Raw genomic sequence first — 72,089 nt, 5'->3', positions numbered from 1 at the left:
ACTTGATATGGACCATAAACCTAAATATAAAATGCCTAGAGGAAAATAGATAAAAATATTTTTTACCTTTGTTTAGGTCAGTATTTATTAGAAAGGACACAATAATCACAGACCATAAAATAAAACATGTTATTAGGTATTATAAAAATTAAAAGTTTTTGGCTTTGGATAACACTCTTAGGAATATGAAGACAAGCAGAACACAGTTATGATAAAGAACTTGAATCCACTGTATATAAGGGACCCTTAGAACTCAAAAAGAAAACAAACCCAATTAAAATGTATGAAAGATGTGAACGAACACCTAGAAAATATCACAGGAACCATCAATAAGCACATGAAAAGATGCTCAATATCATTGGAATGCAACATCAGAGGAATGCACAGTAGACCAAAATATGATAATATTTTAACTATTTTGTAGTGACCAGAATTATCCAAAACATGACAGTATCAGGTTTGGCAAAAATGTGAAGTAACTGGAAATGTCATAAGTTGCTAAGCTAATTCACAAAAGCATTGCCAGTTGGAATGTAAAATGGTACAACCCCTCTGGAAAATTGTTTGACAGTTTCTAATAAAGCTAAACACACACTTATCATATAGCTCAGGAATTCTGCTCCTTGATTTCCCCCCAGGAATAATGCCAACACATGCCCCACACCATGACCTGTACATGACTGTTTACAGCAGTTTTATTCAAAATTGTCAAATTCTGGAAGCAATTCAAATGTCCATCAACTAGTGACTGGATAAACAAATTGTGGTATAACTATACAGAGAACACTGCTTAGCAATGAAAAGGAACAGACTTCCGATACACACAGCAAGATGAATGATTTCTGAAAGCAGTATGCTAAGTAAAAGAGGTCAGGTCTGAATGACTACTTACTGTATGATTCCAGGCATATACTATTCTGGAAGTGGCAAAGATACAGGATATTGATCAAGAAGAGGTAAGAAGATAGATCCATGGCTTCCATGCTGCAAGGAGGGGAGGGGTTTGAATCCAAGGAAACACAAGGGAAGTTTTGGGGATGATGGAAATTTTCTATATTTAGATCATGTTCGTGGTTAGCTGGCTGTCTATATTTATCAAAACTTATTGACTGTGTACTTCAAAGGGGAAAATTTTACTGTCTTAAATTTTACCTCAATAAGCCTGCCTTAAAATGATTTTCAAATTACATTTACACTGGAGGAACAAGAATTCTGTAATCAATTAGTGTTTATTCTCTGCTCAGCTCTGTGTCAGTTTCTCTAATCAGAAAAGTATTGCTGCCCTGGAGGAACTTACGATCCAATAAGGAAGAGAGAATTAATATATATGAAACAATTAATAAATTCATTAATAAACGTTTGAGCACCTTCTGTGTCCTAGCACTTTTCTAGGAGGTAGGTTACATAAATCAAGATCAATGACAACCACAAATTTTTGCTAGGCATACACTCATACGCAACACACACACACAAATGTACATGCATATTGGTATGCATACGTGTATTCATTTGCTAGTGTTGCCATATAAAATATCACAGACTTAAGCAATATAAAATACCACAGTGGCTTAAGCAACTGAAATTTATTTTCTCACAGTCCTGGAGGCTACAAGTCCAAGATCAAGGTGCCAGCAGGGCTGTAAGGGAAAGATTTGTTGTAGGTCTCTCCCCTTGCTTGCAGACAGCTATCCTCTTGCTGCCTCTTCACATGGCACACATGCCTCTGGTCTCTTTCTTTGTATTTCCTCTTCTTATTAGGTCACCAGTCAGACTGGATTAGAGCCACCCTAACAGACTCATTTAAATTTAATTACTTTTATAAAGGCCCTATCTCCAAATGCAGTCACATTCTGAGGTATTGAGGGTGAGGACTTGAACATATGAACTTGGAAGGGAGACAATTCAGCCCCTAACGGCAAATATAAAACTTTTATTTCTTATGACTATTAAATGAGATAGATATTATTATACCTTTTTACAGATGAACTGAGGCTTTGTGAGATTAAAAAAAACACATCAATAATTTTTATAGATTTTCAAAACTGGATATTTTATTCCTGTCATCATCATAATCATGACGTCATCATCATTACCATCCCCATCATCATTATCACTATTTATAAAAGGAATATTTTGTATACCCTCGACATTTAAATGAGTATCATGTGAGATACAATGGCATTCATTTAAAAATTAGACAATACTCTGAATTGTAAAGGGTACGTCTAGAAAGTGAATCTATCTTTATATGAAAATACAATTAGTAAAGTTTATATCATCTATACAAATTTAAAACTACTGAGAGATTGGGAAAGGCAAATATAGTTGACCCTTGAACAACACGGGTTTGAACTGGCAAATCCACTTATACTCTGGTTTTTTTCAGTAAATATGTATCACAGTTCTACATAATCTGTGGTTACTTGAATCCTTGGATGTGAAACCGTGGATACAAAGGGCCAACTATAAAGTTATACATGATTTTCGACTTTACAGTGGGTCTGCCCTCCTAACCCCTGTGTTATTTAAGGGTCAATGATAAGTAATTACTAAAAGAAGGTATTATAGACAATTGTACTAAATATCCAACTAGTATTTTATTTTCTGTTTGAACAAGCTAGAGGAATTCACCTTAGGGAATATATTGTCAATAAAGCCTATGGGAGTCATAACCCTACACCACTTTACTATGGACTTTTAGGTGAGGGAGTTCTAGCACTGTGTGAAGCTCTGTAAAAGCCAAAACTGGGCTAGAGGAGAACTCAATAAAAGCATAGTCATCAATAACATGGATCTCTATGTTCTTATTTATTTAAATGTAACAAGCTCTTTAGAGGCAACATAATGATGATGATATAGTTCTGTGTGAATTGCCAAGAGGTGTCTTTTGGGCCTCATAACTTACAAAATATTACTCAGTTACTGCCCTGAGGGCTTTCCATCTGAGTTAAAATAAAATAAAATAATTGAAACATAAAAGAATATAAGTAGGGAGTTCTCAAAATACCTCCTAAGGCCATCATAAAGATCATTCTCCAGGAAAATGTCCCTGAACATCCATGAAATCTTTTCAAATGTTATCTTATTTCTAAAGCTAGACACATTTGAAGAGCTGTACGTAGAAATATAAATGCACAGCAAATGCATGTAGGGGAAATATTTTAGAAGCAAATAACTAGCAAGACATGTCTTATTCCTTATTACTAAAAATAAATTATTGGTATTACCTATTGATTCAGTTTGAAATAATTCAACAAATACTTTCTAAACACCAACTAGGTAAATTGCCATTGAATAAGGTGCTTAGAAAATAAAAAAGATAATTGAAAATGAGCCCTTCCTTCTCTGGGCTTACAGTTTAGAGTAAGAGGTAAGACATGAACACAAATACATTGCACAGGGGTAAATGCTTACAGAGAGTATATGTGCTTTGTGAATATATGGCAGGAAAAGTTTTAGTGCTGCCCATTGAGATCTAAGTAGAGTATATCTATTAGGAAATTTTTAGCAAAGAATGTTCAAGACAAAATGAACATTTTTGGAACGGACAGAAGAACATCAGAGTATGTTCAGACAATAATGAGAACACCAACACAACAAAAGCACTGAATCCCTGGGGGAAGAGCTCCAAGAAATATAGCTGGAACTAAGACTGGGTTTTAGGGTGGGGTGGAATACAAAGGGTCTTTGTTTTTTATAATTTAATTTATTTACTTTTTCACTATGTTGGTTCTTCATTGGTGTACCCGGGCTTTGTCTAGTTGCTGCGAGCAGGGGCTACTCTTCGTTGCAATGCACAGGCTTCTCATTGCGGTGGCTTCTCTTATTGCGGAGCACAGGCTCTAGGCACGTGGGCTTCAGTAGTTGTGGCATGTGGGCTCAGTAGTTGTGGTGCACGGGCTCTAGAGCGCAGGCTCAGTAGTTGGGACGCACGGGCTTAGTTGCTTCGCAGCATGTGGGATCTTCCCGGACCAGGGATTGAACCCATGTCCCCTGCATCGGCAGGTGGATTCTTAACCACTGTGCCACTAGGGAAGTCCCCAAAGGTTCTTAAATGTCAGACTTCAGCAATTCATAGGAAATACCTGTAGAGAGAACTAAAATGATTAGACATTCAAAAAGTCTTCAGTAAGCCTGTGAAAGTTGGTTGAATTGGGGGTGTGATTTATAGGCAGGATTAGGAGACAATTGAACAGCCTAGGCTAGTCCTCCTCAGATTTTCTTAAACGTGTATTCGTATCAAAAAGAAACTTTTCCCCCACTTCCCAGTAGATGTATATGTATACACATATATTTTATGGACTTCTTATGTACATTATGAAAACATTTACAAACAGAATTAGAAAGGGGATGAGAAAAAGTTAAGTAGAAATAGAAGTTCTATTATTTTCCTCTTGGAATCTCAGTGGAGCATCTAATGCCACTTGGGATATGTGCTGGAGGCAATAAGACATTAAGATGATGAAACTTAGAAATAGTGAAGTAGAAAGAAGGTGAAGTATGCAATTGTTATCATTCCTTAACTCTTTTATACAGAGGAGAAGACCTGGGTCAGCCTGCTTCTAATTTCTGGGAAATTGACTTTTTAAAATCTCATATAATTTTAGATTTAAATGAGACTTCAATAAGTGTGACCCCTAATGGCTTGGCCTGGAAACCTTTGAGTCTTTTCAGAGATAAAACAACTTTTATTACAATTATGTTCAAAGACAGATGGGAGCAGAGAGATTTTATGATCTCCAGTCATGTTTAAACATTATAATATGAGACCAAATACTTGTGGCCTTAGCTCTTCTCTTGAGTAAAGGTACCTGGCCAGATCTGATAGGAGGGTAGAAAGTTTGCCTTTTGTTTATGCAAAGAGGCAGGATTTCTCTAAGGAATCTGCTAAGCAAGTGCATTAAAATATATCATTTCGGGCTTCCCTTGTGGCGCAGTGGTTGAGAGTCTGCCTGGCGATGCAGGGTACGTGGGTTCGTGCCCCAGTCCGGGAGGATCCCACGTGCCGCGGAGCGGCTGGGCCCGTGAGCCATGACCGCTGAGCCTGCACATCCGGAGCCTGTGCTCCGCCACGGGAGAGGCCACAGCAGTGAGAGGCCCACGTACCGCAAGAAAAAAAAAAAAAATATATATATATATATATATATAACTTCACTGAACACCTGGTGGGCAGGAGAATATAGTCTTTTCTCACTAACTAAGCTTGTTCTGTAAGAAGTTGCTTCCTTGGGAATTAATGACTGTTAGGTTAGCAGGAACGAGCCACATGTCAGAGCAGTAGGAAACTTAATTTGTCACCAGTGTAACCCTGTGAAGAGTCTGTGGAAGGATATATTGAGTTTGCATGATATCCAGAAAATCAAAGAGAAATTGATCAAAGTTAAAAATAAGTTTAAAAAAAAAAAAAAAATAATAAGTTTTAATGAGTCTTTTCCCATGGTTAAAACAGAACACAGTAGTTGAGTTTAATAAGTAGAGATATCACAAATCACCATACGAGTGGAATCATTGAATAACTGGGTATGTGAAAGTTCAATTTTATATGATAATTCCAAATTATTTTTCAGTATAATTTTAGCAACATATTTTCCCCTGATGCAAATAGTTTTATTTTTTTATTAATTTATTTTTAAAATTTTATTTTTATCTTTTTGCAGTAGGTCCTTAAAGAAAAGATGGGACATAGGGAAAATTTTGTGAAGAGATATGTCTAGGAATGTTTAATGAAGGACAATTCATAACAACAAAAACTGGAAACAAACCAAATTCCCATCATCTAGATTATGGATAAAATGTATCTGCACTATGGAATATTACACAGCAGAGAAAATGAAGAAACTATAGCTACAAGTTTTAAAACAGATTATTACATTTACTTGCTGTGTAAATGTAAGCAAATAAATTGTCTTCAGCATTTTCCTTATATATAAAATGGGAATCATATTATCTGTTTTGAAGGTTTTGTGCACTGAAATAATGCATGTGAAGTGTCAGAAACATGTTTAACATAAAAATATGTTAATTATTTGCCAAAAAAAAGTAGAGATACACCTTCCAAATGAATGTTCTCTTTTATGTCCCTTCAGCCATTTCCATACCCCCTCGCACCCCCAGTTTATGCGACTTCTCTGTAGGTAATCACCGATTAGAATCACTAGGTATGATTCTTTAATACATCTCAACTTTCCTGCATATTCTCCCTAAAAACACTAAATTCATGCTACCTAAAGCATAAAAAGATGAACATATATAAAACAATGATTTTAGGTCTTTGATGCTTTTCTTTTCTAGATATGTCAAATGTGCAAACTCTGCTTTACCAACCCAAGTAATTGGCTTGGTATTTCAAAGTTTCTCATGGTGACTCTGGAAATTTTCAGTCCAGATATTTTCAAGGATGCTTCTCATTATTGGAGGAAACATTATGTGCTGAACTGATCTGTCTGATTGGTTATTTCTGTCCGAGAATGCTCACATGTTTATACCAGAATAAAGAGTATGTTTATGAGATTATATAAATATTGTTAAAATCTTAACTACAAAATACCTGTTTGACAAAGTCAGACATTGAAAGCCACATCATAAGGCCAGAGGGGTAAGAAGGTAAATACTTGGGGAAGTGGGGCAGAAAATATCACCCTAAAAATCTTCAATTTTAAAATCTGACCTTATTCATCAAGTATAGTAACTAAATATAAAATTAAAGTGTAGGCAAAGAGGATGAAATGGATGTCACTAATTTAACGAGTGACGAACAATCTAATTTCAGGCACCTCCCCAGAGAATCCCCTCAACGTGTTTCTTCCCCTGTGTCAACCCAGCACTTTGGGACTCATCACTGGCCATGGTACTTAGGGTCTGCCCAACCATGGGAAGAGAAACAGCTTTCTTAGGAAAAATGGCTGTTGAAACAAAGAGACCATGGAGTAAAGAACTGCAAAGCTCATCTCATGATCCAAATACCGCTGCCTGGCCCTAGTCTCATAGTGAAACAGCAAGGTATATGTGCATGTGAGTACCTGTGTGTGTGCATGTAATATTGGGCTTGAAGAAATGGATTATGAGTTCAGAGTGAGGCCAGGGAGAGTAGGGAAGGCTTTGTTCTAAGTTAAAAAGTAGCCTTTTGAGATAAAGTATTTCATGCAAGTTTATGTTTCAAGAATAATATACTGAGAAATTGTATATTGATTTGGGTTAAATATGGAACTATTAATTTCATTAGCAAAGGGAACATATCAAAGGTGTACTATGAAAAGCTGCATTTTGCAATTTGAAAAGACTCCACAGCAAATATATTCAAAAGCACAATATTATAGTCATGTAGGGCATATTTTCTGTAGATTCCGAACTTTCAGCTGAAATAATTTTTTTCTTTCAGTGATGCAGAAACAATAAGAAGGTGTTTAATTGCTGCTACAAATAAGGCATTTACTGAATTTAAAGTATTTAATTTTTTAAAAAAAAGGTAAAATCAAAGGAGAATATGACTCACATAAATTTTTTACTTCCTCCAGCAAAGGTGTATGTAAGCCCAAAACTACTGCTTTCATAGCAGCAAAGGGGAAAAAAAAGAGGAAATTTTAAAATTCTACATAAATGGAATACGACACTCCTCTCTGCTTTATATATATAATTTTTTCTTTTCCCCTTCTAGCTACTCATTCTCAAGCCCTTTCAATGATTTTCAATGAACTCATGGTCTTTTCCACACCTAATACCTTAAATTATCGTGTTCCTCAAGGTTTCACTCAGGACTCTTCTCTGATTGGACCATACTAGGTTCATATTATCCATATCTATGGATGGTCATACATGCTGACTTCCAGTCTTTTATCTGTAGCTCATATTTCCTTTATCAACTTCAGGATGATACTTCTGACTGCTTACCTTTCATCTTCATGTGGGCATCTCACACACTCACACACACATCCAAAACAAAGCTCATTGCACACCCCCCAAGACTGTTTCTCCTCGTATAATCTGTATTTTGATCAATGGTCTCACCATCGATCCACATACCTATGCTATAAACTGAAGAGTTATTTTACTCTCCTTCCTTTGTCCTAATCTCTTACAGATAGTTAATTACTAATTTTAGTTGATTCTGCCTCTCTAACCTTTCCTGTATTTTTCTCTATTCCACTACTCTTACCTTTATTGCCTTAGTTCAGACATGTTCCCTCTATGCCATAAAAAAGAAAAAGTAGACATAGTCTTATTTATAAAACACCCTCATGGAACATGCAGAATGCAGAATGAAAAAACTTCACTGAAAATAGAATACTTAGAGTGAAAAGTCAAGAAACTCTCAGTCTTACTACTATCGTTAATCTGCTCTGTTTTCCATTATGAAAAATATTACCATCCTCCATGTAACACAAGCCAGAAAACTGTGTTATACTATAAACCCCCCTTATTTTATTGTCATGTATTATCAAATGCCAAATGATATCTCCTACATATTCCGCAAATGTTTATTTTTCTTCTGCAGTATCACCATTATGCTAGACAAATCTGTCATTACCTCTAGCCTGAATAATTACAACATAACTTTATTTATCTCTGTCTATTCAGTGCATTCAATACAATCCATCAGCAACTTGATAGAAAGAGTGATCACATAAAATGCATTTATAGAGACATCTGGGTTGAGTCAGGATGGAGTGGCCACAGTCGGAATTGCTCTCCTGCTATAAACAACTATAAAAATATTCAGAATATAAGAAGCAGCTAATTAAAGGGATTAAATACACCCCATAAATGGCACAGAAACTGGAGAAGGGGAAGGCACACAAGTGGAGCTGGCTTTCTTCCTGCCCGTAGTTTTCAAACCATATGTGGGGACATGAAGCCCAAGCTGAGAACATTGGTCTCAATGGATGAAAGAAATAGAATCTGAGTAGTAGAAAGATAGTGATTTGGGGCTGCTAATGTTGCTAGAATTGGCAAGTCAGACCACTGGAAGCAGGGAGATGAAGGGAAAGAGCTCTACAAATCTTCTTAGGCGTTTTATTCAAGTCTGTGTCCAAATCCTTTCAACTAACCTTGCATCATTCCTGGGATGAAATGCACTTGATCATGATTTATAATCCTTTTTTTTTCTTTTGCTGGGGATGGAAGGAAAAGCCAGTGGATTTTTTTACATTTTATGCTTTAATTAGTAGACATTCATTTTAGAGCATTTTTAGATTTAGAGACAAATTAAGCAGATACTACAGAGTTCCTATATCTCTCTGCCACTCCCAATTTCCCCTATTATTAATATCTTGCAGTAGTGTTGTACATTCTTTTGTTTGTTGTTGAAGTATAGTTGATTTATAATGTTATATTAGTTTTAGGTATACAACATAGTAATTCAATATTTTAGAGGTTATATTGCATTTAAAGTTATTATAAAATATTGGCTATAATCTCTGTGCTCTACATTATATCATTGTATCTTATTTATTTTATACTTACTAGTTTGTAGTTCTTAATTCCCTACCTCTACTTTGCCCCTTCCCACAAACCCTTTCCCCTTGGTAACCACTAGCTTGTTCTTTGTATCTGTGAGTCTGGTTTTTTTTGGTTGTTGTTATCTTCATTTATTTATTTTTTAGATTCCATATATAAGTGAAAACATGCTGTATTTGCCTTTCTCTGTCAGACTTATTTCACTAAGCATAATAGCCTCCAGGTCCATCTGTGTTTGTTCTTGCAAATGTCAAAATGTCCTTCTGCTTTAATAGCTCGCTCTCTCTCTCTCTCTCTCTCTCTCTCTCTCTCTCTATATATATATATATATATATATATGTGTGTGTGTGTGTGTGTATATATATGTATATGTACACACACACACACAATTACTTCTTTATCCATTCATCTGTTGATGGACACTAAAGTTACTTCCATAACTTGGCAATTGTAAATAATGCTGCTATGAACATTGGAGTGCATATGCTTTTCAAATTAGTGTTTTCCTTTTCTTTGGGTATATACCCAAGAGTAGAATTGCTGGGTCATATGGTAGTTCTATTTTTAGTTTTTTGAGGAAACCCTGTACTGTTCTTCACAGTGGCTGCACCAATTGATGAACTAATATTGATATATTAGTATTAACAAAAGTCCATAGTGTACATAGAGTTCACTGTGTTGTACAGTTCTATGGCTTTTGACAAATGCATAATTATGCATATGCCATCAGAGAATTATTCTGAACCATTTTATAGATTTACCCTTTCCAGAATACCATATAATTGGAATCACACTTTATGTGGCCTTTTCAGACTGCTTTTGTTCACTCAGCAATAAGTATTTAAAATTCTTCCATGTCCTTTTGTGGTTTGATAGCTCATTCATTTATCTTGTTGAATAATAATCCATCGTATGGATATACCAGGTTTTGTTTATCCATTCACCTATTGAAGGGTTTGTTGGTTGCTTCCAGTTTTGGTCAATTATAAATAAGGCTTCCATAAACATGTGTGTGCAGGCTTTTGTGTAGACATAAATTTTCAACTCAGTTGGATAAATACTGAGTGTGATTGCTCCATCATATATTTGTCAAGACTAAGTTGAGCTTTGTAAGAAACTTCCAAACTGACTTCCAAAGTGATGCACAAAGTGAAATGTAAAGTCACATTTTACATTCTCACCAGCAATGAATGAGAATTCCTGCTGCTGCACATCCTGGTCAGCACTTGGTATTGTCAGTGTTTTGGATTTTAGCCATTTTAATCGGTATGCAGTGGTATTTCATTGTTTTAACTTGCAACTCCCTAATGTCATATTTTGTTTTATCTTATCCTGAAACCAACTTTTGATTTTATTGAGTTTCTCTGTTGTTTTCCTATTTTATTCTTTTCTTCTCTAACCTTTCATTTATCTTTCTCTAGTTCATGTTTTATTTGCTTTTCTTTTCCTAGCTTTTTGAAGTGAAAGCTTCACTGATTGATTTTGGATCTTTTTTACTTCCTAATACAAATGTTTAAAGCTCTAAATCTCCATATAAGCACTAATAGATTTTAACATGTTGAATTTTTGTTCCCATTCAGTTCAAAATATTTTCTAATTTGCATCTTGATTTCTTCTTTGACTCATGACTGTTTAGAAGTACATTGTCTAATTTCCAGTTGTTTGCCAATTTCTTTTTTGTTTATGACTACTTTTGATTCTTAAATTAATTCAATTTGGTTAGAGAACATACTTTGTATTATTTCAGTCTTTTTAAATTTATAGAAATTTTTCTTATGGCCTAGAACATGGTCTGTTCTGGATGATGGGAGCATCTCCAGCCAAGATGGCTACAGACTCCTATAATCCTTAGTTGGAGTTCTGTTAGCTTTTCTTGTATATTTCTTATTGTTGCTTACCTTGATCTATTTCTAGATCCATGAAATTAATTTTATTTTATTTTGTAGTTTTGTACTTTATTTGATGGGGGAATGGATTTGTTAGATTCTTCATGCCACCAGAGCCAGAAGTTGTCCCTTGGTGAAGCTCGTTTCTATATGAGTAGATGGTATAAACTCAACCTTTGTTCTCTATGGAGAATAGTAAATCATAATAATAATCATAACCCCAAGATGCTTGGCTTTTTGGCATAATATTATTCTATAATAACAAATTCAACAGCTTACTTTGTCCTTTGCTTCTTCAGGGATACTCTGACTGAAAGTAAGTCTTCTACTCTATGTGTTCTCTTTAGGACTTATACAGTGGATCACAAATTAAATGTTAATTGCACTCGTGGATTTGGCTCCATCCACAGTTTGAGAAAAGAATCTTTTTTACAGAACTACGAGTTCTTAATTCCACAGGCTTGGCTCTTCTCAACTGTGTAAGAGCCATGTTTTACAATAGCATTTCCTAAAGATGCTGCAAGAAATGCTGCTCCAGTAAGGACTCTGTTAAAACAAAAGTTTCATATTCAAGTATATTTGGAAAATGCTGCACAGTGTATTATATTCTTGGTATTTAAAAATTTGCATTAGAATATTGAAGTCATTGAGAAGCCTGGGAATAATGAGACTTGTTTAACATTTCTTAATCATTACTTGTTACGATTAAGCAACCATCTGCAAGAGTTTGACCATAGACACATCTCCTGGCATCATGGATCCTGGTGCATGTGACTCTCAAGACTGTGTTTTCATTATTTAAAAGCCTGTGGTCAAACTCCTAGAGGAAAACATAGGCAGAACACTCTATGACATAAATCACAGCAAGATCCTTTTTGACCCATCTCCTAGAGAAATGGAAATAAAAACAAAAGGGACCTAATGAAACTTAAAAGCTTTTGCATAGCAAAGGAAAATATAAATAAGACAAAAAGACAACCCTCAGAATGGGAGAAAATATTTACAAATGAAGCAATTGACAGAGGATTAATCTCCAAAATTTACAAACAGCTCATGCAGCTCAATATCAAAAAAACAAACAACCCAATCCAAAAATGGGCAGAAGACCTAAATAGACATTTCTCCAAAGAAGATATACAGATTGCCAATAAACACATGAAAGAATGTTCAACATCATTAATCATTAGAGAAATGAAAATCAAAACTACAATGAGATATCCTCTCACACCAGTCAGAATGGTCATCATCAAAAAATCTACAAACAATAAATGATGGAGAGGGTGTGGAGATAAGGGAACCCTCTTGCACTATTGGTGGGAATGTAAACTGATACAGCCACTATGGAGAAGAGTATGGATGTTTCTTAAAAACTAAAAATAGAATTACCATATGACCCAGCAATCCCACTACTGGGCATATACCCTGAGAAAACCATAATTCAAAAAGAGTCATGTACCACAATGTTCATTGCAGCTCTGTTTACAATAGCCAGGACGTTGAAGCAACCTAAGTGTCCATTGACAGATGAATGGATAAAGAAGATGGGGCACATATATACAATGGAATATTACTCAGCCATAGAAAGAAACGAATTTGAGTTATTTGTCGTGAGGTGGATGGACCTAGAATCTGTCATACAGAGTGAAATAAGTCAGAAAGAGAAAAAGAAATACCATATGCTAACACATATATATGGAATCTAAAAAAAAAAAAAATGGTCATGAAGAACCTAGGGACAAGACAGGAATAAAGACACAGAGCTACTAGAGAATGGACTTGAGGATATGGGGAGGGGGAACGGTAAGCTGGGACAAAGTGAGAGAGTGGCGTGGACATATATACACTACCAAATGTAAAATAGATAGCTAGTGGGAAGCAGCCGCATAGCACAGGGAGATCAGCTTGGTGCTTTGTGACCACCTAGATGGGTGGGATAGGGAGGGTGGGAAGGAGGGAGACGCAAGAGGGAAGAGATATGGGGATATATGTATATGTATAACTGATTCACTTTGTTATAAAGCAGAAACTAACACACCATTGTAAAGCAACTATACTCCAGTAAAGATGTTTAAAAAAAAAAACCTGTGGCCTTTGTGAAAATGTTCCTTGCCCCGTATTACATTATTGATTTGTTTCACATTTAAAGGAAAACACTAAACAATTGCTTTTTTTAGCAAGAGAAAATGCCTATTAAAGATTCAGTGTAGCTTTGAATAGCTTGATAGGATACTGATAACTTTAAAGGCAAAACAGAATACAACATAGGATATCTTTGCTTTTCTCCCCTAAGACATCATTAGGCTTCATTAAATTATTGTAAAACTGTACAAAGTGAATTTTAGAGTTACGTTTCTAGTATTGAGTACTAATATTGAGGCAACGTAATATTTTCAAGTAGAAAATTTAATATTGGCCACAAATAATTCCTACTTCTTCAACTCTCTGCAGATTCCAGTAGGAGATTCTTGAAAACAAAATTTTTTTTTGTCAAAATGACAGAGGTCAGGTTCACCTCTTTTTCTCTTTGGAAAAGTGGTGTTACATGAACAGCATTGTTTTCTGAATACAGTTCACCAGTATACCATGATTTACACATGATTAAAGTTAAAATAAGGTTACAAAATGTTTTATGCACTTGAGATATATAGATTTAATTTCATTAACTCAATAGTGCTTATTCAGGGAGTTGTTTTAAAGTTTTATTTAAAATATGATTTGGGGTAAATATTTGCTGTGTCTTCACAGTAAATGACAAATTAATTTTTATGTGGTTTAACGTATTTGAAAAAGTCTCGAGGTAATACGTAGACTTTAGGATTACAAGACACACACACACACACACACACACACACACACACTAATAGGGAGATTGAAATCGATTGTTAAAGTAATGGTTTGGGATTCCCAAACTAATACTAATCTATATAGCATCTTTGTTTGTATTGAAAAAAAGTGACCTTTCCCAAAATAATTTTATTTTGTGTGTCCAAGCCCTACACTTCTTTATTTTGTGAGTATATTTATTTGGAGATTGATTTCTTTAACGCTAATAGAGATATTTGTATTCATTTTGTAGTTAGTTTTGATTATTTTTTTTCTAGAAAATGTGTCATTCTTCCTAATTCTATTAAGTTTAATAAGTTTTCTTTTTCTAACTTTTAAGACGAGCACTTAGCTCATTTATGGTTAGTCATTTTGTTTTCTAACATGTTGTATTCTAGGCGGATACATTTCTCCCTAAATACCTCCTGATTAACAGAATCCCATGGGTTTTATAACAGACTGCTTTTGTTGTAGGGCAATTTCAAACATTTCCTAAATTTCAATTCAAATTTAGTTTCTGATCTGTGAAATAAGTATTTATTTATTTTGTTACCAAATGTATAATTTCAGTTCTCTTCTTGTTTTCTTTTTATGGCAATATGATTATGAAATAAGGTTTATGTGCCAATTCTTAGCTATTCAAAACTTTTTATGGCAATTTAATAAATGCGTCATATGTGCTTCCAAATAAATTGTATTCTATACTTATTGGCTGCAGTGTTCTATATGTGTACATTAGATCATGCTTCTTATTTGTGCAGTAAATCTTCTTATATATTTTTTTATTTTTATTTTATTTTATTTTATTTTTTTCTTTGCGGCACGTGGGCCTCTCACTGTTGTGGCCTCTCCCACCGTGGAGCACAGGCTCCAGACGCACAGGCCCAGTGGCCATGGCTCACGGGCCCAGCCGCTCTGTGGCACGTGGGATCCTCCCAGACCAGGGCACAAACCCATGTCCCCTGCATTGGCAGGAGGACTCTCAACCACTGCGCCACCAGGGAAGCCCTCTTTTTATATATTTTGAGAGGGTTTTTTGTTTTTGTTGTTTTGTTTTGTTTTTGTTTTTTGGTCAACTTAATCTATCAGCTTCTGAGGGGAGTATGTTAAAATCCCCCAGTCTGCCTACTAATTTTTCCACTTCTTATTCATTTTTTTGCTTTATAAATGTTAAGACTTTGTACACAAGCTTAGGATTGTTACATCCTTACATGAATTTATCCTTATATCATCTCATATGATTAAATAATTACCTCAAAAATGCTTTGCGGGGCATAGAGCCAGTTTGAGTAGATATTAATATTACTAAGCCATATTCTTGCTGTTATTTTCGGTATTAGTAGTAGTTGCATTTTCTACTTAATGTGCACAGAGGTATACTGGTAAATGTTTAAAAACTGGCTCTCTGAAACAAAATCTCTAATTTGTAACATTTGCTTATTTCCCTGGTGTAAATACTCTCTGTGTGGCATAATGCAAGCAATCAACATGAAAGAAGTGAAGCTGATGTGAAGACGTGTGCACAGCAGCTCTGGAGAGCTCTTGAGAGACTTTGTAACCTGGCTCTAGCACATTACTGACAATACATTTTCTTTCTTTTTTCTCCTTTCCTTCCTTGTATTGGATTGACCAGATTTTTAAAATTCTCTTCCTTTTCCTTTACTGGAATGGAAGTTATACCTTTTATGTTATTAACTCTGTGATTACCCTTGAATTTTTTGCCATGCAGATTGATTTAAAAACTAACCAAGGGCTTCCCTGGTGGCGCAGTGGTTGAGAGTCCGCCTGCCGATGCAGGGGACACGGGTTTGTGCCCTGGTCCGGGAGGATCCCACATGCCGCAGAGCAGCTGGGCCCGTGAGCCATGGCCGCTGAGCCTGCGCGTCCGGAGCCTGTGCTCCACAACGGGAGAGGCCGCAACAGTGAGAGGCCCGCGTACTGCAAAACAACAACAACAACAAAAAAAACTAACCAATATCTCTTATCTTCTTGAATAATCTAAGGTATCTTAGGTTGCTTTAGTTCTGATCCCTTTTCCCTACTTTCATGTCATTCCTGTCTTGTATTTTAGTTCATGCTTTTTAAGCCTCTCCAAATTAGTCAAAATATCATTATTTAAGAATTTTAAGCTATGTTTTCCAGTGCCTCCTTGAGTTTTCATTATCATGTATATAGCAGCTGTTTTTAAACTGTGTTCTGTGGTTCCCATCGAGATCATAAAGGTGTCCTAGGGGTTGCTAATGTAGATGTGAGAGAGGCCAGATAGGCAGTATTCAAAGTTTCCACCTCAGTTCTAAACACCTGCCTCTTTTGGGCTGTTTTATTCCTAATACTCTTTTTTTCAACTGAGATATAAGGAAAATACAATAAAAATCATAAATGTTTGTATAGAGTTTGAACAAACATATATACAGCCATGTAACCGCTACCCTGTAAAGGATAAAACCATCATTCAGCACCTGAAACACACACACAGACACACACAGCTGAACTTTCTGCTTTCTTCAGGTGGGGGAACTATGTTGGTCAGGCACTGTCTCTAAGCAGAGCAGAATGCAGTCTTCCATAGCGTGTTTGGGAAGCATGACATTCAATAATTAACGTCACTGCAGTTCAGACATGTGAATGATTTACCATTACTGTAGGTGGATAAGACTTTCGGTGACTGGCTAGCGCTCAGAATCATGTTCAGTGGAATGAGCCTTTTCCTGATGGGCTGCCTTTCAGAAGTGAAGGGCTTTTCTGTATGGTTGCCTTGCCTAACCATGTTTACTGGAGTGAGTTGTCATTGGTTGATTAAGTACATTTAAAACTGGCTCTAGGGGTTAATTTTTATGATGACTAAAAGGCTGTCATTTATTTATTGAGGAAGTTAAAAATGAGTTCTGATTGCTCTTATTAGCAAGGCAACAGAAGATCAGTTTTTTGGTTTGCTTTTTTCTACAATGCAGGACATTTTCTATTCATAGTTCTTTTTGGTTCTTTCACAGCCAACTGGAGTAAAGCCCATCATGAATTGCTCAGCTCTTCCCCGGTGTAGTTGATTCTCCTTGAAGATGAGGTTTGTTTTCAGATCTCCTTTAAGATGAAGTTTGTTTGTGCAGGTATGATTTTTGGTTAGATTATTGATCAGCATGATTATATTATTCTGCTGTTGTCTTTGAGCTGTTTGTTGAATCACCTATCAGGACAGAAACTGCAAACAAGCATTTAAGTTTATGGACAACAGATATTAAACAACTGTGAGAAAAACAAAAATAACTATGGGATGGAAAGGCACTGTAGAAATAATCCAAGGTTTTCCTAGGTTGCCCAAGAAAGCAGAACTCAATGACTCTCTGAGTCTTCTTTAGGTAGCCAGGTTGACTTTCTTTTTCATTTAGATATAGATTGATTCATTTTATGAGTAGTGTTAATTCAGATACAATAGGATAAGTTAGTAACAGCACAGATTTTCCCTGAGGAGCTAAAAGAAAATCCTATGTTGTCCAACGATTTATATAAGGAATTTAAACTTATTTTTGTGCTATATTACTTATTACAATATTCAAATTATAGAACAGACTTTTTATGCCTACCTAGAGTTGCCTAACTACTCTGTGGTCTGTTCCACTAGTTATTATTTCTCTACAAAGAACTTCACAACTTTGGGATCTTTATAAATCTGAAGGCCAACAGAAGATATTCAGGAGTCATCCACTTGGGGAAGCCTAATTAATAGCCTTGCAGAACAAAAAGCTGTGGTTCTGTGTGAACACTGAAGAGCATTGATTTTCACACAAGATGACAAGATGAAGAACACAGGTGCTTCCTGAGAGAAGTGAACAACTTTTGTGAAGCTGTAAGTATATTGTTTTTAAGGTGTTGTTAAGACAGTCATATTTTCATCCCCAAAATATCTTATCTCCTTTTTCTGGTGCCCTAAACTTGTATTATCTACAAGAGATTCATTATTAGTAAAGTCAGTGTAACATACCTTAACTTAGTTTTTCTTTTAAATTAGGTGACCAGCAATCACTTGGAAGAGCTATTAAAGAGTTATGGTGGTAATTGGTTCTAGTATATTTTAAAAATAAGCAAGTTTATATTATTATAAGAGGAACATGGTAGGAAAAATCAGAAGTGTATAAACTTGTAAGGAAAAAGATACAAATAAAAGGATAATAAAAGTGTGCAAAGGAAAGTGTAGTAATCAGTGGTTTCAGGTGTTTAGGAGGATTTGGTTTTGGTGGTGTTGAATGTAAGCTCTGTCCTGTCCATTGCCATTATTTATTCTGAGGATCTTGGGTTAGCCATAGACTTTTGTGGGGTTTCCTGAAGATCTTCCACTATTAGGACTTAATTAGTATAACTTACCAATTCCAGTTAAAATGCTTTCTGTTATTCTAGCGGTTTCACAGTAATGAAGACAGTGAATATTTTTGAGCAGGGGGCAAATCCTTGTAGAATTCATGAATAACTGCTGGTAAAATGGCCCCCTTTTACTGAATAGAATGGTTAGAATGTTCTACCTTGAGAATAGGGTATTCAGTCTTTTAGCTACAATCTGTGCTGTGGTTGTTTTAACAAGGGAGTATTTCAACCCTCCAGAAAATAAGCATACTATTATTTGTGCATATTCATCACCCAGAGGGAAGTCATTTTATAAAATTCAGTTAAAAATGCTCAAATGTTCTCTCAGAGCATGGTTCCAGTCTATGCCTTGCTTTTACACTTTTTCCCAGAATTATGTTACCTGTGGATGAGGCTATATTTTGTTATCCTTAAATATTTTATCCATCAGTGTTTTTAATATTGTGGACATTTTCCCCTTACTGTGATGGATCGGATCATCTGGTGGAGAATTTTGACAAGTGTTCATTTCAAGTTTTATCGGATGCTACCTTGTGATCATCCTGGCTTTGCCAGATCTTAGCCACGTGGGTCTTCCAATATGATAGCTCCCTCTGTTTCTTTTCATAATTTAGAAAACAAATTTAGGGTACCTAGGATGGAATATCTGAACCCCTCCATGGATTTGACAAGTTCCATGGGTGGTTTCCATGAAAGGACTTCAGTCAGAGCAGACTTTTTAGCAGAATGGTCGGCTAAAGCATCTCCTCTATGTGCTGTTTTCATTGTATTCTTCTTTTAGGACGGTGTTTTTGTTTGCTTTGTTTTTCATGAAGACACTTTTGTTCTGATTCTATTTATTCACAGCTGCTATCATTATTTTTAGTTACTTGACATGTCCTAGAGAGGGTCACCACTGAGTGACCCGAATAGATTTGACTTCTGGTAAAGAATGGATCTTACAAGATGGAATAGACTAACTGTTGTATGTGAACGTGGTATTTCTTCATTTAATTAAAAAAAAATAAAGCCAACCATCATAATTAGCACAACAAGAACAAAAGCAGCAAACCAGGATTTGTTTAAAAATGTCCAAATGATATGTTCTTGTTATGGAAACTGATAGAATTCAGAAACCAATCAGTTACAAACATATATGTATGTTACAAACATATATGTATGTATATATGTATATACACTTCATTGAAAATGACATCCTAGTATGCTTAATATAAATTGTAGAAAGGTCCCCATTGTCTTTTTTTTGTCAAAAATCTCTAGAACATAAAGTAAACAATAATGATATTCTCCTTATAATGAGCTCACAAATCCTCACAAAGATATATACAAGCATACACACATATACAGTGTTTTGGTAATTCTGAGAAATATTTCCTTATTTTGCTGTTAGTTGGAAAAAAATATTTTCTACTATTAATTCACATCTCATGGAATTGTAAAGAATTTTTCATATCATGGAGAGATGTAGCATGCACCTGCAGTATTTAGCCCATGTATTTGCATGAATCTTTTCCCTCCTCAGTAATATTAATAAATACACAGATCTCTCTAACAAACCCACTGTAAATCTGTTTTCTAACACTAGTAAATTTTATATTTTAAATTGTTAGTCTTAAACTAAGATGATTACATATATGTATGATAACATTGTACACTTTAAACTTGACACAGCTTGTTTTTTTTGATATCCCATATTATTTACCCTTCTCCCCCAAACTAAAGGAAAATGTAAACAACAACACATAAACAAAAGCTAAACTGTTATGGCACTTTGTGGAAATAATACTATCCTCTTTTTCTTTATAGTTAGAATAATTATCATAATTTGTAATGCAGGGATTCTTCTATCTTATAGAAGAATATTTTCTTCTTATAGAAGAATATTTTCATGAATAATATATGAATAGTTCTAATTCTTTCACTGCAAAACAAGTCCTTCAGAAATCAGTAGCAACGACTACTTCGTGTCAAAATGTGTTAGTAAAAACAATATGGCCATATCATATAAGAAAATTTTCTAAGTTCTCGAACATCTAGCTCAAGGTTTCAGTATGTTTTACCCTCGAACCCTTGGTGTCATGGTGAAAACATGAAAAGATCTATAAGCAGGGCTGTGCTGACCCAGGTGGGTGTGGGTGAGGGTGACGTGGCAGTCCTCCACTGGGGAGCATAGTGTGAAAAGCACTAGTTCAAAAGGCTCAAGCTTTCAGCCAAAAACGTAATGCTGCAAGAGTGAAGTAGTGTTAGCAAAAGTTACAGAGCCTGGAAATTATTGCAGAAGCATCTGGAATTCATTAGAGGATCTTCAAATTTTCAGTAGCTTATGAATTATGTGAAGGGAATTGAGGTAGAAGAGGGAGATGAATTTAAAAGGAATGGCTTTTCCTTTGCACAGTTAGAGTTAATTCATCATAAAACAGTGTTAAATTTACACAGCAAAATTTGGAGACCAAGATTTTTAAACTGTAAACTTAAAATCATGATTTGTGTTAGTGAGTTCCAGAGTCCTCCATTCAACAAGGGATTTATTATCCCGGATGAGTTCCTTTACTTGAAATTGCTTCTCAAATTATTTAGAATGCTGCCAATTGCTTAGTGCAGCACAGGTTAGGTAATTTGGATTTTAGCTCAGAGAACAAGGTGGAAAAAGGGCCCTATAGAGCATTGCTGGCATCTGAGAGGGCAGAACAGGGGCAGGAGATGGCAGCGCAGGGCAGTGTCAGGAAGAGAGAGTCCAGATAAGATGTCACCTCAGCAGAGCACTAGGTCAGACCTCAGTGGAGTTTGAATTTTGTATTCAAGGAGTGTGCCCTTGGTGCTATTTCTTACTTGTTTCATAATTGGTAAAATAAAGTGGGGATAATAGTTGTAGAAGATTTGTAGGGTTCTATTGTGAAGACAGAAGACAGAACAGTGTGAAGTATCACTTCTGGTATGGCTATTACCCAAAAGGAAGGCAGAAAGACTGAAATAGGACTGGAGGGCATTGGAGATACATTTCACTCACTTTGCAATTTTGTTTGAGTCTGACTCCCCAAAGAAGAAATATTCGGGAATTCTGTTTTCTAATATCAAATGCAATGGGGAAGGATGCACAATAATATGGAACTGATCTAGAAAAGTTTGTGGTGGACAGTCCCCCAACTTGAAGATAATTGGGAAAACAAAAGAAAAACAAGATCAAAAGTCAATTCAAAGAAATCAGAAAAACTGAGTGCTTTGGTGGAAAAAAAAAGCACCCCCCACTAAGACATTTGTATATTTCCACTTTGGAGGACTAATGTGACAAACTCAATAAGCTGTTGTACAGGATATCAGTCTCTTCAGAATCTCATATCCAGGCTTCTGGGTGGCCTCTGTAGGAGTATTCCCAGGTGTCTTGGGTACATAACCCATTGCCTGCTTCCTGTGACCTGCCCTTGAATAAAATCACCACTTAGTAACCCATTATGGATGAAATATATATTTTCCCCACGAAACAGTTTAATGTCGTTTACCAACTCTCATGCTCCTCCTTTGGGATCAAAGAAATATTTGATGTCACTATATCTGAGATAAGAAGTATTATCACACATGGCAATGCCAAGCCCTTCATAGATTTGGCATTAAGATATGCCCTAGTCTTTAATTTGTCCAGGTTAAAAAGTCAGTGTACTTAGAAACCAATTTAGAGCAATTCTCATTTTTTCCTCTATCCCACTGAAAAGTCCTCAGAGACACAATGGTAAACCTGCTATATGAAAAATTGACTGTTCAGCCTGTGATTCTCTTTTAATAAAAACTGTACAATGTTGAGCTAAAAAAAATATTCTTTGCTTCTACCCTATAGGGAATGAGCTTAAGCTTAGGAACAAAGGATGGCAGGAAATGTTTAGAATACTTTTCCCAGATGGTAGGGTTTACTGGAAGCTGGGCACAAGTTTTCTTCCCTCTATATTGCTGTAAGTCTATATCATTTAGGTCAAGTCGGAAATTAATGAATTGCCCAGTGTACATCCTTTAGCACAACTACATCAGCCTCTTCTTTTCTCATACACAAAAATCCTCTTGTAAAATGACAACTGATTTCCATTGCGGGTTTAGATATATTTCATGTTATCACCAAAACTTTGTAAATAATAGCTTTTATTCTTGGAATAAAATTTGTTTTAATATCATAAATTTAGTGTTACGTTTGAAAATCATGAAGGGTCTGGAGCCCATTTTCTACATTTTTCTTTGGGAAGTGATATACCTCAATGATATTTGCATTTTGGGGACTCTATTAAGATGCTTGGTTATAATGTTTGCAACAGCCAAAGTTTTCTTTTTTTAATTTCAAAAACAGTAAAATATGATGCAAATATAAGAATTCTGTTTCTTGAGAACACAAATATGTATCTTGAAGACATTAAAAAATTGCAAAAACAATCAGCGTGTTCAGTTAAATCATACTTGTAGTAAAACAATTGAAAATTATATTACTGTTTAGAAAGGCTATACTACTAAAGCAGAAAATTGGAAAAAGCTACCATCGCTGGGGTTTGGGGAGGGACTCTGCACCATTCATTTTATATAGTTGACCTAAAAATAAATGAAGTCTTAGAATCATCTAGGAGATTATGGCACTAATAAATGTCTCTGTCTTCCTCTTGAGTAATCTATGGAATCTTAGGTTGCTGTAATTTTGATCAAAAACACAAAACTTGAATCCATTGCATTGCATATTTGTTTAAAATGAATAAGCCGGGACCTTCAAGATGGCAAGAGACATTGTCTCCTAAGAGACAAGAGAACATTGTTTTGGGGTGCGCGAGGAGAGGGGAGTCAGAGCACTGCCTAAACAAGCTCCAGAGATGGGCGCAAGCTGCAGCTATCAGTGCGGACCACAGAAATAGGCATGAAACACTAAGGCTGCATCTGCAGCCACCAAGAAGCCTGTGTGCGAGCACAGGTTACTCTCTACACTGCCCCTCCTGGGAGCCTGTGCAGCCCGCCGCCGCCAGGGTCCCGTGATCCAGGGACAAATTCTCCAGGAGAACACATGGCGCAACTCAGGCTGTTGCAAGGTCACACTGGCCTCTGCCACCGCAGGCTCGCCCCACATTCCATCCTCCTCCCTCCCTGCAGCCTGAGTGAGCAAGAGCCCCCTAAGCATCCGCTCCTTTAATCCCATCCTGTCTGAATGAAGAACAGATGCAGGAGGGAAACCTGCACACAGAGGCAGGGCCAAACCCAAAGCTGAACCCCAGGAACTATGCAAAAAAAAGAAGAGAAAGGAAAATTTTTCTGTGCAGCCTCAGAAACAGTGGATTAAATCTCCACAGTCAACTTGATCTACACTGCATCTCTGGAATACCTGAATAGAAAACGAATAATCCCTAAATTGAGGCAGTGGACTTTGGGAGCAACTGTAGACATGGATTTGCTGTATGTGACTAACTAGTTTCTGATTTATGTATTTATTTTAGTTTAGTTTTTAGCACTTGTTATCATTGGTGGAATTGTTTATTGGTTTGGTTGCTCTCTACTTTTTTAAATTACTTTTTTAGTTGAATATTATTTTTTTAAGTTTTAATTTTAATAACTTTTATTTTATTTTATTCTTCCTTTTTTCTCCTTTGCTTCTGAGCTGTGTGGCTGACAGGGTCTTGGTGCACCAGCCGGGTGTCAGGCCTGAGCCTCAGAGGTGGGAGAGCCGAGTTCAGGACAGTGGACCACCAGAGACATTCTGGCCCCACAGATATCAATCAGTGAGAGCTCTCCCAGAGATCTCCATCCCAACGCTAAGGCCTAGTTCCACTCAACGACCAGTAAGCTCCAGTGCTGGACATCCCATGCCAAACAGCTAGCAAGAAAAGAACACAACCACACCCATTAGCAGAGAGGCTGCCTAAAATTATAATAAGTTCACAGACACCCCAAAACACACCACTGGACTCAGTCCTGCCCACTAGAAAGACAAAAACCAGCCTCATCCACCAAAACACAGGCACTAGTCCCCTCCACCAGGAGGCCTACACAACCCACTGAACCAAATTTACCCACTGGGGCAGACACCAAAAATAAAGGGAACAACAAATCTGCAGCCTGGGAAAGTGAGACCCCAAACACAGTAAGTTAAGCAAAATGAGAAGACAGAGAAATACACAGCAGATGAATGAGCAAGGTAAAAACCCACCAGACCAAACAAATGAAGAGGAAATAGGCAGTCTACCTGAAAAAGAATTCATAATAATGATAATAAAGATGATCCAAAATCTTGAAAATAGAATGGAGAAAAAACAGGAAACGTTTAACAAGGAACTAGAGGAACTAAAGAGCAAACAAATAGTGATGAACAACACAATAAATGAAATTTAAAATTCTCTAGAAGGAATCAATAGCAGATTAACTGGGGCAGAAGAATGGATAAGTGACCTGGAATATGAAATAGTGGAAATAACTACTGCAGAGCAGAATAAAGAAAAAAGAATGAAAAGAATTCAGGACAGTCTCACAGACCTCTGGGACAACATTAAAGGCACCAACATTCGAATTACAGGGGTCTCAGAAGAAGAAGAGAAAAAGAAAAGGACTGAGAAAATATTTGAAGAGATTATAGTTGAAAACTTCCCTAATATGGGAAAGGAAATAGTCAAGTCCAGGAAGTGCAGAGAGACCCATACAAGATAAATCCAAGGAGAAACACTCCAAGACACATATTAATCAATCTATCAAAAATTAAATACAAAGAAAAATACTAAAAGCAGCAAGGGAAAAGCAACAAATAACATACAAGGGAATCTCCATAAGGTTAACAGCTTATCTTTCAGCAGAAACTCTGCAAGCCAGAAGGGAGTGGTAGGATATATTTAAAGTGATGAAACAGAAAAACCTACAACCAAGATTACCCAGCAAGGATCTCATTCAGATTCGACGGAGAAACTAATACCTTTACAGACAAGCAAAAGCTAAGAGAATTCAACACCACCAAACCAGCTTTACAACAAATGCTAAAGGAACTTCTCTAGGCGGGAAACATAAGAGAAGGAAAAGAGCTACAATAACCAACCCAAAACAAATAAGAAAATGTTAATAGGAACATACATATCTATAACTACCTTAAATGAAAATGGATTAAATGCTCCAACCAAAAGACATAGACTGCCTGAATGGATACAAAAACAAGACCCATATATATGCTGTCTACAAGAGACCCAATTCAGACCTAGGGACACTTACACACTGCAAGTGAGGGGATGGAAAAAGATATTCCATGCAAATAGAAATCCAAAGAAAACTGGAGTAGCAATTCTCATATCAGACAAAATAAACTTTAAAATAAAGACTATTACAAGAGACACAGAAGGACACTACAGGATGATCAAGGAGTCAATCGAAGAAGAAGATATAACAACTGTAAATATTTATGCACCCAACATAGGATTACCTCAATACATAATGCAAATGCTAACAGCTGTAAAAGGGGAAATTGACAGTAACACAATAATAGTAGGGGACATTAACACTCCACTTTCACCAATGGACATATCAACCAAAATGAAAATAAATAAGGAAACAGAAGCTTTAAATGATACATTACACAAGATGGACTTAATTGATATTTATCAGACATTTCATCCAAAAACAATAGAATCCACTTTCTTCTCAAGTACTCATGGAACATTATCCAGGATAGATCATATCTTGGATCACAAAACAAGCCTTGGTAAATTTAAGAAAATTGAACTCATATCAAGTATCTTTTCTGATGACAACACTATGAGACTAGATATCAAATACAGGAAAAAAAAACTGTAAAAAATAGAAACACATGGAGGCTAAAAGGTACACTACTAAATAACCAAGAGATCACTGAAGAAATCAAAGATGAAATAAAAAAATACATAGAAACAAATGACAATAAAAACATGATGACTGAAAACCAATGGGATGCAGCAAAAGCAATTCTAAGAGGGAAGTTTATAGCAATACAATCCTAACTCAAGAAACAAGAAACATCTCAAATAAACAACTTAACCTTACACCTAAAGCAATTAGAGAAAGAAGAACAAAAAAACCCCAAAAGTTAGCAGAAGGAAAGAAATCATAAAGATTATATCAGAAATAAATGAAAACCCAAAGAATGAAAAATAGCAAAGATCAATAAAATTAAAAAGTGGTGCTTTGAGAAGATGAACAAAACTGATAAACCGTTAGCCAGACTTATCAAGAAAAAAAGGGAGAAGACTCAAATCAATAGAATTAGAAATGAAAAAGGAGAAATAACAACTGACACTGCAGAAATACAAAAGATCATGAGAGATTACTAAAAGTAGCTATATGCAAATAAAATGGACAACCTGGAAGAAATGGACAAATTCATAGAAAAGCATGGCCTTCCAAGACCGAACCAGGAAGAAATAGAAAATATGAACAGAACAATCACAAGCACTGAAACTGAAACTGTGATTAAAAATCTTCCAACAAACAAAAGCCCAGGACCAGATGGCTTCACAGGTGAATTCTATCAAACATTTAGAGAAGAGCTAACACCTGTCCTTCTCAAACTCTTCCAAAATATAGCAGAGGGAGGAACACTCCCAAACTCATTCTATGAGGCCACCATCACCTTGATACCAAAACCAGACAAGGATGTCACAAAGAAAACTACAGGCCAATATCACTGATGAACATAGATGCAAAAATCCTCAACAGAATACTAGCAAACAGAATCCAACAGCACATTAAAAGGATCATACACCATGATCAAGTGACGTTTATTCCAGGAATGCAAGGGTTCTTCAATATACACAAATCAATCAATGCGATACACCATATTAACAAACCGAAGGATAAAAACCATATGATAATCTCAATAGATGCAGAAAAAGCGTTCAACAAAATTCATCAGCCATTTATGATAAAAACTCTCCAGAAAGTAGGCATAGAGGGAACTTACCTCAACATAATAAAGGCCATATATGACAAACCCACAGCCAACATTGTTCTCAATGGTGAAAAACTGAAACCGTTTCCACTAAGATCAGGAACAAGGTTGCCTACTCTCACCATTATTATTCAACATAGTTTTGGAAGTTTTAACCACAGCAATCAGAGAAGAAAAAGAAAGAAAAGGAATCCAAATCGGAAAAGAAGAATTACAGCTGTCACTGTTTGCAGATGACATGATACTGTACATAGAGAGTCATAAAGATGTATGGTGTATGGACACCAAGGGGGTAAAGAGGCGGGGCTGTGGGGGGTGGTATGAATAATTGAGACTTTGGGATTGACATGTATACATTGATGTGTATAAAATGGATGACTAATAAGAACCTGCTGTATAAAAAATAAATTAATTAAATTAAAAAATAAAACCTACCTAAGGAGACAAAAGACCTGTATGCAGAAAACTATAAGACACTGATGAAAGAAAGTAAAGATGATACAAACAGTTGGAGAGATATACCATGTTCTTGGATTGGAAGAATCAGCATTGTGAAAATGACTATACTACCCAAAGCAATCTACAGATTCAATGCAATCCCTATCAAACTACCAATGACATTTTTCACAGAAGTAGAACAAAAAATTCCACAATTTGTATGGAAACAAAAAGACCTGAAGAGCCAAACAATCTTGAGAAAGAAAAACAGTGCTGGAGGAATCATGCTCCCTGACTTCAGACTATACTACAAAGCTACAGTAATCAAGAGAGTATGGTACTGGCACAAAAACAGAAATATAGTTCAATGGAACAGGATAGAAAGCCCAGAGATAAACCCATGCACATATGGTCACCTTATCTTTGATAAAGGAGGCAAGAATGTACAATGGAGAAAAGACAGCCTCTTCAATAAGTGGTGCTGGGAAAACTTGACAGCTACATGTAAAAGAGTGAAATTAGAACACTCCCTAACACCATACAGAAAAATAAACTCAAAATGGATTAAAGACCTAAATGTAAGCACAGACACTATAAAACTCTTAGAGGAAAACATAGGCGGAACACTCTATGACATAAATCACAGCAAGATCCTTTCTGACCCACCTCCTAGAGAAATGGAAATAAAAACTAAAACTAATGGCAACTAATGAAACTTAAAAGCTTTTGCACAGCAAATAAAAACATAAAGAAGACGAAAAGACAGCCCTCAGAATGGAGAAAATATTTGCTATTGAAGCAAGTGACAAAGGATTAATCTCTAAAATATACAATCAGCTCATGCAGCTGAATATCAAAAAAAAAAACAACCCAATCCAAAAATGGGCAGAAGACCTAATAGACATTTCTCCAAAGAAGATATACAGATTGCCGGGAAACACATGAAAGAATGCTCAACATCACTAATCATTAGAGAAATGCAAATCAAAACTACAATGAGGTATCACCTCCATCAGTCAGAATGGCCACCATCAGAAAATCTACAAACAATAAATGCTGGAGAGGGTGTGGAGAAAAGAGAACCCTCTTGTACTGTTGGTGGGAATGTAAATTGATACAGCCACTATGGAGAACAGTATGGAGGTTCCTTAAAAATCTTAAACTAGAACTACCATATGACTCAGGAATCCCACTACTGGGCATATACCCTGAGAAATCTATAATTCTAAAAGAGTCATGTGCCACAATGTTCATTGCAGCACTATTTTCAATAGCCAGGACATGGAAGCAACCTAAGTGTCCATCGACAGATGAATGGATAAAGAAGATGTGGCACATACATACAATGGAATATTACTCAGCCATAAAAAGAAATGAAACTAAGTTATTTGTAGTGAGGTGGATGGACCTAGAGACTGTCATACAGAGTGAAGTAAGTCAGAAAGAGAAAAACAAATACCACATGCTAACACACATATATGGAATGTAAAAAAAAAAAAATGTTTCTGAACAACCTAGGGACAGGACAGGAATAAAGTCACTGATGTAGAAAATGGACTTGAGGACATGTGGAGGGGGTAGGGTAAGCTGGGAAGAAGTGAGAGAGTGACATTGACATATATACACTAACTAATGTAAAATAGATAGCTAATGGGAAGCAACGGCATAGCACAGGGAGATCAGCTCTGTGCTTTGTGACCACCTAGAAGAGTGGGATAGGGAGGGTGGGAGGAAGATACAAGAGGGAAGGGATGTGGGGATATATGTATACATATAGCTGATTCACTTTGTTATAAAGCAGAAACCAACACACCAATGTAAAGCAATTATACTCCAATAAAGATGTTAACAAAAAAAATTTTTTTTAATGAATCACTCTTTTTCAAGTTAAATGACAATAAATTTGAGTTCCTTTGGAGCATGGAACTGTCTTGTGCAATCTGGTAATCTCTGTTGTACTTATATCTGTACTTGTCATGTATGTACTTGTGTACTTACTGATTTGAGACTTTATGACACTTTTCACCATTACCCTTCTTAATTCAGAGAAATTAAACTAGTGGACTCTCTTTTTTCTTTCCTTTTCTTATCATTCCTTTAAATAGATGAACTTATTTGTTTTATTATGTGTGGCAGAAAACTCATTATTCTTATTGAAACGTTGCTTGTACTGTAAAACTAAATGAATTCCCTTAAAGAATCCTAGAAATAGGCATTGACTGACAAATGACAATGCAGAAAAGCCTTTAGATCATTTCTTACGGTGGGTATGTTTGCCAAGTAGCTTTCTAAAATGGTTGTACCAATTTACCCATCCACTAGTGGTATATGAGAGCTTCAGGTGTTCCAAATCCTCACCAATACTTTGCTTTGTCAGTGTTATCAGTCTTTAAAGTTTTAGCTAGCTTGGTGAATATGTGCGATATTTCATTGTGATTTTAATTTTTTTTAAAGTTTTTTTTTTGATGTGGACCATTTTTAAAGTCTTTATTGAATTTGTTACATTGTTGCTTCTCTTTTTTTATATTTTGGTTTTTTGGCCACGAGGCATGTGGGATCTTAGCTCTTTGACCAGGGATCACACCCACATTCCCTGCATTGGAAGGCGAAGTCCTAACCACTAGACCACCAGGGAATTATGCTTTGTGATTTTAATTTTCATTTCCCTGATGAGTAATGAGATGCCAATGCATAATATATTGGCTGTTTGGATATATATTTTTGTGAACGTGTCTATTAAAGTCTTTTGCCCCGCACATCTGTAGCTTAGGAGAGAAAAAGAACGCAAGGTATAATTTTAAGGAAATTTTGGGATTTCTTCTCAATGGACCCTTTCTCTGCGTTACCCTGTGCCCCAAACCCTACCTGATCAGCCCCAAATCAGATTTCTGTTTCTTGTATTCAGTGATACCACCACTCTCTACTTGGGCTCTATCTTCCTGGGCCGTATTTGGAAATATTCTCAGGGAGATAGCCCAGGTGAATATGAACTCATATTATGTGCTTTCCATCTTTCAAAATTCATAGTCCCATATTGGTTGCCATCCACGGCCCGAAAGAGTTGTTATACATATTTTTACACAGTTATAATGGCAGTTAATGGGGAAGGATGAATCTGATACTGGCTACTTAACTGTCTCTGGAACCACTGCTCCTCAAGTATTTTTTATTGTTCTGTTTATTCTTATTTTATAATTTTTAGTTGTGTTCTTTGGTTTTTTTCTTAAAAGTTATCCTTGAGGTTAAAACATTCATCCTTAACTTATTAACACTGAATACAAATTAGTATTTTTTCACTTTATGATAATACTTGGAACTTCAAACTTTAAAGTCCTTTTATTCTCCTTTCATCTTTTATGTTATAGTTGCCATGCATTTTAATCCTACATATATATTTGATTCTACAAGGCTTGTTATTGGTCTTTATATAGTAAGTGATCTTTTATACTTACCTGCATATTTACACTTTCTAGTATTCTTTCTTTTTTTCCTGCAATTCTCTATGATTTAAGATTATTTTCTTTCTACTGAAAAAATTCCTTTTGATGTTTCTTTAACTTCTTGCCGTTTCTTTCATTATTGATTACCTTATTTTTTTTAACATCTTTATTGGCGTATAATTGCTTTACAATGGTGTGTTGGTTTCTGCTTTATAACAAGGTGAATCAGCTATACATATACATATATCCCCATATCTCCTCCCTCTTGTGTCTCCCTCCCACCCTCTCTATCCCACCCCTCTAGGTGGTCACAAAGCACCGAGCTGATCTCCCTGTGCTATGTGCCTGCTTCCCACTAGCTATTTTACCTTGGATTACCTTATTTTTTGAAGGTTAGTTTCACAAAGGGTAGCATTTTAGGTTGGCAGTGGGGGTTTTTTGGTCTTTTTTGGCATGGTAGAGGTGTCATTCTATTGCCCACTAGCTTCTGTTTTTTTCTGTTGCTATCAGTATTGGTTTTGCTCTGATTTATTGTTATCTGGTAGCTTATAAGATTTTATCTTTTTTTTAAATTAGCATTTTTACTATGATGCATCTAAGTAGGATTTACTTTTGATTTATCTTGCTTAAGGTTCCTAACCCTTCTTGAATTTCTGGCCTGATTCCTTCTGTCCATTTTGAAGTACTCTGATCCACTGTCTCTTCAAATAATGCTTCTTCCTTCAAACTCTTTCTCGCTTCTGGAACTCCCAACTACATGTATGACCTTTTTCTGATGATCTTTTCACTATGTTTCATTTTTCCTTAATTCCCTTGTATATATTTTCCATTAATTACTTTCCGTGTTTCAGTCCAAATATTTTCTATTGACATATCCTCAAGTTCACTAATTCCTTTTTTTAGCTGTGTCTTATCAGCTGTGATAAATTGGATTGTCTGAATTCATTTATATTTATTATCTGGTCTTTCTCTTTGTCCTGTTCCTTGGTATTATTGGTAATTTTTAAATTGAATGTTCAACATTGTGCATTAAAATGTCCTGGTTGCCTCAGCACCTCCTGAGTAATTTCAAGGAACTTTAGCAATCTGACTATCAGATTCTTGATTCCTAATTTTGCAAATAACAAAGTAACACAAATGTCAGAAAGCCTTTTTATATATTAATGCATCTCCATTACATATTACATTATATGTACCTATTAATACCTTATTATTCTATATTAAATTTATTTCTGTCACTGATGACACAAGTATTTTCCCCTTATTAAAAACCACCTTCTATTACATATCATTTATCACTCTTTTTGTGAAAGTTAACTGTAGCCAAAAAAAAAAAAAAGACCCAAACAAACAAAAATTTAAATTTGGGAAGAAGGAACTGATACTTCACTTATACCTCATATGTTTTACAAGCTTATCAGTTTACACTGCAGAACACTTTTCCCCATTTCCTTTCTTTTTATGATTCTTTCACTGTCCCAGGGCTATCATATACAGATACAAAGAAGATTAACAATGTCCTTTTACCTTTCATATTCTTCAAAATCTTATAACATTGTGAGTTTGGGCTCCTTTCTATGTCTACTGTATTCAATGCATCAGAAAATTAGACTTTAAAATTACACTTTCTCTTTCTGGCTAGTGTCAGTCTTATGCTTGTTAGAAGAGAACATTCTTTTAAAGCCAGATTTCCCATGAAAAAAGGTTAGATTGACTTCACTGACAAACACATCCTGGTAACATGTATGCCTGAGGAAATCGTGTAAGAAACAGTTATGTCGGCCTGCTTAGAGTTAAAAAGAAACTGTATTTGATACACTTTCACATTAATATGAATACTAGGTATCTAACCCTCAAATGCTGTTTGCTAAATGTGTTTTGCAGAAGGACTTGACATCAAAAAGAACATCTAGAGAACAGCAACCCAGAGGGATGTATGCAAGGTAAGCAGGCCATCTCAGGCCTAAGGATTTGGGGTGTGATTATCTCAATTCAAAACATTCTAGGGGACTGTGTTCCCCTCTTCTAACTCTCCTCATCTTGGCTAGCACAGACCTAGGGTCAAAATCCTAACAAAGAATCTGCAAAATAATAGACCTCCAGAACTGATTTCCTCCCCGCTGCACTGAATTTCAATTATCTCACCACTACTGTAGGAGTGCAGTTTTCCAACTAACATTTCACTGAGAATGCCAGGGGACTACAGGGGAGAGAGGAGGATGGAGAGCCTTCTTGATCCTTCATCACTTAAAAAAATGCACAAAGATGAAAGTAGTTTGACACCTATAATCCCTTGAGAAGAAGACTGAGGACCTGGCTGTCAACTTAAATACCACTTGAGAGCACACAAAACAAATGAAAGGAAGTCAGAAGGTACATCAGACAAAAACAAAGGTTGGCACTGAGAAAGACCAGCCCACAAGACAGCAGAGATAAGGTTTGAGACCTGAGAGCATCAGAGCAGATTTAAAATATCTGAATTTCCAGAATAATTGACTGTGAGGTTGTTATAGCTCCTTCTGTCTTTGGTGCCCTTTCCTGCTCTTTCTTTGGAAGGAAACATATAGTTCAAGCCCTACAGGAGCTCTCTTAGCACATGGTAGTGGTTAAAATTATGAAATATGAAGTCAGACAGACCAGAGTTCAATTCCCAGCTGCCACTTGCTAGACTCAATGAACTGGATCAATGGGCTCAACCATCCTGAATCTTAATTTCTTTATGGGTAACTTCCTACTCCACAGGACTATTATATCTGTTAGCAATGGGCAGAACTAAGCCTTGTGGGTAATTCTATAGACATGTTAAAGAGATATTTGAAAGATCAACTTTGTGCTTTTGGGATGGATATTATGAAATATGGGTTGGCTGAGCTTGAGGAGCAATCTTTCTGACCATGCCTGGGTTAGAAGACATCATTTTGCTGCATTACCATGGGTGTAGGAATGAGGGCAGCATATTTGAATTTGTCACTATAACAAGATGCTAGGGTAAGCCCTGTATAAGCAGGAGAACCATTCTTATGCATTTTACAATACATGTCATCATGGGAACATGTATTAAACATGATAACAAAATTATCACCTTGAACAAAGATTTGTTGTTACCTGCTATGTTCAGGGCAATGGCTTAGGTACTGGGAATTCAACCGTCTTCAAGGTCAGCCAAGAGATGGATACCTAATTAGCACTGAATTACACCATACCTCCCCCCGCACATATACATAAAGAATTGTTGTTACTAAATTATGTTTAGGTGTGGTAACATCAGCTTTATTGACAGTGTTATAAAAAAGATCCCTAAGAAATGTGCTGAATTGTGAGAATGCTGTTGATTAAATCACAAAGAGTTCTCTTTACACAGCCTCAGGATAAAATTCTGCCTGATCCTAGTTTAAAGAATAGTTGTAATTCTCTTAAGAAATTGATTTGTTTTATCCAGGGGATATTGCGACTCTTGTTAAGTGACAGGGATTCTTTGTTTGCAACTGGTTTATGGAAAAGCAGTAAACTATGGCCCAATCATGGTAAATCTGTAGGTCACAATAATATTCATTTTAACATCGTATTGTTAAAATTTAAGTATTTTTGAAAATTTCCTGAAATATTTTCTGAAGCATCAAAAGGTACAAATAAGTACCCAATTAACTGGTTTTGAGCCATTTCCACATTGCCTGCGAGAGAGGATGGCTGGTCCTCTCACTGAGTTAAAGGAAGTGGTATCTACAGATGAGAGTCACACTGAAGAAGAGTATTTTGTGCCTTCTTACATTCTTCTGCTCTTTCTTTTACCTCAATGTTACACCAGCTTTCCTTAGAAGAGAAGAGTAAAACAAAGAGGAATTCTGGGCTGGTGGCCACAGAGTAGTTCTGGAAAACTTGTGGAGGTCCATGCTGAGCTTTCAGATGGAGAACTCTGGAAACTGATACCATCCCATGGGTGTCATGAAAGAACAAGGTAAGGACAACAGAAGACCTAGTCACATGTCTCCAGCACAGCATCTAATTCCCTCTCAACTTTAAAACTGTGTCCCAGTCATTATTCCGTGAATTGCATTTGTATATGATAGAGTCAAATTATTTAGCACAAAACAACTAGAGGAATAGGCTACAACAGCACTTTCAAACTATGTTTCTGAGATACAGTTTCACAAGAGCTGTTAAGGAGTCATCCTCAAATTTAAATCAAAAATTGTTTTATGATCAAATATATTTAGAATATTTTAGGTTGATCAAAGATTTTTAAAAATGTGTTTGTTTTGTTTTGCTGTAAAATCTCTCCTAATGCACTCTGTAAATATTCAGGAGGGAAATGTACTTGAATGAGTCATTTTCCCAAATTGTTTGCCCACAGAACACACTTTCTCTGAACTAAGAGCAACTAAATATCACAATAGTCTAGTGTTCTGTGGAATACAGTTAGGAAAATTATGGTTTCTAGTAAGAATAATAGAATTCTTGAAGTTTTAGTGAGTTACAGAAAACGCATCATTTCTGATAAGAAATTAAAATGCAGTAAGAACTTTTTAAAATTTAAAATAATTAATCCATAAGGTTGGACTAAATATTTTATGACAAATTTCATTCTAAATTTAAAAGTCATTTTGAAAGAAAGTTTTATATCTCTAGCAAAATAATTGGTACCACTTTAACATATGACTTCCCCCTAAAAATATACAGATTCACACACACACACACACAAATACAAAAAAAAAAGTGTATCAACACTCAGATATGTACAGAATACTTAAAAATGTTAAAAATATACAAGAAGGCTTGATAAGAGTCAGGCCCAAGTGATAGTATTAATTATAATTAAGTAGATTAAATAAAGTAATTCCATGTATAATAAAGTTGAAACTCAGAGAACAATAACAAGAATAATGCAAATAATAGTTTTGAAAATACAAAGTACATTCACAAATTTTTACAAAAAGTTTTCTTTCATTGTCCCTATACCTAAGCTCCTATATGATGGTTTTCAAGTAATACACAGTAGAAACTCCTGGGGAAAGGCTTCTGATTCAAGATGCCACACTTAGCTCATCTATTTACCTCTTCTTCTTCCCAGAACCACAGTAAAATGATCACAAGATAATATAAAATGGTTTACGTGCCAATAGTCATGAAGAAAATAGAAGGGGGTTAACAGCAGACACAGAGTCCAATACATTTCTAGGAGACGTTTTATAATAGGTAGAATAATGGCCCACAGTGATGTCCACACTTCAATCCCCAGAACCTGTGGATATGTTACCTTACATGGCAGAAGGTATTTTGCCAATATGATTAAGGTTACAGATCTTGAGATAGAGAGACTACTCTGGATTATTCAGGTAGGCCCAATCTAATCACATGAGTCCTTGAAAGCAAAGAACTTGTCTTTGGACAGAGACAGAAGTGGGGCTGGGAGGAGGCTGCAGGGCTGGAGAGAAAACTGCAACACTGCTGGTTTTGAAGATGAAGGAGAGGGGTCATGAGCCAACAAATACAAGCAGCCTCTAGAAGCTGGAAAAAGCAAGGAAACGGATTCTCCTCTTGAGCTTTCAGAAAGGAAGGAAACCCTAGTGACACCTTGATTTTAGTCCTGTGAAATGTGCAATGGACTTCTGGCCTCTAGAACTGTAAAATAACGAAGTTGTGCTGTTTTAAGCTACTATCTTCAGGGTAGTTTGTCATAACTACAATAGAAAACTAATACATACCTAATGCACGGATACTGGTTGATGAAGCAGGACAAAAAAAGCTGTGATCCAGCATTTGCCAGCATGGGACAATGGCCAAAGAGGAAAAGAAAGAAGAAATATGAAGTTTTAGAAGATCAATAAAATGTCTCGATATCAAACATGAAGTTCCAAAAAGATGATATAGGAAACACAAGACAGGAAGTAGGAAAGAAATAATGTAAGTGAGGTTCCCAGAATTAAGTGAAGACAAAAGTCTTCAGATTAAAAGGGTCCACCAGTTGCCCAGTTCATGAATCACTGAATGAAGACCTACTACCAGATACATCACTGTGAAATGTCTGAATCATTTTAGGAAGAAGAAATGATGCTAAACATTTACAAAAGAAGACAAATGACCTTTAGAAAGTAGAGAAAATAAGGTTGTCAAGGACAAGCAACATCAAATATTGAAGGTCAATGGACAAATACACTCAAAGCCTTGAGGGAAATTATTTTCATGAATTTTGTACAAAAGTCAAACTATCAATTAAATGTGGTGACACATAAACCTCAGACTGAAGATTAATCTGACAAGTTTTTTCATGCACATTTTCTTAGGAAGTTCAGGAAAATGGAGCAGTGAACCAAGGAACAAAAGATCTAGGTCAGTGGCACCAACTCAGAAAGCAAAAGCAGTTTCTGGACTACAGCTCAGCCACAGGCTGGCAGAGCAAAAGACCTGGCAGGCCAACCTGACCTGGAAGAAGGAGGCCTCCAAAAGGTAGCCTTTGGGAAAGAAGGGGTTAGATTCCAAATCCACCCATGCCTTATCACCTCCATCACTCCATCTCCTACACACCATCGTCATCTCAAGTCTGAACTAGTACAGAAGCCTCTTAAATGCTCCCTGCTTCTAGTGCCCCCATATATTCTACATATAACATCCAGAGCTATCTTTTGTTTAACATTTTTAAAATTGAAGTATACTTAATTTACAATGTTGTATTAGTTTCCGGTATAGAGCAAAGTGATTCAATTATACATATAACTGAAGTTACATATAACTGGAGAGTCAGGGGCAGCTCCAGTCTTTATGGTCTTCCCTCCAGGACCCGGCTGGTGGAGCGGCCTGTCTGGAATATGCCAGACAAAGGCGTTCTTGACTTTTTTTTCCTGCTGTGGACTCCTGGCAATTTTGTGAAGCTTAGAGACCCTTCCCAGAGCAATATTTTTAAACATAATAAAATCACATTAAACTATATTTAAGTTAAAAATATATATGTTGTATGTATGTATAATTTTCCATTATAGGTTACTATAGGATATTGAATATAGTTCCTTGTGCTATACAGTAGGTCCTTGTTGTTTATCTATTTTATATACAGTAGTGTGACTATGTTAAACCCAAATTCCTAATGTCTCCCCCCACATCCACCGCTATCCCCTTTGGTAACCATAGGTTTGTTTTCTATGTCTGTGAGTCTATTTCTGTTTTGTAAATAAGTTCATTTATATCATTTTTTTTTAATTCCACATATAAGTGACATCATATGATATTTGTCTTTCTCTGGTATTTCATTTAATATCATATCTCTAGGTCCTTCCATGTTGCTGCAAATGGCATTATTTCATTCTTTTTTATGGCTGTGAAATATTCCATTGTGCATATATACCACACCTTCTTTATCCATTCATCTGTTGATACACACATAGGTTGCTTCCATGTCTTGGCTATTGTTAAGGGTGCTGCTATGAATGTTGGGGTGCATGTATCTTCTCTATTTAAAGTTTTCATTTTTTTCAGATATATAGCCAGGAGTGGGATTGCTGGATCATATGATAGCTCTGTTTTTAGTTTTTTAAGGAACCTCCATACTTTTCTCTACAGTGGGTGCACCAATTTACATTCCCACCAACAGCGTAGGAGGGTCCCCTTTTCTCCACACCCTTTCCAGCATTTATTACTTGTAAACATTTTAATGATGTCCATTCTGACCAGAGTGAGGTGGTACCTCTGTGTAGTTTTGATTTGCATTTATGTAATAATTAGCAGTGTTGAGCTTCTTTTCATGGGCCTATTGGGCATCTATATGTCTTCTTTGGAGAAATGTTTTTTTAGGTCTTCTGCTCATTTTTTGCCTGGGTTGTTTGTGTTTTTTTGATATGAAGCTGTATGAGCTGTTTGTACATTTTGGAAATGAATCCTTGGTCGGTAGCAACATTTGCAAATATTTTCTGCTAGTCTGTAGGTTGTCTTTTCCTTTTCTTGGTGGTTTCCCAGAGCTATCTTTTTGACACATCAAACTGAACATATTACTCATGCTCAAAACCCAATGGCTTCCCATCATACTTAGAGCAAAATTCTATTCATTGGCCCACAAGCATCTAACAGGTTTGGCCACTGGCTGACATGAACTCCAGTTTTATTTCTTATCATTATTACCTTTCTCACATTTTTTCAACAGTAACGTCCTTTTGGGGCTCATCCAACATGACACGCACTTCTTACCTCAGTACCATCACCCTTGATTTTTTTTTTTAACAAATTGATTGGAGTATAATTGCTTCACTATGGTGTCTTAGATTCTGCTTTATAACAAAGTGAATCACCTATACATATACATGTATCTGCATATCTCCTCCCTCTTGCGTCTCCCTCCCACACTCCCTATCCCACCGCTCTAGGTGGTTACAAAGCACCGAGCTGATCTCCCTGGGCTATGCACCTGCTTCCCACTAGCTATCTATTTTACATTGGGTAGTATATATATGTCCATGCCACTCTCTCACTTTGTCCCAGCTTACCCTTCCCACTCCCTGCATCTTCAAGTCCATTCTCTACATCTGTGCCTTCATTGCTGTCCTGCCCCTAGGTTATTCAGAACCTTTTTTTTTTTTTTGATTGCATATATATGTGTTAACATATGGTATTTGTTTTTCTCTTTCTGACTGACTTCACTCTGGATGACAGCTTCTAGGTCCATCCACCTCACTACAAATAACTCAGTTGTGTTTCTTTTTATGGCTGAGTAATATTCTATTGTATATATGTGACAAAACTTCTTTATCCATTCATCTGTCGATGGACACTTAGGTTGCTTCAACGTCCAGTCTATTGTAAGTAGTGCTGCAATGAACATTGTGGTACATGACTCGTTTTGAATTATGGTTTTCTCAGGGTATATGCCCAGTAGTGGGATTGCTGGGTCCTATGGTAGCTCTATTTTTAGTATTTTAAGAAACATCCATACTCTTCTCCATAGTGGCTGTATCAATTTACATTCCCACCAACAGTGCAAGAGGGTTCCCTTTTTCCACACCCTCTCCAGCATTTATTGTTTCTAGATTTTTTGATGATGGCTATTCTGACTAGTGTGAGATGATATCTCATTGTAGTTTTGATTTGCATTTCTCTAATGATTAATGATGTTGAGCATTCTTTCATGTGTCTGTTGGCAGTCTGTATATCTTCTTTGGAGAAATGTCTATTAGGTCTTCTGCCCATTTTTGGATTGGGTTGTTTATTGATAGTGAGCAGCATGAGCAGCTTGTAAATTTTGGAGATTAATCCTTTGTCAGTTGCTTCATTTGCAAATATTTTCTCCCATTCTGAGGGTTGTCTTTTTGTCTTGCTTATAGCTTCCTTTGCTGTGCAAAAGCTTTGAAGTTTCATTAGGTCCCATTTGTTTATTTTTGTTTTTATTTCCATTCCTCTAGGAGGTGGGTCAGAAAGGATCTTGCTGTGATTTATGTCATAGAGTGTTCTGCCTATGTTTTCCTCTAAGAGTTTGATAGTGTCTGGCCTTGCATTTAGGTCTTTACTCCATTTTGAGTTTATTTTTGTGTGTGGTGTTAGGGAGTCTTCTAATTTCATTCTTTTACATGTAGTTGTCCAGTTTTCCCAGTACCACTTATTGAAGAGGTTGTCTTTTCTCCATTGTATATTCTTGCCTCCTTTATCAAAAATAAGGTGACCATATGTGCATGGGTTTACCTCTGGGCTTTATATCCTGATCCATTGATCTATATTTCTGTTCTTGTGCCAGTACCATACTGTCTTGATTACTGTAGCTTTGTAGTATAGTCTGAAGTCCAGGAGCCTGATTCCTCTAGCTCTGTTTTGCTTTCACAAGATTGCTTGACTATTCAGGGTCTTTTGTGTTTCCATACAAATTGTGGAATTTTTTGTTCTAGTTCTGTGAAAAATGCCATTGGTAGTTTGATAGGGATTGCATTGAATCTGTAGATTGCTGTGGGTCGTATAGTCATTTTAACAATGTCGATTCTTCCAATCCAAGAACATGGTATATCTCTCCATCTGTTTGCTTCATCTTTGCTTTCTTTCATCAGTGTCTTATAGTTTTCTGCATACAGGTCTTTTGTCTCCTTAGGTAGGTTTATTCTTTGGTATTTTATTCTTTTTGTTGCAGTGGTACATGGGAGTGTTTTCTTAATTTCTTTTTCAGATTTTTCATCATTAGTGTAAAGGAATGAAAGAGATTTCTGTGCATTAGTTTTGTATCCTGCTACTTTACCAAATTCATTGATTAGCTCTAGTAGTTTTCTGGTAGCATTTTAGGATTCGCTATGTATAGTATCATGTCATCTGCAAATAGTGACAGCTTTACTTCTTATTTTCTGATTCGGATTCCTTTTATTTATTTTTCTTCTCTGATTGCTGTGGCTAAAACATCCAAAACTATGTTGAATAATAATGGTGAGAGTGGACAACCTTGTCTTATTCCTGAGCTTAGTGAAAATGGCTTCAGTTTTTCAGCATTGAGAATGATGTTGGCTGTGGGTTTGTTATATATGGCCATTATTATGTTGAGTTAAGTTCCCTCTATGCATACTTTCTATAAATGGGTGCTGAATTTTGTCGAAAGATTTTTCTGCATCTATTGAGATGATCATATGGTTTTTCTCCTTCAGTTTGTTAACATGGTTTATCACATTGATTGATTTGCGTATATTGAAGAATCCTTGCATTCCTGTGATAAACCCCACTTGATCATGGTATATGATCCTTTTAATGTGCTGTTGGTTTCTGTTTGCTAGTATTTTGTTGAGGATTTTTGCATCTATGTTCATCAGTGATATTGGCCTGTAGTTTTCTTTCTTTGTGACATCCTTGTCTGGTTTTGGTATCAGGGTGATGGTGGCCTTGTAGAATGAGTTTGGGAGTGTTCCTCCCTCTGCTACATTTTGGAAGAGTTTGAGAAGGATAGGTGTTAGTTGTTCTCTAAATGTTTGATAGAATTCACCTGTGAAGCCATCTGCTCATGGGCTTTTGTTTGTTGGAAGGTTTTTAATCACAGTCTCAATTTCAGTGCTTGTGATTGATCTGTTTATATTTTCTATTTCTTCCTGGTTCAGATTCGGAAGGTTGTGTATTTCTAAGAATTTGTCCATTTCTTCCAGGTTGTCCATTTTATTTGCATATAGTTGCTTGTAGTAGTCTCTCATGATTTTTTATATTTCTTCTATGTCAGTTGTTACTTCTTCTTTTTCATTTCTGATTCTACTGATTTGAGTCTTCTCCCTTTTTTTCTTGATGAGTCTGGCTAATAGTTTATTAATACTGTTTATCTTCTCAAAGAACCAGCTTTTAGTTTTATTGACCTTTGCTATTGTTTCCTTCATTTCTTTTTCATCAGTTTCTGATGAAGAAATCTTTATGATTTCTTTCCTTCTGCTAACTTTGGGGGTTTTTTTGTTCTTCTTCCTCTAATTGCTTTAAGTGTAAGGTTAGGTTGTTTATTTGAGATGTTTCTTTTTTCTTGAGGTAGGATTGTATTGCTCTAAACTTCCCTCTTAGAACTGCTTTCGCTGCATCCCATCAGTTTTGAGTTGTCGTGTTTTCATTGTCATTTGTTTCTAGGTATTTTTTGATTTCCTCTTTGATTTTTTTCAGTGATCTCTTGGTTATTTAGTAGTGTATTGTTTTGCCTCTATGTGTTTGTATTTTTTACAGATTTTTTCCTTTAATTTGTATCTAGTCTTATAGCGTTGTAGTCAGAAAAGATACTTGATATGATTTCAATTTTTTAAAATTTACCAAGGCTTGATATGTGACCCAAGAAATGATCTATCCTGGAGAATATTCCAGAAGAAAGTGTATTCTGTTGTTTTTGGATAGAATATCCTATAAATATTAATTAAGTCTATCTGGACTAATGTGTCATTTAAAGCTTCTGTCTCCTTATTTATTTTCATTTTGGATGATCTGTCCATTGGTGAAAGTGTGGTTTTAAAGTCCCCTACTATGACTGTGTTCATGTTGATTTCCCCTTTCATGGCTATTAGCATTTGCCTTAAGTATTGAGGTACTCCTATGTTGGGTGCATAAATATTTACAATTGTTATATATTATTCTTTGATTGTCCCTTGATCATTCTGTAGTGTCCTTCTGTGTCTCTTGTAATAGTCTTTATTTTAAAGTCTATTTTGTCTGATATGGTAAATGCTACTCCAGCTTTCTTTTGATTTCCATTTGCATGGAATATCTTTTTTTCATCCTCTCACTTTCAGTCTGTATGTGTCCCTAAGCCTGAAGTGGGTCTCTTGTAGACAGCATATATACAGGTCTTGTTTTTGTATCCTTTCAGCCAGCCTATGTCTTTTGGTTAGAGCGTTTAATCCATTTGCATTTAAGGTAGTTATTGATATGTAAGTTCCTATTACCATTTTCTTAATTGTTTTGGGTTTGTTATTATAGGCCTTTTCTTTCTCTTGTGTTTCCTGCCAAGAGAAGTTCCCTTAGCATTTGTTGTAAAGCTGGTTTGGTGGTGCTGAATTCTCTTAGCTTTTGCTTCTCTGTTAAGGTTTTAGTTTCTCCATAGAATCTGAATGAAATCCTTGCTGGGTAGAGTAATATTGGTTTTAGTTTTTTTCCATTTCAACACTTTGAATATGTCCTGCCACTCCTTTCTGGCTTGCAGAGTTTCTGCTGAAAGTTCAGCTGTTAGTCTTATGGGGATGCCCTTGTATGTTATTTGTTGCTTTTCCCTTGGTGCTTTTAATATTTTTTCTTTGTATTTAATTTTTGATAGTTTGATTAATATGTGTCTTGGCATGTTTCTCCTTGGATTTATCCTGTATGGGACTCTCTGTGCTTCCTGGATTTGATTAACTATTTCCTTTCCCTTATTAGGGAAGTTTTCAACTATAAGCTCTTCAAATATTTCCACAGTGCGTTTCTTTTCCTCTTCTTCTTCTGGGACTCCTATTATTCAAATGTTGATGCATTTAGTGTTGTCCCAGAGGTCTCTGAGGCTGTACTCAATTCTTTTCATACTTTTCTTCTTTATTCTTCTCTGCAGTAGCTATTTCCACTATTTTATCTTCCAGGTCACTTATCCTTTCTTCTGCCTCAGTTATTCTGCTATTGATTCCTTCTAGAGTATTTTAAATTTCATTTACTGTGTTGTTCATCATTGTTTGTTTGCTCTTTAGTTCTTCTAGGTCCTTGTTAAACGTTTCTTGTATTTTCTCCATTCTATTTCCAAGATTTTGGATCATCTTTACTCTCATTACTCTGAATTGTTTTTCAGGTAGACTGTGTATTTTCTCTTCATTTGTTTGGTCTGGTGGGTTTTTACCTTGCTCCTTCTTCTGCTGTGTATTTCTCTGTCTTCCCATTTTGCTTAACCTACTGTGTTTGGGGTCTCCTTTTCGCAAGCTGCAGGTTCATAGTTCCCGTTGTTTTTGATGTCTGCCCCCCGTGGTTAAGGTTGGTTCAGTGCATTGTGAAGGCTTTCTGGCAGAGGGCACTGGTGCCTGTGTTCTGGTGGATGAGGCTTGATCTTGTCTTTCTAGTGGGGAGGACCTCATCCAGTGGTGTGTTTTGGGTGTCTGTGAGCTTATTATGATTTTAGGCAGCCTCTCTGCTAATGGGTGGGGTTGTGTTCCTGTCTTGCTAGTTGTTTGGCATAGGGTCTCCAGCACTGTAGCTTGGTGGTCGTTGAGTGGAGCTGGCTCTTAGCATTGAGATGGAAATCTCTGGGAGAGCTTTTGCCATTTGATATTACATGGAGCCAGTAGCTCTCTGATGGACCAGTGTCCTGAACTTAGCTCTCCCACCTCAGAAGCACAGGCTTGACACCTGGCCGGAGCACCAAGACCCTGTCAGCCACACAGCTCAGAAGAAATGGGAGAAAAAAAAGAAAGAAAGAAAAAATAAAATAAAGTTATTAATTTAAAAAAATTAATTATTAATAATAAAAAATTAAAAAGTAATAAAAAAAGAAAAAAAAAGAAAGAAAAGTGCAACCAAACCAAAAAAGAAATCCACCAATGATAACAAGCACTAAAATCTATACTCAAAAAAACAAAAAAAGTACAGACAGAACCCAAGGAGAAATGGTAAAAGCAAAGCTATACCAACAAAATTACAAAAAGAAGCATACACATACACACTCACAAAAATAGAAAAGGGAAAAAAAAAAAAATATATATATATATATAAAGGAAGAGAAAAACCAAATCAATAAACAAATCTACCAATGATAATAAACTCTAATTACTAAACTAAGATAAACATAAAAACAGAAACAAATTAGATGCAGAAAGCAAACCCCAAGTCTACAGTTGCTCCCAAAGTCCACTGCCTCAATTTTGAGATGATTCATTGTCTATTCAGGTATTCCAGAGATGCAGGGTACATCAAGTTGACTGTGGAGATTTAATCTGCTGCTCCTGAGGCTGCTGGGAGAGATTTCCCTTTCTCTTCTTTGTTCGCACCACTACTAGGTTTCACCTTTGGGTTTGGCCCCGCCTCTGTGTGTAGGTCACCTGAGGGCGTCTGTTATTTTCTGAGACAGGACGGGGTTAAAGGAGCCGCTGATTAGGGGGCTCTGGCTCACTCAGGCTGTGAGAGGGAGGGGTATGGATTGCAGGGTGAGCCTGCGGTGGCAGAGGCCATCATGACATAGCAGGAGCCTGAGGCATGCTCCCGGGGAAGTTGTCCCTGGATCACAGGACCCTGGCAGTGGCGGGCTGCACAGGCTCCCGGGAGGGGAGGTGTGGATAGTGACCTGTGCTCGCACACAGGCTCCTTGGTGGCTGCAGCAGCAGCCTTAGCATTTCATGCCCATCTCTGGGGTCCGCGCTGATCGCCGCTGCTCGCGCCCGTCTCTGGAGCTCATTTAGGCGGCGCTCTGAATCCCCTCTCCTCACGCACCCCGAAATAATGGTCTCTTGACTCTTAGGCAGGTCCAGAGTTTTTCCCGGACTCCCTGCCAGCTAGCTGTGATGCACTAGCCCCCTTCAGGCTGTGTTCATGCAGCCAACCCCAGTCCTCTCCCTGGGATCTGACCTCCAAAGTCCAAGCCTGAGCTCCCAGCCTTCACCCACCCCGGCGGGTTAGCAGAGAAGCCTCTCAGGCTGGTCAGTGCTGGTTGGCACCAATCCTCTGTGCGGGAATCTCTCTGCTTTTCCCTCTGCACACTTGTTGCTGCGCTCTCCTCCATGGCTCCAAAGCTCCCCCCCGCCACGCATCCGCCATCTGCACCAGTGAAGGGGCTTCCTAGTGTGTGGAAACTTTTCCTCCTTCACAGCTCCCTCCCAGTGGTGCAGGTCCCGTCCCTATCCTTTTGTCTCTGTTTTTTCTTTTTTCTTTTGCCCTACCCAGGTACATGGGGAGTTTCTTGCCTTTTGGGAGGTCTGAGGTCTTCTGCCAGCGTTCAGTAGGTGTTCTGTAGGAGTTGTTCCACGTGTAGATGTATTTCTGATGTATTTGTCAGAAGGAAGGTGATCTGCACGTCTTAGTCCTATGCCATCTCGAAGGTTTCTCCAGCCTCTTCTTTTTAAAAACCTTTATTTTCTTTTTTTTCTTTCCCCCATTCCCCATCCCACATCCCCCACTCCCATTCATAACTCAGCTTTTTCTTAATATTAGTCAAAAGATGAAAGTACAAGTGTTCTATTCCATACACATCGTGCACTGAGGCATGACAGGAAACAGTGTCAGTGTTCTTCCTCCACCCATGCTCTTGACTTCACTGATTTGAGGCTTCTGTGAACTTCTTTGAGCTTTGGTGCTAATTTTGATGTTCTGTGAGCTGTTCCCCACAAGGGGTAATTTTGGCATGCTGGCGGTTCTTCCTCTTTCCTTTAGCAATAAGTCTAGGGTGAGGTGTGGAGGAGGCCTGAGGCTGGGGTGAGTTCATTTATGCCTCAGCTCATTGCCCTGTATTCGTCTGCCAAGGCTACCATAACAAAGTAACGTAGATGGATGGCCTAAACAACACGGTTTTATTTTCTCAGAGTTCTGGAGGCTGGATGTCTGAGAAGAGGTATTGGCAGGATCGATTCCTTCAGCAGCCTCTGTCCTTGGCTTGTAGATGGGCTCCTTGTCCCTCTGTCTTCACACGGTCTGCTTTCTGTGTGTGTGTGTGTCCTCATCTCCTCTTATGAGGACAGCAGTCATACTGGATTAGGGCTCATCCTCATGACCAACGTTTAACTTAATTATCTCTCGAAAAGTCCTACCTCCAAATGTAGTCATGTTCTGAGGTACTGGGGCTTAGGACTTCAACCAATTAACTTTGGTGGGAGTGCAATTCAGCCCTTAGGAGCCCCCTTCCTCCAGATTCAAGGTTGGCGTAGTCAGCCTTGGGTGTTACATCTCTCCATCTCCCTCCTCTGTTCTGCCTCCCTCTTCTGCTTTTAAGAGCTCCCGTGATTACATAGGACCCATTTGGATAACCCAGGATAATCTCCCTTTTTTACAGTAAACTAATTAGCAGCTTTAATTCCATCTGTAACCTTACTTCGCTTTTGCCATGTAATATAATATAGTCACAGGCTCTGGGATTAAGGCATGTGCATCTTTGGGTGCCATAATCCTGCCTACCCCTCTAACAAAGAACAGAATCCATCCCACTTTTCAACAAATACCGATTCTCTCCTTTAAGCCTGCTTGGGGCCAAACTCTTGGGGGAAATTTTCTCCTTCCTCTTCGTATTTTTCCTGTTTCCATTGAGGATAAGAGTGTGAGCACGTATACTTCTGCCCCCTTCTCCACACGGGGATATGGTCTTTCTCCCAGAAGCGGAGCTCACCAATCAGGCTTGTCTGAATCAGTATATCCATTTGGCTAGGTTAGCAGAGGCTGGAGCCACGGTGTCAAGGGCAGAAAGCAGACCTCACACTTCCTCTTTCCCTTAATGTCATGGATCAATAGGGAGGCCATGAACTTTTCCTCTGGCAGAGACATCCATCTCTTCTCCAACCTTCACATTTTCTTCTTTTACTTTCTGCATCCAGCCTGACAGGCCTGCTTGTCCTTCCTCATGATGAGTGAGTAAGTCAGCTTAGAACTTGCCCTCTACGGCCCTTTGTCTTTTCTTCAGTGCAAGAGGAGAAAAGTACCCCACTTTGTTTTCATCTCTGAGTCACATTCTCCAATCCAGTTTTTATCCAGACTCCTGCTTTGAGATGATTAGTTTTGCAAGTTCCCCATAATCCCAAAGCAGGAGTCTCTGGATAAAGACACTTGCAAAATCATTGTCACCCATATTTTCTTTTGGAATTAGCATATAATTCTCCTGTGATGTCTTGTCAGCCAGCCTTTAGAGAGGAGGAAAAGAGCCTCTTAAAGCTCAAACAAGAATATCTATTTACTCTAGTAATGCTGCTGTGTGGAAACCAGAGGTTCATTTGAAGTCTTCTAGTATTTTCTACAGGATAGTATGACAAGGATGCTGATATAGAGGATCCCCACCTGCCCCTACTTTATCCATAAACATTCGATTTTTATCAGTATGACTTTCACATAAGCTTTTAGTTGAATAAGATTACATAGTGCTGAAAGCATTGTGTTAATACTAACTGATGTTAGTAAACAATCCTATTGTGATATCAGTGCAGGTTGGTATATACTGTTAGAAAGGTCTGCAGAGTCCAAAATGTCTTCCCTCACATGCCTGCTTGGTTTCTTGGTGAGGATGGGTGAAAGGTGGGGCTCAATGACGTCCTCTCTCTCCATACCATCTCTCTTTAGTTGTTGTTATGGATTTTGTGTTACAGGTTTTTTATGTCTCCCTAATTCATATGTTGAAGTCCTAATTACCCCATTATCTCAGAATGTAACCTTATTTGATGGCAGGGTCTTTATAGAGGTAATCAAGTTAAAATGAGGTCATTAGGTTGGGCCCTAATCTAATATGACTGGTGTCACTGTACAAAGGGGAAATTCAGACACAGACACGCATACAGGGAAGATGATGTGAAGAGACACAGGAAGAAGGTGGCCACCTATAAGCCAAGGAGAGAGCCCTGGATAGATTTTCCCTCACAGCCTTCAAAAGGAACCAACACTGCCTAAACCTTGATTTTGGACTTCTAGCCTCCAGAACTGTAAGACAATAAATTTCTGTTGTTTAAGCCACCCAGTTTGTAGTTCTTCGTTACAGAAGCCCTGGCAAACTAACATAGCTGGGTAGTTGTGCTTCTTATAAAGGGGCCCACGGCTCTAAAGACCAAGGGAGAAGCTGTCTGAGGTAGGACAGACCTGACATAGTGTTATTCTGCCATACCCTCTTGGCCAAAGCAATCACAGCACAGCTTGGATTCATGGAAGGAGACATAGACCCTGCCTACAGATGAGAAGAATGTCAGAGAATTTTCAGCACTTTTTAATCTGCCACAGTGACAGGACAGATGAGGATACAGTGGGGGTCCTGACTTTAGGGAATTATGTCAATAAGAGCATCTGTTCTTACTTTGGTAAGAAATTGTAAACTTTATATATTCTTACTAAGTTTGTAATGATTCAACCCCAGTAAATGCACATGTGCTCATCAATGACTGGGATTGAGTTAAAGCAAACCTGGAGACCTGATTCCCTTATTAGTTACAGCCTTACAGGCAGTTCTTCTAGTGAGGGGTCAAGTCAGGGTTCTAGTTCCAAGCCAGCCTCTAACAAGCTGAGATACCTTGGGCAAATCAATTTACTTCTTTGCATTTCAGTTTCTTTATTAGGAAAAAGAGAACAAGGCCATCTTGAAAGCCTCTTCCAGCTATGAAATTTTATGACTCGATTAATTTTTTCACTGCATAATAAGAACTTGTTATTCCTAATAAATCAAAATTCCCATAAATGCATCTTACTGAATATTTGCTTTAAGTTTGCATCCACTATTTCCTCCAACCTGCTGCATCTTTGAAGAGTAGTGTTATTTGCTACCTTAGTTCATTTTTAATATATGTGGTCTACTTCATCCACTCTGCTGTGCCTGCAAACTAGAATATTCTCCAATTATTTCAGTTCCAGCCTTCGTTGCTGAGGCTTAGAAACAGAGGGCTAACTGAGACAAACCGTGCCGGGAACTTTGGCCATATACTACTTGTCCACTAAACTCCGAACAAAGAACGCACATTTACTTCACTGTTCATGTCTATTGAAGGTAACTCTGAAACTGCCCTTGCCAGGAACTGTGACTCACAGATAAAAGATCCTGTGGGTAGTGAACTCCCCCCAGAGCCATCCCACACAAAGACAGCATGCTTTTGTAACACCCACATACCTTATATTTTATGCTACAGATGGCACCTTAAGGTCCACTTACAAAGAATCATTGTCAAGCTCAGAGGTCAAATGCACTGAATAAAGTATCAATTTAATGGGAACTAGTGTCTGAAATACTTTCCTACTTTAGTAAATTCTCTGAGCCCTGTAAGAGCCTATAACAGGTCCAAAAACTCATTTACACACTCCTTATAACAGATCCTTTAGTTCGACTTCTTTGAGCAATTGCTTTCTTTGTACTAAGCTTCAGAGCATATACTCTATCAAAGCAATTTAAAAGATCTAACATTTTTGAAGAAAACCAAATGCAGAAATCTCTCTGCTGACCTCATGAAAAGACAGAAGGCTTATCAATGAGATGTGAATATTCTGCTTCCTTTAGGAGATTAAGGAACAGAGCTGTTTATCCTAATTTTATCCAGGCACCCAGATTCCATCTACAGATTTCTCGATGACAGAGGAGAATGGTTTCATGAAAACAGCAAGATGATTGTCAATCTTAACTTCACTTCTCCTCCCTACTCTCTCATTACGTGTTTGAACTTGCCCTTCTTTTTCATATCGTTGGCATTTCGTACTTCCTGGGTGAAGCGTATAGGTTGATGAGTGCTCAGCAAGTAAGGGCCTTCTTTTGCACATACAGGCCCTCTTCCATAAAAGCCTATCCCATAACTTTCTGCCTGAACTCTGTACCACAACCTATGCTCAATGTCCAATAAGGCTAGTCTGAAGATACTCCGAAACAGTTCATTACCCTTTGCCAGGGTTATATTCTTTTCTCTCCAGTTGTTCTAGTTCATTTTTAATTTCATTCAGCTCCTGAATTTTTTCCTGCTTGCTCCTGTCTCCAGGACTTCATTTTTAGCCTTGCTTTCCCTGTGTTTGATGCTACATGATCATTATTTTTGTCTCAGCTTTAAATTTCTGGGAATATTTTTTCAAAGTAACTCTTTGTGGAAAAACTTATTCCTGCTCCAGCCCTTTGGAATCAACGTCTTGGTCATGGTTCCTTTGGCCAGTAAATTAACTGTATCTTCCCAGTGTGTTGAGGAGAGAGATTTAGCAATCATTTTGTGTAGAAGCGTGTTCCCCTGTGTTCTGTATATATTCTGGGCGCCCACCCTCCCAATCTTCTCACACCTTCTCTTACCAGACAACTTTAAAGGCTGCATTGACACAGACATCATGAGAGTGTTACTGGATCCCAGGCTTTATCTCTGGGCTAGGGAATCAGAGCAAAGGTTGCTTCTTACCTTGATACCTAATGCATTAGTGTAGAGGATGTTGTTGGCCACTGATAGCTCAGCATTGATTTCCTCTCTGGAAGTTTCCCTCTGACTGAAGGAAGTTGCCTTACCCAGATTATGCTTCTGCCACAGGGGCATCCAGAATCCTATGACTGGTTGATTCGGGGATACATGACCCAGCGTCCTTGCCCAGAGTTGGAACAATATTAAAGGTCCATCCCAGCTTCAAGTCATCCCTTAGTCTCTACTGTTACTGCATTACACTCCAGCTTCTCCCTCAACCCAATCCTGTTTCCTTTGCTCCCTCATAGGTATTTTTCCCTCTGATGAACAGTCTCTGATAAAAACCTGCACATAAATCTCTTTACTGGAGTTCATTCCTAAGACAGTGGTGATCTTTTCTTGCAATTAAATGTTAATTTGGGCTCCAAGGCCATGTTTCTCAACACAACCATTTCAACAGGTCATGGCATCTTCTGTAAATTCATGTTAGTGTCATAACAATGGATTCCGTATCATGGTGAACATGAATGACACATGTTAAGCAGACATGACTGGAAGACAGCTGCGTTTACATGCTTTAAATAATATTGAGACTAAAACAGAATGTATAAATAGCTGCATAGTGCCATGAACGTTGAAGTTACTCAATACAAATCATTGCATTGAGAATGGGTCTCAGTAGACAACCTCTTAAAACATAAGAATCCTCAGTTTTCCATAAAAACTCGTGAAGAAGAAGCTTCTTAACAATTTGATAGGTTAAGTGCAAGAAGCAAGGCACAAGTCACCCCTCTTACCACAAAGTACAGTGAGTAATTTTTTTTTTTTTTTACAGTATAGAACCTGCTTAAAAACTATGAGGAAGTTGAGTTGGTACATAGATAAATTATCTCTAGTTTATTTTTAAACTTTACACCATATTTGGAGAATATGTGTGTGCATTTGGGGCAAGGGTAGGGACTCAGGTATAGAAAAATTTCAAGATAATAGTTTAGTGCTCCCTTAGTTTTATAAATTTTAAAATAGAATATAAATATTGTATAACCCTACCCCATACACAAAGTTAAATCTCCCTTCTAATTACGCCTATGGATGACTTGTCTCTTTAAGTTTCTCTATCTGTAAAATGGAGATAACAATATTTACTTTCCTCATTAGGAAATGATGCATTTCTTAATGTGCATAATATGCTTTGAAGATGAAAAGCTTCATATAATTGTTAAGTGTTATTATTGTGCATAAATTTATTAGGTATCACAGGTGCAGAATTGTGAAGAATACATTAAAGGTAAAATTCATAATAAATAGTCTTTGAGGTTGTAAACCTGAATTAAATATAAAGGGAAAAACAACCTTGTAAACATTAAACACAGATGGTAATGATTTTGTTCAGATTTTCCTTGTATATAGATTGGTTATATTTTACAATTAGACAAAGAGCTAAATAGGCATCAGTTAAGTTTTAAAAATCATGTGAAGCTTGGCTTTCAAAGCTTTGTCCATTCTTGGTAAAATTCTCAATTATAAAAGTTTAATAAAAGAATGCTTCTTTTTATTTATTTTGTGACTTTGGGGATTGATTGGTACAGCCTTAGGGTTTCACTCCAACACATCAACTGTAAAATTTTGGCCAAAAGGCATATGGTCATAATATTCTTGATTCTTAAATGCTCTCCTCATTGCCCAAAAAAGTATATTTTCGTTCAGTATACTCCTTCTGCTTCAGGAAAAATAAATCCCATTACTGTGGTAAAGGCCTTGTTGAAATTCTCTTGGGTTCATAATCAAAGTAACTCTTGTGTGTTTCCTGACTTTGTGCTATAGTAATGTATTTCAAGGATAGGTGAGAGATGCATTTTTGCTTAACTTGTGACAGGTGGCATTTTATTCCCAGGCAGCTATCTGCTTGGAATATTGTCTACTTCTTAGCCATGAGCACAAATCCAGAGGGACCTGGGCTCAGTCTGAACAGCAGTGTCAGGCACATTCCTGGCTTATTCCACAATCTCTGTGCTGGAGCTGGGGCTCGCCTCTCATCCACCCAGAGGGAGTCAAGTGGTCTTGAGTGAAGAAAGATTTATGTTTTTTTAGAATGAAATAATGCCATTTGCAGGAACATGGATGGACCTAGAGATTATCATACTAAGTGAAGTAAGTCAGAAAGAGAAAGACAAATACCATATGATATCACTTATATGTGGAACCTAAAATACGACACAAATGAACATATCTACGAAACAGAAACATACAGGCATAGAGAACAGACTTGTGGTTGCCAAGGGGGAAGGGAGTGAGGGAGGGGAGGATTGAGAGTTTGGGGTTAGCAGATGCAAACTATTACATATAGGATGGATGAACAAGGTCCTACTGTACAGCACAGGGAACACATTCAATGTCTTGTGATAAACCATAATGGAAAAGAATATGAAAAAATATATATATAACTGAATCACTTAGCTATACAGTAGAAATTAACACAGCATTGTAAAGCAACTGTACTTCAATAAAATTTTTAAAAAATATTTATGCCTTTTTAAACTTTCACTTTCAGCTGTTTTAAATGCAGGTATTTGGGGAAGTGGGGTGGGCAGTTTGGAACATGGTGAAGAAATGTCCTGCTGAAAATTGCTGCAGAGATAAGCCCCTCCCCTCCTGCTGCTTCACTGCACTTCTGTAAGGAGTTGTCATCATTTATAACCAATCTCTAGTCAGGAGGATGTTCAGGGCAGTGATGCATATACCTGACTAACAGTGAAAAATAGCGTTCTTCCTCTTTAGAGGAGCATTGATTTGTTTTAAGGGTGAGGGCTGCTAGCACAGTAGACAAAGCCATTCACTGAAATAGGGCTTCATTGTCTTGAGAGCTGATGCATGTCTAGAAAGGATGGGATTAATTCCATGCACATTGGAAGCATCAACTCTCTATTATAAATCACCTTAAAGAAGTTCAAATGAAGGTAAGATAAAAGTTAAAGGCTTTTTGAGATAAGTAAAACTTGGGTTTGGCCAGGGTAGAGCATTAACTATCTATCTATTTTGAAGGCTGCTTCTGAATCAAGATCAGAGGTGGGCATTCATTCCCTTATTCATTCAACCAACTAATTCTTCTTATACTGTGAGACAGTGCTGTATGTCAGGACTGTGATCCATGAAGGATACAAAATGAAATCCCTGCTTTCCCAAATATTATGTCTAGGGGAAAGAATTAAACAGTGAGGGGGGTAAAGAAATCTTGTTACTATCCATGGTGCAGGTCACCCTGTCTCTCACCTAGGATGGATCATCTGGAAGCAGAAGGAGAAAAGGAGGGAGGAAGGAAGGAAGAAAGGAAAGAAGGAAGGAAGGAAGGAAGGAAGAGGGAAGGAGGGAGAGAGGGAAGGAGGAAGGAAAGGAGAGGAGAGGAGTAAAGGAAAGGGTAAAAGGGGATCACTTTTCTCAAAATGCAAAGAAAAATCTCAATAATAGCAACAAAAACAAAAATAATTTCACTCTAGAAATTCAGGACAGATGCTAGAGAAGCCCAAGTGTCCACATGTATGGCCTTTTGATTTTCCTCCCTTGGTTGTCTGTTTGGGAGGCTCTTGAACTGCTGTTCTGTCCTCCTTCACAGCTCTGATGAGTCCACTGAAGTGGACGAGGATCAAATTCTAAGAGAAGCTTTGAGACAGACCTAATTGCGCCGTGCGACTTGTGTGATCTAAGTTCCCTGACCAGGGATCAAACCCAGGTCCTCGGCAGTGAATGCACTGAGTCCTAACCCCTGGACCACCAGGGAATTGCCAAGACAGATCTAATTTTAAAACAGATGTTATTATAGGACATGTTATTTGCAAACCAATATGCTTTTATATATAGACATTTCATTTACATTGAGGAAATGGGAGCAAATTTAAATGAATCATATCTATTTTCTTTATCCTAATAGGATAAAATGGTATTCTTGGTTTTCAAAAATAACAAAAATGAGTAGAATAAAACGTGTCATTATCAAGTACCTACCAATGAGACAACCAATTTTGAAAGGAAAAATATTTATCAGGGATTACATAATTATTGGGGTTTCTTATGTATTTTTCTTATTTAAAAAAATGGAAGCTTGGAAAGGAGAGGGCTATGAATATCTATGACTATTTTGCTTTAAAATTATAAATACCTAGAGCTTGGATGAAGAGTTCATTAAGAGCATCTCATCATTCCATCGCCTACATCTCATTATTCCATCGCCTACATCTCATTATTCCATTGCCTTCATCAACTTCTCTCCTATCAGGAGGTCTGGGTTCCACAGGCCACCCCTCCCTCCTCTGCCTTCTCCTAATCCATTCATGCTCCTAGGACACTGCTGGCCCCTCAGCCAGGTACCAGCTCTGATGGCACATAAAACTAGGATGAAGAGCTTTAAAAAAATGTAATACCTGGATTCAACCGAACATTCAATATATTATTAGCTCCTAATACTGACTAGATAAATCTTGCTATTGGTTAGCTATATATTTTAACACTGATCTTTCATAATGTAATACACATCTGTTTATCCAACTGGTATACTAGCTGCATACTGCATTAAGCACCCAATTAGACCACAAGTATCTCAAATTCTGTATCTCCCAAACTAAATGTATTGTAAAGTTTGTTCTCCTCTAGTGGATGGACATAGAGTCTGTCATACAGAGTGAAGTGAGTCAGAAAGAGAAAAACAAATACCATATGCTAACACATATATATGGAATCTAAAAAAAAAAAAAACAGTTCTGATGAAAGTAGCAGCAGGACAGGAATAAAGATGCAGATGTAGAGAATGGACTTGAGGACACGGGGAGGGGGAAGGGTAAGCTGGGACGAAGTGAGAGAGTAACATTGACACATATACACTACCAAACGTAAAATAGATAGCTAGTGGGAAGCAGCTGCGTAGCACAGGGAGATCAGCTTTGTGCTTTGTGACGACCTAGAGGGGTGGGATAGGGAGGGTGGGAGGGAGACACAAGAGGGAGGGCATATGGGGATATATGTATACGTATAGCTGATTCACTTTGTTATACAGCAGAAAGTAACACAACATTGTAAAGCAAGTATACTCGAATAAAGATGTTAAAAAAAAGAAGCCTGAGTAGCAATACTCATATCAGGTAAAATAGACTTTAAAATAAAGAATGTTACAAGAGACAAGGAAGGACACTACATAATGGTCAAGGAATTAATCCAAGAAGAAGATATAACAATTATAAATATATATGCACCCAACATAGGAGCACCACAATACATAAGGCAACTGCTAACAGCTATAAAAGAGGAAATCGACAGTAACACAATAATAGTGGGGGACTTTAACACCTCACTTACACCAATGGACAGATCATCCAATCAGAAAATTAATAAGGAAAGACAAGCTTTGAATGACACAGTAGACCAGATAGATTTAATTGATATTTGTATGACATTCCATCCAAAAACAACAGATTACACTTTCTTCTCAAGTGCGCACAGAACATTCTCCAGGGTAGATCACATCTTGGGTCAGAAATCAAGCCTCAATAAATTTAAGAAAATTGAAATCATATCAACCATCTTTTCTGACCACAACACTATGAAATTAGAAATCAATTACATGGAAAAGAACGTAAAATACACAAAGACATGGAGGCTAAACAAAACATTACTGAATAACCAAGAGATCACTGAAGTAATCAAAGAGGAAATCAAAAAATACCTAGAGACAAATGATAATGAAAACACGATGAACCAAAACCTATGGGATGCAGCAAAAGCAGTTCGAAGGGGGAAGTTTACAGCTATATAAGACTACCTCAAGAAACAAGAAAAATATCAAATAAACAATCTAACCTTATACCTAAAGGAACTAGAGAAAGAAGAACAAACAAAACCCGAAGTTAGCAGTAGGAAAGAAATCATAAAGATCAGAGCAGAAATAAATGAAATAGAAACAAAGAAAACAACAGCAAAGATCAATAAAACTAAAAGCTTATTCTTTGAGAAGATAAACAAAATTGATAAACCATGAGCCAGACTCATCAAGAAAAAGAGGGAGAGGACTCAAATCAATAAAATTAGAAATGTAAAAGGAGAAGTTAAAACAGACACTGCAGAAATACAAAGCATCCTAAGAGACTACTACAAGCAACTCTATGCCAATAAAATGGACAAGCTGGAAGAAATGGACAAATTCTTAGAAATGTATAACCTTCCAAGATTGAACCAGGAAGAAATAGAAAATATGAACAGACCAATCACAAGTAATGAAATTGAAACTGTAATTAAAAATCTTCCAACAAACAAAAGTCCAGGACCAGATGGCTTCACAGGTGAATTCTATCAAACATTTAGAGAAGAGCTAACACCCATCCTTCTCAATCTCTTCCAAACTATTGCAGAGGAAGGAACACTCCCAAACTCATTCTATGAGGCCAACATCACCCTGATACCAAAACCAGACAAAGATACTACAAAAACAGAAAATTACAGACCAATATCACTGATGAATATAGATGCAAAAATCCTCAACAAGATACTAGCAAACAGAATCCAACAACACATTAAAAGGATCATACACCATAATCAAGTGAGATTTATCCCAGCAATGCAAGGATTCTTCAGTATAGGCAAATCAATCAATGTGATACACCATATTAACAAATTGAAGAATAAAAACCATATGATCATCTCAATAGATGCAGAAAAAGCTTTTGACAAAATTCAACACAAAAACTCTCCAGAAAGTGGGCATAGAGGGAGCCTACCTCAACATAATAAAGGCCATATATGACAAACCCACAGCAAACATCATTCTCAATGGTGAAAAACTGAAAGCATTTCCTCTAAGATCAGGAACAAGACGAGGATGTCCACTCTCACCACTATTATTTAACACAGTTTTGGAAGTCCTAGCAGTGGCAATCAGAGAAGAAAAAGAAATAAAAGAATACAAATTGGAAAAGAAGAAGTAAAACTGTCACTGTTTGCAGCTGACATGATACTATACATAGAGAATCCTAAAGATGCCACCAGAAAACTACTACAGCTAATCAATGAATTTGGTAAAGTTGCAGGATACAAAATTAATCCACAGAAATCTCTTATATTCCTATACACTAATGATGAAAAATCTGAAAGAGAAATTAAGGAAACACCCCCATTTACCACTGCAACAAAAAAGATAAAATACCTAGGAATAAACCTACCTAGGGAGACAAAAGACTTGTATGCAGAAAACTATAAGACACTGATGAAAGAAATTAAAGATGATACCAACAGATAGATATACCATGTTCTTGGATTGGAAGAATCAATATTGTGAAAACGACTATACTACCCAAAGCAATCTACAGATTCAACACAATCTCTATCAAATTACCAATGGCATTTTTTACAGAACTAGAACAAAAAATCTTAAAATTTGTATGGAGACACCAGAGACCACAACTATCCAAAGCAGTGTTGAGGGATAAAAACGGAGCTGGAGGAATCAGACTCCCTAACATCAGACTATACTACAAAGCTACAGTAATCAAGACAATATGGTACTGGCACAAAAACAGGAGTATAGATCAATGGAAAAGGATAGAAAGCCCAGATGGTCAACTAACCTATGACAAAGGGGGCAAGGATATACAATGGAGAAAAGATAGTCCCTTCAATAAGTGGTGCTGGGAAAACTGGACAGCTACATGTAAAAAAAATGAAATTAGAACACTCCCTAACACCATACACAAAGATAAACTCAAAATGGATTAGAGCCCTAAATGTAAGACCAGACACCATAAAACTCTTAGAGGAAAACATAGGAAGAATACTCTGACATAAATCACAGCAAGATCTTTTTTGATCCACCTCCTAGAGTAATGGAAATAAAAACAAAAATAAACAAATGGGACCTAATGAAACTTAAAAGCTTTTGAAAAGCAAAGGAAACTACAAACAAGATGAAAAGACAACCCTCAGAATGGGGAAAAATATTTGCAAACGAATCAATGGACAAAGGATTAATCTCCGAAATATATAAATAGCTCATGCAGCTCAACATTAAAAAAACAACCCAATCAAAAAATGGGCAGAAGATCTAAATAGACATATCTCCAAAGAAGACATACAGATGGCCAAGAAGCACATGAAAAGCTGCTCAACATCACTAATTACTAGAGAAATGCAAATCAAAACTACAATGAGGTATCACCTCACACCAGTTAGAATAGGCATCATCAGAAAATCTACAAACAACAAATGCTGGAGAGGATGTGGAGAAAAGGGAACCCTCTTGCACTGTTGGTGGGAATGTAAATTGATACAGCCACTATGGAGAACTGTATGGTGGTTCCTTAAAAAACTAAAAATAGAATTACCATATGACCAGCAATTCCACTCCTGGGCATATACCCAGAGAAAACCATAATTCAAAAAGACACATGCACCCCAATGTTCATTGCAGCACTATTTACAATAACCAGGTCATGGAAGCAATCTAAATGCCCATCGACAGACAAATGTACAAAGAAGATGTGGTACGTACATACAATGGAATATTATTCAGCCATAAAAAGGAACAAAATTGGGTCATTTGTAGAGACGTGGATGAATCTAGAGACTGTCATACAGAGTGAAGTAAGTCAGAAAGAGAAAAACAAATATCACATATTATCACATATATGTGGAACCTAGAAAATGGTACAGATGAACCGGTTTGCAAGGCAGAAATTGAGACACAGATGTAGAGAACAAACTTACGGACACCAAAGGGGGAAAGCAGCAGCAGGTGGGGTTGGTGGTGTGATGAATTGGGAGATTGGGATTGACATGTATACACTGACGTGTATAAAACTGATGACTAATAAGAACCTGCTGTATAAAAAAAAATAAATAAAATAAAATTTTAAAAAAAATTCAGGAAGAATCAAATAAGGCAATTGGACTGAAATGCTGTAACCATTAACTATACTTGAAAATAATAATCTCTTTACTCCAGCCTGTACTCAAAATGGTGAAAGAATTCAACAAAAGGAGGGAAAGTATATGTTTCTGACATATATTTTGGGTAAATAGTAGAATTTAAATTCAATGGAGGCAAAAGTGATAATCCCTAAAAATCTTTAAGAGAACAATATAAATCGATTATTTCGAAGTAGATTTTTTTGCTTTGAAATATCTCAAGAAGTTAGGAAGTCTTCTCTAGCTCTATGATTCTACTGAAGTTATCCAAAAACATAGCATTGTATCTAGTCCACAGTAGGACAGTTGAGATGACAGAACCCTAAACATCTGGTGGCTTCGGTTTCACAGTTCACAACTTACATCAGTTACCAAGGTCATTTTTCCTGTAGAGAGTGATAAAAACATTTCCACTTAACAGTTCTATTGTCCATTTCATACTCCGTCTTATCTGTTGTCCCCAAACTCCTCAACCACATTTACTGCAAGTATATTTTGGCAAAGGGCAGAGGAAATAATTTTATATGCCTGCAAACTTTGAGCTTGCCAGAGAGCTGCCATGCTAAAATGTATCTATATCCATGGGTGAAGTTTAAAGTAGATCTCTACTTTTGCCTCATTTCCTCGGTTTATGAAGCCTGGATTTTCTGTTGTTCAGGTACAAGGACCTTATGGTTATATAAGTAAGTATGTACAAAGGAATGTATAAGTTGAATTTGGACTGGGAAATATAAGAATGAGTCAAGAAATCTACGCATGAACTGCTCTTGCATCCACTTTTAGTGCATCGATTTAGGGAATAAAGTGTGGGGATAACTCATTTTCCCAACTATTATAAAATTTTTCCAAAAATAAATATTTTTGTTTTTCATTTCCTTGAGAAATTAAAATTCAGACAATCAGATTTCCTCTTCCCAATTTATCTGGACTCATCATCCCTACAAATTTACTCCTTACTCATAATTAATGGTATAAAAAACAAGTCTAAAAAGTTTTTATTAAATAGCAGCTCTACCCGAACTATCTTACTCTTCAGATATTTGTATGTATCCTGTTTTATAATTAGAAATTTGATTTGTTTGAAATAATGAGAAAATGATTTGCTTCTCCTTGCTCATAAAAGGCTCTTGGAAAAATTATTAGTATTCTGCAAATAATGGAAGAGGTAGAAGTTGCTGTGAAATAAGTTTCTGGTTTTAACAGAAACAACACATAGAACTATTTAATCCTCAAATGGCTTTCAAAGCATTTGTTGATGAATACTAGTTTTTGAGGACAATATCTATTAGATGTGGTTGCTGATACATTGGAGAATATATGTTTGTGTATGTGTGTATACTCATAAAAGGCATATAATTTTTAAAAAATTTTTGACTTATTAACATGGTACATATTTAAGACAATTTTTAGTGCTTATTATGATTTAAAGTTTTGCCCATTTTGTCAATTTTAATGTTTTAGTTTAGAGAGGTTTTTACTTTAAGCTTCTTAAAATTATGACTTATAGTCTTTCTGGGTTATCTGATATTCAATGAAGAAGCTAGAACAAAAGTGGGCTCAATCATCCTTAAAGTCATATGAGTATTAGAATTGTTATAAAAGTCAATTACAAGCCTGACTGATTGCTAACAATGTAACATAAAGCAAGTTAGCTGAAAAGATTAATATCCAACTTTTTAAGGGACTTATAAAAGAAAGTCCCAGTCACACAACTTATAATCAATGTCAAAAGGTATCCAAATCCATTAACTGAGTTTTCTGTTATGCTGTCAGAACAGTTGAGAAATGTCATTAATAAAAAAAAAAAAAAAATGGCAGAACAGTGCCACTGCCTTGTTAACTGGCAACAACTTTGAGGAAAGACTGCCCCGTGCAGAAGGCAAGGAAGTGTTAACCACCCCACTTTGTGACTCGGTCCTACACAATTACCTGGTCATCCTCACCTGCACCGAGAGGGCTTCTCAATCTTGAATTTGAGAGGTAAAAAGAATGACATTGAAAGAGAAAGAGTTACAACAAATCTAAATAAACAGAAGCAAAGTGTTTGGAATGTGTCCAAAAGAAGGAGCTCATTTCATATAACCCTGTTGGAGCCTTACAAAGATGTTGTTAGGCTCGTAGCTTTCATTTAGGAAAAAAACATGTTGCTCTCTATGAGGAGAGTTTATTAGAGGCTTTTATCAAATATTCATTTACTCAATGTAATGGAGTTGAAAAACTAGATGAAATTTTAACATTATTTTGAAAAGAATACTTTAAATAAGTTAAGTAAGGTGTATAAATGTGACAAAAGTATTGTTAGAATGAATGACAAAAAAGGAAGTTAAAGAATGTCTGTAGATGTGTCTGTGAAGGTAGTTCTGAAATTTAAACACAAGGCTCCAGGAAGCAAACCTTGGAGAATTTCTAACTGGGTAACTGCTTGAAGTTAGATGCAGCTGTCTTCTCTCTTCTCCATCTTTTCCTGTCTCTTTCCCTCTCCATTCTTTCCTCTCCTTGCTCCTGTCTCTTTCCTCCCACAAGGTTCTCAACTTCTGGTAAAGTAGCTGTTTTGTATTCAATCTGTGAGTCAGTCATTGAATCACCAATTATTTACCAGTCTTATGGAAGCAAGTCTTTCTTTTTCTGACCAGGAATGGCAACTCCTGCTGTTCTTTGCCATAAAAAACCAGTATGCTTTTAAATTTTGTTGCAATGTCCAAAGTTACCTATTTAATTTGCCTAACTAAACAAACATTTTGACATTTACGGTGACTGTTTTTACCTTTCTGTTTCAGCACATATGTGAAGAAAATGAGTTTATCTTCTAATATGAACCAAGCTTCCAAATATTTGGTAGCAAGATTTAAATATCTAATATGGAGAATTGTTTTACTAAATTATTGTATATTCATTAGATGAAATATTTTAAGAACCCTACTAAAATGATATTTGTGAAGGTTTTATAGAAACATAGAAACTTTATGTTATACTGTTAAGAGGAAAAAAAAGAAAAAAATGAAATTAAATTTTCACTTAAATTCTGTGGTCTATGAGAAGAGTGACTTGGTTTTAAAAAGCTGGATAATAAAATGCCTGATATACTGTGCCCAGACTACGCTTATTGGTGTCACACAGTATATATCTTATTGTTCAGTTTCACCTGAGATGCAATCTGGACAATGCAGGAGTTCAGTTTCACCTGAGATGCAATCTGGACCCACCCACGGAGAAGCAGAGGGAACACCATCCTGTCCCACAGCCAGGGAAGAACACAGGTAAGACAGATAATCAGACAATGGATAGTTTAGTGCTGGATCAAGAAGGAGAAACCTCCCCAGTAATAAGCAACTAGGGGTAGGGATTTTCCAATGATAATGACCTCTTTAGGAATATCATTGACAACAAATACCTGCATTTAAAAGGATCTTTGTATAATTGCAGATTTAGAGACAGACCGTTTTCGGCAAATAACAGAGGCTTTGAAAGAGGAACTTAGCATCTATATGCACACCCGGAGGCAAGGTGTAGTCCATACAGAAAAGGAAATTAGGCTGAATGGAGATATTTCTCTGCCTCATTTGACCAAAGGTTTTCACTATGGCCTTAGTGGGAAGGAGTTGGAAATTAATATCAGACTCCACCATTATTCATTTAAAGTTTTACATGTTAAATTGGATTAATTGTATACTACTTGTCATTCCAGTTTTAATGGCCATGAATTTCTTTATTGTCTTTATAAAGAACCAAAGTTAAACAATCTCTAAAAGTGGGGTTCTACAATAAATAGGTATCCAGCCCCGATTAGATTTTTATCTATTATGCAACATTTCTGTTTTTTAATTGGTAACACCACATGCTCAACTCTTTTGAACATGTTGACTTACACTTATATAGTTGTAAAGCATAAGATAATTAAAATTCTATTATGAATATAGATGTGGGCTGCTAGGTAGCAAGAGAAAACTATAATTCAATTAGTGGGATGAGGTTTGGAACTGATTTACTCTCCTTTTTATAAGATTTATATTATTGTTAATCTATTAATATTTATATATTATTATGTTTTAGAAAAAAGTAAAAATTTATAACAATATTATCTGTAAATTATCTTTGAGGCTGGATTTGGATGTTGACAGGAAGCTGGAGTGATGATTCTATGATTGGGTATCTCAATATATCTTATCTGTCAGATTTTAAATTTATTTTATTTTTGAAGTGTATTTATTTATACTGTAGGTAAGATTTATTGGGATAAAGCTGTAATTTATAAAAAAGCAGCAGTCACTCATATTAGCTGGAAATGGGGGATATTTTATATTTGGCTGGTAGTAGAGTCCAAAATAGATATTGTTTTTGCCTCATTTTATGATGATCTCAGAGTAACCTTGTCTAAGGCTGGTGTTCTTTGAGATTGTTTATTTCTAACATGAGAAAAACATAGGCTAGTGGTGAACATCAGACAAGTTCTCAGATGTCAGGAGTTGCTGGTTTGTTGTTGTTGTTGTTTTCTTTCCTTCTCAATGGCAATGTCATATTCTAAAGCATTGCCATCATGTCTACTTTCACAAGCTTTAAACTTTGTGAGCTTTGGCTGAATCTGGCCAAAGACTAAGATCCCTGGAAAATAAGCTCTAAAAATCACTTAAGCAAAAAACTTTTTTATTAGCCAATTATATTTCTAAAGAGTTTCTATTTCCATTGGAAAAAATGCCGACCCCTAGTTATTACTGGGGATGGTTTCTCTTCTTGTTCAAGTATGAGAGATATCCTTTGTTAGGATATCTGTTCCGACCTTGTTTTTTCCCAGTTGAGAGACACATTCTCAGCTGGCTTGGGAGGAGCCAGTTGCTGTGGGTCAGGCATATACTGACCGTTTCAGCGAGCTGCCCCAAGGAGAAGGGAAACGCCGGTGAAATAAACCATACAGCAGCAGGAGAAGGACTGTCACTGCAAGAGTGCAGAGCCAGTCAGGTCAGAGGTCAGGACTGCAAGGAATGGAAGTCAAGTCCCCATGAGGTGGCAGGGCCCAGAGATGGGTCAAAACAAGGAACAAGAATGATGTACACGGAAGGGTGAGGGGAAGGGATAGATTTGGGAGTTTGGGATGGACATGTACACACTGCTGTATTTAAAACAGATAACCAAGAAGGGCCTGCTGTGTAGCCCAGGGAACTCTGCCCGATATTCCATAATAACATAAATGGGGAAAGAATTTGAAAAAGAATAGACACATGTATATGTATAACTGAATCACTGTGCTGTACACCCAAAACTAACACAACATTGTTAATCCACTATACTCCAATATAAAATAAAAATTAACAACAACAGGGCTTCCCTGGTGGTGCAGTGGTTGAGAGTCCGCCTGCCGATTCAGGGGACACGGGTTCGTGCCCCGGTCCGGGAGGATCCCACATGCCGCGGAGCAGCTGGGCCCGTGAGCCATGGCCGCTGAGCCTGCGCGTCCGGAGCCTGTGCTCCGCGACGGGAGAGGCCACAACAGTGAGAGGCCCGCGTACCGCAAAAAAAAAAAAAAAAATTAACAACAACAAAAAAAAGAATGAGGTACACGGGAGCAGAGGCCAAGAAAGGAAGTTCACCTGTGAAACACGCTGCCTCTGGGGAACTGTTTGCTTCTCCATGTTTGTTTTTCTGGGAAACGCCATCTGCTAAAAGTGGTCACATCTTCAGGTAGTCTCCTGACTCAAAATATACAAAGGAGGGAGTATATAAAAACCTCTATATATCCAGGAGTAATTTTAACAGGAAACACATAGACCTCATGAAAGATGTTCACATGAAAACGATATGGCTGACATGTTATTTTCAAGAGGCCATTTTACAAAACCTCAGACAACACAACAGCAACAAAAGACACCTCAGAAACCAAATAGAAGATGTGTACTGAGAGCTGAGACCATGTATGGAGTGCTTTGAAGGTGGTACCTGACATCCAGAAATCAAAGCCTTGGTTCCAGGCAGTAGAGGTTCCTGACTATGCAGGCTTGATCTTTCCTACCTGGATTATTCCCAGGGAACCACTTTCCCTCCCTCTAGCCCATCCTCCACTTAGCATTCAGGATGACTTTTTGCCAAATAAAAGTTTGTTCATGTGTCGTCCCAATGTAAAGTCTTCAATAACTCCCCAGGCTCCTCTTTTCTATGGGAGAGCACCTCTCTAATTGTTTTCCATGATTATTCTTAAGAGATGTTTAAAAGCATTTCATCGTTTTAAGGTTCTCTGGGCTAGTAATTTAGAAAACCTTGGTTCTGCAATGATAAAGAGGCTTCTGTACCACAGGATTTTTTCGAGCTGTGATTCAAATATGGGACTCAGAGTTTCCTCGTCTCATGTTGTACATGTGAAGACCATAGTAAGACCATTTTAAGACCATGAGGACCTGGTGTACGAAGGAAAGCTGTCAGAAATGTCTCTAAGTCCAGAATCATTGATCTTGTATCTGAGGACATTCGTGATCCAATCCCTCCAAGGACACCCATCCCCATGTCCCCAAACCTGTCTGTTCCACACATGTTTTCCTGTCACTTCTTCAAGGCATCTTATTCACTCCGGCCATTCCCTTTATGCCTCCTGCGTACATCTCTGTTTTAGTGCCATTCACTTACTTTAACAGCCGTTTTATTATACGCCTGCCCCTAACCCCGGAAGATGCATTCCTTGAAGGCAGACTCCTGTCATGTGTTACAGGAGTCTGTCCAGCACCTGGCACATAGTAGGTGCCTAGTCAGTATTTGCTGACTGAATTCCAGTCTAAATAGAGGGTTTCTCCTTGCAAATATCTGCCTTTTCGTACCGACATTGCCCACTGTGATTGCCTGGACATTTGTTTTTGGAAAGAGAAAAGGAAGTCAATTTTAAGTATTCTTCTCTCCTTTATTATATTAGAAACCATTGTCATAAGTATTGCAGCACTTAGTGGCAGTTTCTCTCCAAAGGCTTATAGTTAGTCATTTTGGTTAAAAATGGCCTCACGGATAGGCATCTGGCGTGATAAGAGTTTTGCAAGATAACAAAGAAAATGCCACCAAGAAATACAGCCACAGGAACCAACTTCTATTTTTTTTTGCTCGTGATGTTTCAAGGTTAAATACTAGACTGATGAAAAACATACAGAATTATGGAATTTCAAAAGGTTTGAAGTGACTTTAAAGATCATTCGGCTCATCTCTTTCCTGAATCCCAATATTTTTGCTACCAAGTGGATGTGCATTAGGCACAACATTGGTAGGGAATTGGTAGGTTCCATTGGTAGGGAATTAAGCTCAGTCTCTCTCGTGATGCATCTGACTAGTGTGAGAGGTATTTCTATTGATTTGAAAACACACACACACACACACACACACACACACATACACACATAATTCTTTTTTATTTTCTTTTTTTTTTTGGTCTTAGTTGCAGCATGTGGGAACTTCTTTGAGACGTGCGGGATGTTTCATTGTGGCATGAGCTTCTCTCTAGTTGTGGCATGCCAGCTTCTCTTTAACTGTGATGTGCGGGTTTTCTCTTTCTAGTTGTGGCACACGGGCTCCAGGGTGTGTGGGCTCTGTAGTTTGTGGCATGTGGGCTTAGTTGCCCTGTGGCATGTGGGATCTTAGTTCCCTCACGAGGGATCAAACCCACGTCCCTTGCATTGGAAGGCGGATTCTTTACCACTGGACCACCAGGGAAGTCCCCTTATATATATATAATTCTAATGCTGCCCTAAAAGACCATATGAGAAAATTTCCCATCCCTTTGCCACATAGCAATTCTTCAAATAATTCCTATCATTTCTTCCTCATTCCCTTCTCTAAAAATCATCAGCACAAATCCTTCAACTCTTCTACATCTGTCCCCAGTTGGGCAGTACCTTGCCTCCTATGCTTTCTTATCTCAACAATTATTATACATTACACTTTGTTACTTTTAAAGCATGGCATACAAAAATGAATCCCAAATTCCATGTGCGCCATAGTCAGCCCTTAAAAATTAGAAACACTTTTAGTCAAGGTATTATAATTTAATCAATATTGATTTTAGACAATGACATTATACTGTTGAGAATTCTAAGGTTGTATTGTCATCTAAAACCTCTTCAGCCTTCATTTAATGCATGCAATTTGCCAGCACACATGCTGCATTATGTGATCATGAATTTTGACCTTTGGAACTATATGTGGAAACTTACATTTATTCTTCTAAAATTGATTTTTTGAAACATTTTCCCAGGCTGTTGTTATAGTCTATCATGGTTTTGTTTTCTATTAAACCTTTACTGAGCTTCTAAAATGTATAAGACCCCATGTTTGACTGTAAGGATGCAAAAATCTGATAGGACATATTCCCTGCCTTCCAGAAATTAGAATCCCTTAAGGGAAGACAGACGGTAATATCAGTAATTACAGGATAACATGGAGAAAACTTTAACCAAGTTATTGGCAAAAATGTTACACAGTCAAGAAGGATCCTGGGAGCATGACAGTAATAACTTCCTTCCAGAATCACCTCTACAAGTATTCTCTATACACGTTTGCAAAAGTACTTGGAGTACACTTTTCTTGTTAGACCTAAGTAGATAGATGCCCTGAGGTCAGTGGTTAATTTGGGCTAAATCACAAGGGAATGTTAACAATATAGACCGAGCCTGGATAACATAGAGGATGAAATTTTATGTGTAGCTACCTCATCCAATCCCTACTGATTAATTTTAATTCTTCTGGCCTAAGTTTACAATTATCTTCCTATTAACTAGGAAGAAGTGACCCAAATCTCCTTGACAGTGATCTCCTATGTACCATTAAATAACCATGCTTTATTACTATGTTTCTAACAGACTGAACATAATCAGTTTCATGAACTTTCAAACACTCTACTTAATGAAGCTTTCCATTTTATTTATGACATGAAGATCTGTTTTCTATTGTAATGACAAAGTATAATCTGAATATAATACTTTTAATGAGATCTGAAAAAATGTCAAAAAGAGTGGGACAATTATTTTTTTTAGGTCTTTTTCGACAACCACATTTAGCTAGATCGTTTTTGAGAACTTCATCCCTGGGATTTATTGTTTTGGCAATCCTTATTTTTCTGCTTCCATCCATTTCCCTACACCACCATAGGGAAGGGGGAGGGAGAGGGGAATCGGAAAAGGACTTACCATTAGCCTTTCATTATCTCAATTTAACAGTTTTAGACCATTTCTTCTACCTGTTAAGCTAGTCACATTTTCATAATTGTCTCTTCTTTGCTGGAAGTTAAATGAAAGATTTTGCTAAGCTGTATATTAAGAGAAACCTGGGGAATATGTATGGGATGAATTCTGATTGTTCTAAATCGAGAAGAGGGAGAGAGTAGTCTGACTGTATTCGCAGGATGACACAGCATAGTGCAATTCATCAGGTCCTCAAGACTACCCTCAGGTTCAATAATTCACTAAAAAGAATCACAGAGGACTTCCCTGGTGGTGCAGTTGTTATGAATCCACCTGCCAATGCAGGGGACACGGGTTCAAACCCTGGTCCGGGAAGATCCCACATGCCTCAGAGCAACTAAGCCCGTGCACCACAATTACTGAGCCTGAGCTCTAGATCCCGCAAGCTGCAACTACTGAAGCCCGCGCGCCTAGAGCCCGTGCTCCGCGATATACTATACTGTGCATTAGATCTCTAGGGCTTATTTATCTACTCGTTGCAAGTTTGTACCCTTAAACAACATCTCTCCTACTCCCCAAACCCCCAGCCCCTGGCAACCACCATTTCACTCTCTGTTTTTACAAGTTTGCTTTTTTCAGATTTCACATATAGGTGATACCATACAGAATTTGTCTTTCTCTGTCTGACTTATTTCACTTAGCATACTCAAGGTCCATTCATGTTGTCATAAATGGCAGTATTTCCTTTTTGTGATGGCTAAGTAATATTCCATTGTATACATGTATACCACATCTTTTTTATCTGTTCACCCATTGTTGGGCATTCTTTAATTGGGTGTTACTAATTTTCTTCCCAAAGGGATTTCTTACTTCTTTTAGTTCATCAAGGAGTTCCACTTTTGTTTTCCCAAGTTTTTATAGAATCTTAAAGTCAATATTATTTAAAAGTGTTTTTTTTTATTTTTATGGATTTGAGAAAGAAAAGAGAGGCTGTAATCGGTTTAATCTTTTGAAACAGAAGTCATGATCTCTTTTTATACATACCTCCAAAAACTGCAACTCTCTGCAATCTAAACATTAGGAATTAGGGAAAGAATCATAATTCACTCTTACATTTTTAAAATAGCAATTATTTCTCTTTGTAAAAGTAATATGTACTCAGTACAAAAAAATATTGAAGGAAAGTATGACAGAAATCAACAATAATCTCACCATTTAAATATTATCATTTTTGTATTAATTCCTCTTTCTCCATGTACACATAAAACAAATGTGGATATCTATATTTAAATGCTTTATATATACATATATATCTGTATTTTAAATGTATAATATTATCACTAATAAATATGACACACATATTTATGTCAATATTCTCTATGAGATAATTTTAATTGTTATATGGTATACCATTATACAATATAATCTCCTTAACCAAATCCTTGTTATAAGAAAGGTAATTAGATATTTCCAGCTTTTTGCAATTATAGATAACAGCTCTGAACCCCACTATTCATGAATATTTGCATAGGATTTTGATTAATTCCCTAAAAAAAATTTTAAGTAGTGGTACTACTAGGTTCAAAAGAATTCACATTGTTAGGTTTAATACATGTTGTCTACACTGTCCTCAAAAAAGGGGTTATCCCAATTGACCCTCCCCTTAGCATTATAGGAAAGTGGCAGTTTCTAAATATTTCCCCAACACTAGGTTTTCATATTCTTTATACTCATTGATAGTATAAAAGGGAATATATGTTTTCTCATTATTTTTTACTTTGTGGGTTGAACACATGTTATTATGATCTGCTTTTTTGTTTTATGGAGAATTGCCTGTTCATCATTTTTCCCATTTTTGGTAATCTTTCTTTTCCAATTGATTTTTTAAATCTTTAAAGAATATCAGTCATACTTCGCCATGTATTATAAACATTTTTTGCAGTTTGTGCTTTGCCTCTTAATTCACAAAGCTAATTTTTCTAATCTAATCCTTGTTTTGTTATAGTTTCTACCAGTGGAGGCAAAGGAGAAGGGGGTAAGACCCCTTGCAGTTCATACAGAAGATGATTTTTTATTTGTTTAGTTGTTTGTTTCTCATATTCTGAATGAGTTAAGAGTATAACAGAACAAAGTAAGAGAGACTGAAGATCAGAATTCAGATGTCTCAATCTGAAATGACCACCCTAGTTTAACATCTTGCAGACAGAAAACCTACAAAAACATGCTGAGTTGATGAGTGGATGGATGGATGGATGAATGAA

At 36.9% G+C, this 72,089-nt stretch overlaps 1 long non-coding RNA gene across 1 annotated transcript; it reads left to right on the top strand.

The window, feature by feature from the left end:
• The first annotated feature begins 17,813 nt into the window (after window positions 1-17,813).
• LOC114896170 lies at window positions 17,814-63,945 on the top strand. The gene is made up of 4 exons (XR_003793731.1): window positions 17,814-18,003; window positions 33,189-33,247; window positions 35,110-35,259; window positions 63,825-63,945. It is a non-coding gene; the product is annotated as an uncharacterized LOC114896170 (long non-coding RNA).
• The last annotated feature ends 8,144 nt before the right edge of the window (window positions 63,946-72,089 follow it).

This window comes from Monodon monoceros, unplaced genomic scaffold (assembly GCF_005190385.1).
Source record: "Monodon monoceros isolate NGI ecotype Baffin Bay Population unplaced genomic scaffold, NGI_Narwhal_1 Super_Scaffold_15, whole genome shotgun sequence".
NCBI lineage: Eukaryota > Metazoa > Chordata > Mammalia > Artiodactyla > Monodontidae > Monodon > Monodon monoceros.
Note: the sequence above shows the minus strand (reverse complement) of the source record. Positions and strands in the feature narration are given on the sequence as shown.